The sequence below is a fragment of the Desarmillaria tabescens genome (assembly GCF_030435595.1).
Source record: "Desarmillaria tabescens strain CCBAS 213 chromosome Unknown EV420scaffold_177, whole genome shotgun sequence".
Lineage (NCBI taxonomy): Eukaryota > Fungi > Basidiomycota > Agaricomycetes > Agaricales > Physalacriaceae > Desarmillaria > Desarmillaria tabescens.
The window spans coordinates 1-64313 of record NW_026848476.1 but is presented as its reverse complement, the minus strand read 5'-3'; the positions used below and the strand labels follow the sequence as shown (position 1 = coordinate 64313).

Sequence of the window (64313 nt, the reverse complement as noted above, 5' to 3'; positions counted from 1 at the left end):
TCAGTGACTTTGTTCCTATGAACAAGATGTATTTCGACTCACGATGAGGAGACCCAATGATATTTTCCAATAGCTAGGGGGTGATCTTCATGTGTCATCAAAGGCTTTACATGAAGCTACCTAATGCGAGGAAATGCGTTCAAAGTGGTGGTCCTATGTAGCCTGTGAAAGCGTGCTTGCCGTTTTCTTTGAATGCAGCGTGAGGATAAGATCCATGGACTAGATGACCGGGGTAGAACTTGGTGAGAACGTATCTCGGGATTGACGAAGCTCACCTGAGGAATGAAGATGGACTGCGCTTAAGGACCATACAAAGTGTATGGATGCTTCCTTTCATAATCATGCGCTTTGGATCCCAGACCAATCATTGACAGCGGAATTTTGGAAGATCGCAAGATATTAGACAGAAATAACAGACAGTACCGTACAAGGGCTTAGGCCTCACGCGTGCATCCTGTACTCGTCAAAATAGTACTCAATTCTGGCATTTGCAAGAAGGATATTAGAAGGGGCACACACATTTATTTTTTTCTCTTTCGACCAGATTTCTTTGATAACTGCGTCACCGCTTGGAGCTTACTTTTCATCAATTCTGGTGACCAGCGAGCGACTCTAATGAATCTGTAAATTGAGAAATATGGAGTATTAGGGGTTTGCTGCAAATCAAAACATCATATTGGTCTTCATTAGAGAGAATGCATTTTTCTGTCTTACACTGCCATGATCTCGGGTCACATTCACATGGGAAAAGAGATCATGAAGAAATGTCGCTAGTATAAGATGAAAAAGGGATGTAAGTGAGCAAGCATAAATACGAACTAGGAAGATAAGCCCAACGAGTAATAATGGCATGAACAATGTCGATGAACAAGTCTTATAACTAGGGATCTGCACCGTATCTGTATACGGTTACGACCGTCAAATTTATCGCTTGACCCATACTCACTGTATGGGCTGAAACCGTCGATGGTACGGGTCGTAACCATACCCGTCAACCATATTTCTGGTGATGCTGAGCGACTCCAAGAATTTTTGGACCAAAGTCATTCTGGATACACAAATAAGTGTAACCTTGCTCTATAGAAGAGCGAGACCACTGAGAGAATCGGACAAGACTAACGAGGAACGGCGTATATTGAAAGCAAGAGGAAGGAGAAAATGGATGTAGTCGACTATGAAGGAGGGGATGGTGGTGGTCGGAAGGTAAGTGAGGGCATCCCGAACTAGCTAAATATGTAAGTACATGCCATGAAATATAGTACGATCAAGGATCTATGACCAGAGATCTAGTGAGTAATGTCGATGTGGTAAGCAGCATGCTTACACTCTCCCCCATCCAAGAAAAATGTCCCATAATATGAAAGAGAAGAGGAGAAAGGTAAAATGGCACAACATCAACCGGCGGTGCGTCAAAAACCCCAGTGGGGAAAAGCTACCGTGAGGCATCCTGACCAAGTCCAGCCTGCCATACATCGAGGGCTTCGCAATCGTCGAGTGCACTGCCGGAAAGCCATCGATCTTCTTCGGGTCCTTGACTGAGCCATCGAACTAGGTATTGATAGCCACGTCCGCATTTCCACTGGTCGATGATTCGTTCAATGAAACATTCTTCGAAACCGTCTGCGGTGAGTATTGGTTCTGGAGAGTGGTGTTCTCGTGAGGGGAAAAGGGTAGGGTCATTCGGTATGAAGTTTGAGTTCAGAGGCGTGAAAGGTGGGGAATACATTTGGTGTGTTCGGCATTTCTATAGTATAGGACGAGAGGGCAGGATTAGCATGCAATATGATGTAAGGGCCATCATAATGGCATGAACTTAGCAACACGACTCTTGTCTCCAGCTTTATAATCTCGGTGATGGTGGAAGGTACTGAGCATCACCTTGTTGCCCACCTCGAAGACGTCTTCTTTTCCTCAATGCTTGTTCGCATGGTGGGCTTGGTTGATCTTTGCCTTGATGAGGTTGTCGTGAGCTTGAGCCGTGTCATCCAAGAGTTGGGCGATGATCTTCACAGCATCAGTATTGGATTTAGCATCGTCCACCAATTGATTCGGAACTAGAGGGGGTAGAACACGAGGTGAGCATCCCATACGTAGCTGAAAACCTGAGAAACCCATGGAGGCATTGACTGTGTTCATGATGTTAAAACGAATGACAGGTAAGGCTTGTACCCAGCCTTTCTGGTTGCATTCAACATGGTAACGGATGGCCTGGTTGATTGTCTTGTTTGAACATTCAGAAGAACTGTCTGTCTCTGGGTGGAAGGATGAGGACATCTTCAGTTGTACACCAGTTAGTTTGTGTAACACTTTCCAGAACTTTGAAATGAAAAGCTCATCATGATCGGAGACGATGTCGGCAGGGAGTCCATTTTCGCAGTACCAGTGGTCGAAGAAGAGAGATGCTAGGCCTTCCACAGTGAGGTCGGTGCGGGTGGGAATTAGACATACATCAGAACCTAGGCGATCTGTCATCGTGAGTAAACAGTTAAATCCACTGTCAGGGGGTAAAGGCCCAACAAAATCAATGGCGATGCTATCACCGCAGTTGTCAGGATGGGTAATGGGTGTAGTGGCCCTGCAGGTTTTGTCGTGCTTGATTTATTGCGTTGGCAAGGTACACAACCTGGAATATATGAGTTTTCAAGATCTCTGCGCATGTTCGGCCAGTAATATGCATCTCGTAGTACTGCATATGACTTATCTGCACCAAAATGTCCCAGAGTGTCGTGTGCCAGTTTGAAAAGGTCCTCACGGATTGAACCCATGCGAGGCACCAATAGTCGTCACCGATATACCAGAGACCATTGACTTCTTTTACATTTGGGAGAATTGTCTCACCTGACACGAACTTTGTGCAGAATTCATCTACCTGGTAACCTGCTTTGATGGCTGTCAAAATCGATACGTCTGTTGAAATCGAAAGAATCGTATTTATGATGTTCTTCGAGAGCCATTCTTTCCATGAGGAAATCTCTTCGGGATCTTCATCTGTCACCAGGGTGTCATCCACTGGAAGGCAGAAAGAGCATCTGCAACACAATTATCTTCTCCCTTGATGTAGCTGATCATCATCTCGTACTGTGACATTACTTCAAGCCAGCATGCCTGTCGACATGAAAGGTCTTTCTGTGTGTCAAAATTCTCCAAGGTATGATGGTCTGTAAACACATTGACGTGTGAGCCTAGAAGATCTGATCTCCATTTCTTCAGGGCACGGATTATTGCTAGAAGTTCTTTTTCATGCACTGGATAATTTAGCTGTGCACCGGTGAGCTGCATGGAATCATATGCAACTGGTTTGGCTGTTTCCCATGTGGGTCCCCATGAGAGGACCGCACCAGTACAGAAGTCGCTCACATCACAGGTAATAAAAATCTTGTTCTTGCCAGGATTTACATGGTCAATCACTGTCAAGCATGCACTTTTGGAGACGAGGTTCTTGATTGCATCAAAGGCTTCCTGGTGTTTGTCATTCCAGGCTGGAAAGTTCTTCTCTGCCTGGTCTGTTGTGAGCGGAGAAAGTATGCGAGTATATTCAGCAAGGTTCTGGAGGTGTGCCAGAGGTACTGAGTCAGACCTAGGAATTGACGTACATGAGAGGCCATTTTAGGTTGCGGCCACTCCTTGATATGCTGAACCTTTGATTCATCAACCTCGATACCTCGCCACGAAATACGGTGGCCCAAGAACTCCAGTTCCAGAAGAAAAAACTGAGACTTCTTAGGGTTGCAATAAAGTGCATCTGCATGTAAGGCATCAAGTACCTGGCATACATGGAGCATGTGTTCTTCAATGGAATTAGACCAGATTATGATGTTGTCAAGGTAGATATGGCAGATCTTCCCGAGTAGATGGCGAAGCGCATGGTTAACCCTGCACTGATGTATTGCCGGCGCATTCTTTATGCCTTGAGGCATCACCAGCCATTCATATAATCCGAAAGGTGTCTGCACTGCAGTGTACGGGATGCTATCAGGGTGCATACGAGTGTGGAAAAAACTGTCTGTCATGTCTAATTTGCTCCAGATTTTACCGTGGCCAGCATCAGCAAGAATGTCATCAATCCGAGGCAAGGGGTATTTATCAGACACCATGTTTGCATTTAACTGGCGGAAATCATTAACCCATCGAGGGAGCACAGTCTTGTCAGATTTCGGGATCAAAAAGGCCGGAGAGGAATATTGCGAGGAAGATGGGCGAATACGACCTGCATTGATGTTCTTCTGGATAAGTGTCTGCCATGCTTCACGGAACTTACGTGGGCAGGAGTATGAACGTGACATGATTACTTTCTCTGCATTCTTCAATTTAATTTTGCATGTCATCTCTGTAGGTAATGTATCCGCATGGGGGATAGGCGCAAAAACATCTGCATAAGTTTCTTTTATTTCATCATTGAGCTTCTTCAGGTGGTCAAGGAAGGCAAGGCGTTCAATATTGGTATGTAGTGCAGCTACTACATCAGAGTTACAAAGATTATTATAAGCATGATCGGTTTGTACAGCGAAGGCAGTTTCATCAGAGGGCAAGGAAAAGAAAGGAAGTTCATGGGAATCTACATGATTATGAAGCATATTTTGTTTGCATAATGCTGCCAAGGGCACAGGTTTGGTAGCTGATACTGGGGCTGAAGGATTCAGAAGGTCAAAGCCTGAAGGAAGGGAAGTGCAAGTGTGATTACGATGATCCACAACCACATGATTGGCAGAGAGAAAAGGTAGGCCGAGAATGATGTCCATGCAAAGGCCAGGTGCAATAATGGCACGAACAGTATGGGAGGACCAAAAATTCGATTTATCATGGGGTTTTAGTTTGACCCATTCAGTGAGGCGGCAGGCAGGCAAGGATGAATCAGATATTGCAACACCAATGTCTATGGGTTCAGGTAGTGGGTGACGTTTCAAATGCAGGCGGTCGACAATCTCCGGGTGAATAAGCACTAAATGTGCCCCATCATCTACTAAGGCAGTCACATCAGAACGGGGTTCAATATCAGCCGGATTGTGGGAATCAACAGCACAATGCTACAAAAGATGTGGAACAGCAAATGGAACAGGCAGGAAGATTTACTCACAGCTTCAGAGTCTACAGAAAGGTTGGCATCAGCTGTGGTGCCATCAGCATTGTTGGCTTTGAGAACAGACAAGCTGTTGACAGGGACTGCAGCAGCAATGGGCCATGCGGTCGTCCCCAAGATCTGGACTGATGCGACAGGTGCCTGCGAAGGTGCAGCAGGAGCTTGTGCTGGGGCAGGAGCGGTAGCAGTAGGTGCAGTGGAGGTTGAGGCAGAAGCTTGAGTGTTGACTACAGCGATAGTGAATAAAGGTAGTCCTTTGGCCTTGTCCACACATCGACAAATAACCCACTCCACCATGTGGCGTTCATATCCAGCAGCAGGTGGAGCGTGTCCCTTGCATTTGCCAAAACCTTGTTCTTCTCTGGGAATGTCGATATTGTGGCATGCAAAACATCCATCATTGGCAGCAAGAACAGCGCGTTCATCGTCACCAAGTTTACCCTGGTACTTATAGGTGAAGGTGTTGCCATGGAAGAGATGAGTTCGATGAGCTTGTGATGTCCGAAGAAGCAGGTGCAGAGTTGGTACGACGGGGAGGGTGGTTGCTATGGAAACCAGAGGATGTAGATGTGGTCGTCGTCCTTGTGGTGGCCGGCTGCGCTGCTGCTGCTGCTTCAAGATGTTGGCATTGGCAGACTCCAGCATCTCTACTACATCTGCGATTTCTTTGTGCTTCCGGTGTAGTTCATCGTCCTGTACCATAACGAGTTTCATCCATGTATCCAGACTGGTGCATTTGCAGATCTCCTTGATGTTCTGAATGGCATCCTGTAGCGGCTTGGAAGATTTGGCCACGTAAGTTCACAAGGAGTGTGGCGTCATCAATGAATTCCGGATATTCCACCAGGAGGCTGTTTCATCCTCGAAGGTGTTCAATCCAGTCGATAAAGTTGCTACCTTCCGGCATGGACTCCTGCCAGATCTCGTTAGCAAGGTCCTTCGTCCAGGTCGCCGGAAGGAAGTGTCATGAATTCAGCCATGAACTGCTTGAAGGTCAGCTTCACCAGGCGAGCTTTGTGTTGCTTAAACCAAGTGACAGCCGGCAGGTTATCTGCGAGTCCTTCCTACCAGGTTCGCTAGGATGTCTGGTAGGTCATGTCCTTTCTGGAGTTGGCGTCGAATATAATTTTGGCCTACATTGGCATACTGGCTCAGTGTCTCCAGATATGCGCAAGTGACCCCATGTTAGCGTGGGAGGTGCTCATCCACCGCCATAGGTTATTACGTGTGCTGCTTGATCTATAGTGGACATCTTTGAACTGGGGACAGGTGTGGGGTGTTCGGGGCTCGAAGAGTAGTAATCAGAGGAGGAGTCCGATACAATGATGCGTTTGGGTGGGGGTGCAGCTGGTGATCGTTCAGGTATATCTGGAGTGTTTGGGTTTCTGCATAGCTGGAGACTGGGGTGCTGGAGGCATCTTCAGATGGTCTAGCGAGACTGATGAAGGAAGACTGGTCAAGGTGGAGGAGGACGGAAAGGTGGATATTGGCAGGAGAGGAGGATTGACAATGCTGGCAATGGGGCTGGCATGTGGAGTTGTGAAGAGTTCTTCAGCAATACTGTCTTGTATGTCAACAGAAGACTGGCGGGGAGATTGAGGTCTATGAGAACGCGATCTGGGGTTGGGTACGACATGACCTATACTGCAAGATATAGATACGTCAGCAAAAAACAGACTGTTGAGCGAATTTCACTCGACCTGGCAACAGCATGGGTGCAGGCGTCATCTGGTGTTTTTGGGGATGCGTGCTGGCAAAGGCGGGCAAGATGTTTGGTCTAAAGACCTTCGTCCCAGATACAGGCCGGCGAGATTTGACATTCATCATTCATTAAAAAAAAAGTGTAACCTTGCTCTATAGAAGAGCAAGACCACTGAGAGAATCGGACAAGACTAATGAGGAATGGCATATATTGAAAGCAAGAGGAAGGAGAAAACGGGATGTAGTTGACTACGAAGGAGGGGATGGTGGTGGTCAGAAGGTAAGTGAGGGCATATCCCGAACTAGTGCTAAATATGTAAGTACATGACATGAAATATAGTACGATCGAAGGATCTATGACCACAGATCTAGTGAGTAATGTCAACGTGGTAAGCAGCATGCTTACAATAAGGTCAGTATCTGCTAGATCACAGCAAATTTAGGCAGAAATACCTATATTGAGCGAACCCGTATGAGACCCATATTTTTTCTGGATTCCAAATCTCTATATGGTACAGTTACGGTACCCATATGAACTGTCCCGTAATTCCATAAATACAGGTACAGTGCAGATCCCTACAGTTATAACCCCTCCAGGTATAAAAAAACTCAGATCGGAAGAATGCAAGGATCCTGCACTTATTGTGAGAGTCAGGGGGTGCTGAGTAGATCAAGTGATGCATTGAAGACTTTTGCAGGAGCAATTCCTCGAGATGAGAAGATGGAAGAATTGGAAATTTGCCACGTGGTGAATTTGATTGGTTTTATTTGGTAACTCCGGTCTTGCTTCCTTCCCTCACTCAGTGGAGACGTGTGATTCCCTTCTTCCTCAGACTCACGGTAGCTTCAAGTCAGCGAGAAGGAGACCCGACTGAGATGAAAACAACCAGTTATATGCATTACATTGCTATGCATCTGGGGACTTGATAACTGAATTTATTTTTAGATAACCATGCCCAGTGCTTCAAGGCCAGCCAGAACATGAGAAATCCTTCATCAAGGCGATCAACATCAACCATATCTCGTCTCCAAGCTACATATCGACATTCCCTTTTGTGTTCCTTGGCATACCTCACAGGTGCATATTTTCGTGATGAAGATTCGTCTCCTTTGTAGGTGGTATAGGAAGGGACGAAAGGATAGGGCCAATAGTGATGAGGTTGATGCTGCAGTTTAATTGGGTGGGCTTTATGGGTGGCAGTGTGGGAAATGACTACACCAGGTAAGACGCCCCTCCCCCCCCCTGTCCCAGCACACGTCACTGACAGTGAGAACCTAGATGCGCAAATGATTCCACATACTCACAGGACTCCACAACGATTTCAAATTCGACATCTCTCCAACGACTAACCTAATTCCTGTGATGAAGCCGATCTCGAGTACCACATGTGCCACGCCTACCAATCCACCTCCCACTGGCTCTCCTCCTCCTGAGACCACCTTCTCCAGATCCTCCATATCCGCAACTCTCCAAGGCTCCCAGCTCCCACCTATATCTAAGGGAATTCTGGTCAGTCCTCACGGTCTGGGTTATTGGATGCAGGTACCAGTCCGCAGAGTGGTCCCCAAGAAGCGCGTTGTTCACCGGGTTGAAACTCAATGCAGAACGTAAATCTGAAGCGAGCATCTTGGATGGGTATGCATTCATCCATCTAGTGAACGACGGCTAATATTCATGTAGGCTGCAGAGGATTGTGCTCCTGGCTCTGGATGACTTAGGGAACCCTGCATGAAGCCCCTACCTTGACTCCGACCATCCGCCCAGTTACCCTCACAGCCGACGACCTAGCTCTGAGTGACGACCCCTCCAAAATGCTGTCACCAACTGGAAGGCCATTGAACACACCTACCTCAATAGCATAGGCGACATGCAGGTACGGTTCCTGCAACTATTCTAAACCCGCTTATTCATCTGTACTCACAGTACGACCATTGCATGCAGGTCATCCTCACACCATCCACCATCCTCATCGTCCGTATGCACTCCACCCACTCTCGCTATTACACGGGCACACCCGAAGACAGCACCCACGCGATACTGTCTCCGTTCTCATCTGCTTCACAAACAACAACCCTGGGAATCCGAACTCAGCTCCCTCTCCCTCCATTCCTCATCTCCTGACATGGAGCCCTCCGATGCCTGGACCCCCACCATGGTCGAACACGCCGCTATCTTCGCCGGCACACCACCCAAGTCCTCGTTCTCGTCGAACAATTGGGTGGTATTAGATTATAATGAAGATTAGGGTTTGGGAAGGTTGTCTGTTTGAAGATTGGTCAGCTGCTGCACCCTCCGAATAGGGCCATACCTCACCGGCACTGTTCACAATGACTGGTTGTTACTCTGGGATCAAGGATGCCTTGGGGAACGTCCGTTGCCTTCCTGTGCATGCACATATGCTTCTATATAGGCATGCCCGTTCTTCCTGGTCTGAGTTGGCAGAAAGATGCAAGGTGCAAATTGGAGCTTGGGCCATCATTCTACTTGTGCATGGACCTTTGACATGTTATGTGATCAACCAGACTTTCCTTCTGTGCGATGTCGACTATTACTCGCCTCTCCTCAGCCTCTGTCCAATGGATGAAGAAAGGACGAATCATGCACACTGATCCCAATGCACAATGCACCAGCATGTAATCATGCTGGGCCTGTCTACGATCGCATGTCTCTCCCTGTCTTCTCCGTCAGGTGAGTATTTCATTTGAATATGCTCATGGTTACTGAATGCAAACACTCACAGGGATGCACGAACCCGTTCGAGTTTCTGGTCTCTCTGATGACTACCCAGTACACGGTCTATCTGAGATACAAGACTGTATTCACCAACTTGCATGTTTCCGGGAACTGGGACCGCATTCACAAGTGTGTGCTAGACGTACGAGATCGGTCTGGATAGTCTGGGGTATTGCACACATAGATGGGTGCTCGGGGTGGTCCTAATGTGGTGGCATGGTCAGATCGGTTAGCACCCGTCGCTCTGATGGGGACGACTGACCACGCGGGCAATGTAGAGAATGTGGAGGCCCTCATTGTTATCGACATCAACATCAGCGAGACCTTGGAAGACCGGCACATGCGCCTATAGGCCACATACAGGTAAGCGTGCTCTATCTTTTCTAAGCACACTTATTCATCTCCTCCACTCACAGCATGACCACTGCACCCAAGTCACCTTCACTGCAATTGTTGTGTGCGCTATTCGCTCTACCCCAATTACTGCACTACATCGTCCTTGCCCCAACCTCTGCCTCCATGACACTTGGATCCATGGGTCAGTCAGTCCACCTTCCTCCACATACAACAACCCTCTCTCCATCCTCACCTGCTCTGAGAACGGCAGCACTCGAGAACCCCTCATCATTGAACGTGGCCTTCCACCCAGCTCTCATCAGTGAGATGCTATCCTGCCATACTGTCAGACACTTGTAGAACCGCGGCATGAATTGGCCCAAACGATCCTTGTCATGGAGGAATGTAATAGTGACGAAGCACTGGTCGCTAATTGCAGTTGTATTTCCTGCCTGCTCAATTCCGATGCCGCTATCCAAGTCCACGCTAGCTATGAGTGAACAGCATCATGAAGAGCTTGGAAAGTTGGAAGGGTCTGGGTTTTATATACCCTTCGTGGTGTATTGGCTACATTCAGTCCACCTCCAGGGTTCGAATCCCTTCCCGAAGGAGGCATTTCTCGTATTACTGTGTTTTTTTCTTCTTGCACGGAAATATGTGTTGAGTATTACCATGTCGAGTTGATCTCGCTTCTGTTGTACCCTTCCAGTTTCTGGCCTTTGGCTTCTTTCTTTCTTTAGTGAGTCCCTACGTTATTCAAGGTCTCATTCACTCTTTTATCCCAGGTCCATGTAGCTCAATATGTACTCCAGCTTTCTGTGGTTCGACTCCGTGGAGGGGCTATATCCTGAAAAATCACGACTTTTTTTAGGAGGGTGAACAATCTGATTTCGAGGTAGTGAAAGACGAGCAAACGTTTCGGCTCGATTCTGGTGTGTAGGTGAGGTTTGGGAATGGTATCCATGTCAGGACCAATAGTAGATCATTGCCAGAATTAGAGCCATGGGACTAAATACTGCACTCAAGCTTCCAACATGGTCGTTTGTATGACCATTGGTTATCTGTAATGGAAAAGTTTGATTGGGATGTCATGTCGACAAAAAGTTTCATTCAGGGGTGCCGGTCCCTTGGCATCCTACAAAACATACTTGAGACGAAGAGTGATATGTAAACTTGATCGTGATGCAAGTGATAAAAGAGAAGTCAATGATACTCCATTTTTCTGTCGGGATTCGAACCCAAAGCATACTCCGAGTCGTATCCACTGTGCCACGGAGGTGTCCTACAGCTGAATCTTAACAGGCTCCAACTTCAAGGACAACTGGGACAAGCCTACCAAAATTTGGCAGGTATTGATTTGAGTATACCACCAAGCTAGACATGGTGCTTGCCGATGACTTCGAACTCGTGTGGATAGCAGGGAAGAAAAAACAGTGCATAACATCAAAATCCTTATCCTTCGAAAGGGATTCGAACCCCATATGTTAAATGTCATGTACCGAGTGTGTCATGAAGGGCATATGCTCAGCTTTAATCAAATGATTAAGGTGTGATTTGAGCATACCTCGTGATGTCCCAAAGGCTCTTTCCTGGGTGGTTGGTGGTTCTGTCCAAATGAAGCGAGTATGATCTGTGTATTCCCGGTTCCGATTACAGTGCAACAACGTTACCTCCAGATTCGAGTATGATCTTTCCCATTTCCTCGTCAGAATCAAACGTGGGCTTGGTTTGTCGGAGTGAGAATTTGGTGCTTTCGACTTAGGGTTTATGCACTTCCCCATACATTCCACGATGAAGGTGGTGAAGAATGTTCCAAGGCGTCATGAAAACACCACTCACACTGTCGCTTTTGGTCCAGTCAGCACATTACAAAATGCATGGATGGCTTGTTGGCACTAGCTTCAACATGAGATGGACCAGGTAATTTATTGAGTCACAGTCGAAGGAACTAAATTTATTGTGAAATCAATGTTCAAGGGTTGGTGCCGATGCATATAAGGATGCTTGTGAAAAGAATACATGTATCAGATGGCGTAGACATACCCACCATCGGGATCTACAAGCTCAGATACTCGTGGGAGGGTCTAATGTCAAAACATCAAAGCTTAATGCTTGATAACACAGTGGCTCTTCAAACGAAGTAACCGACGTCAGAATCAAGTAGTTGTTGAAATTTGAGCATGGGAGGGAACGAAAATGAGCAACTCGTTTATACCTAGTATGTCGACATGGTGGTAAACGGTAAAGAAAAGAAAACTGCGGGTACGGTACGTAACAGGTTCGGAGCCGGTTGATTCCAATAGCTCGTATAGCCACAGTAATTCCAACAGTAGTCCCCAGCTCTTTCAACTCCACAGTGCAATTCTGTTCATGAGGTATTCTCGATCATGCTCAATGACTGGACAGTGTTAGGTTACTTATGACAAGAAGGTTGGAAGCGTTGCCCATGGATCTGGGTTTGATTGTTCGTGTGGAATCTAAAAAGAATCCTTCGTGATGTAATGGGCCAATGGCAGTGTTATGCCTGCTGTCAGGGTTCGAATTCCTTCCAAAGGACTGAGTTGTCGAAGGCAAACATTTTTGTAGTGCAGCTAACTAATGCACATTGAAGAAATAGAGATTGAGCTTTTGCTTCCGCATCCCCATGCACTGTAGAGGTTATCAGGCTTTTATTATAACCTACATCCTTTCCAGGCAGTATCTTTCTACTGCATCTTCTCCGTGATATGGAAATAAACATAAAATAAACTACCAGCAAAGGCCACAGAAATCCTTCATGGTGTTGAAATTTGTGTCTCAAGTTCTCGTTCCTTCTTTTTATCCCATACTCGAGCAGCTATGATTAAGGAGCTCAACGTGCATCAGAACAGGATGTACAGACCATACTCGTTTCTGTCATACACGCTGTTTCCAGTGAAGATAGGGACATAAGAAAAAGCCTCTGTGATGCACTGTGTGGAAGGTCTGCTGAGGGTTCAAATCCCATTCGAAGGATGTGCGATCACGACCGCAATAACTTTTTATTGCTTATATCACCTGTATCCAAAGTACATCTGTGTCATTTCAGTATCATCATAAATCTACCTATATGAATTTGAGTTCTTTTGATGATACTACTCCGAACTATGAAACTGTAGCTCCAACTTCGATTGATCATGAGCTGATTCATCCAACATCTGCATACCCAGGCCAATATTAGAAAGCGGTATTGTGTTGATAATCTGCATAGTCATTCATACTCAGTTTTTTGATAGGACACAGTCACGCACATACCCTTTCTTCATCGTGAACTTTGAATATTCCATGAGGCAGTGAGCCCGAGCTTGAACCTCCTTGTTTCTCTTTTACATCCCGTGCATTGAACCTAAGTAGTAATCAATTAAATCTACACCACAATATAGTCTACTCACATCACCAGTAAGGAATTAATATACACTGTCAATGATAGTTCAATGTCAGGTAGGTTGAAGGATGATAAGAAAGGACAGAGATGAACATTTTGGTATTATTAATACAAACCCTGCAAAGATCAAGGTATTCAGTGAGGCAAGAAACTGTTACATATGCATCTTCAGATGTGTTGTCCTGAACCTATGCAGATGCTCCACGTACTGTTATGAGAATTATCAACGAACATGCACTATATTTGTCTTAGTAAATGATCATCAAAAGAGAAATCAGAGCTCACGTATGTTGTTGCGAGTCCAGAAATGAGGATAAACCGAATGATAACAACGAGTTTCGCCGTGGTGCTAAATTTAAATGCTCTCATAAGAAATTGACCCCAGAGGGAATATTAGGACATGCCTGGAAAACGTCATAGTTGCCCTGCTTTTCAGCAGGTAATAGCACATAGCAAGGGTAATGATTATGTCGAGTGTGGCAGCAGTAGCTAGAGCGCCGTCAATTGTTCGCTATGTGAATCTCTTAATATAAGCTACACAGAAACATTCATGAGACATACTTACTTAGATATCATGGAGTTGGGAAAAATCCAAGATCATATAACTATAACCATGCCAGGGAACTGAGCTGATGAGAATGTCTGGATCAAGGATACTCCTTACACGTCATGGCTTAACACTGTGCTGGTCATGTCAGAGACTGTAGGAAGTAAATGGTTCTAATACATATGGGTTGCGGCAGCTGAAAGATCATATGAACTCCAGAGAAGCACAGTTATCAGCTTTGAAGAACATACCACAGCTCCCCAAAATGACGAGTATCTGAAATAACCTTCATATGAGCGGTGAGTCCTTAAGATGAAATAAATAGACATACAATAAACCATGGAACTATACGATGAAAGTGACGTCCAACTACAGTTCACATTAGCAGTGAGACAGTGAGGAAGCTACCAGAGGAAGCAAACCCACGCATCCATAAATGTACAGAATAGATGCTGCAGGGAATCAGCTTCAGTTCTGAGATTCCAGATGGTGCTTGACATACATATGGACGCATACGATAACCAGGTTCTGTGGATAGTCAGCTAGATCCTGTGAAGTAACATCATGACGGACATTGAACAAGATGACCAGCTAATCAAGGAAGGCAGTCAGTCGGTCATCAGAGACATTTCTTTCCATCACACCTTAAGGCTCCTATATTCCCACCATTAGTCAAAGTGATTGTAAGGATGGAATAGAACAATGAGCGCACCAGACTATTTTTAGAAGTCCCAAATAGTTACCGAATGATTCAATTAAGTAGAAGTATAGGGCATGGGTGCCGAGAGCAACATGCAGCATATCAAAGACCCTGGGAAATATATAAACCCCGGAGCTTTCCAAGCGACCTTCGACAGGCATACCAGAGAACTGCAACCTATGATGATTCATTGTGATGTTAGAAATCTTGGTGAGAGGAAATTATGATAAGGGATCCGCACTGAGTAGCGATAAAACCACCAGTCGTCTGAATACCACTTGTAATAGAGAAACATTTGGAGGATCGTTATCCCATATAGACTATGGGTGGTGTCATTAATGGTGAGTCGTCAGTTAAGGTAACAATAGCGTACACCAATGCAACGGTTGATCCCAAATAAACAGCTCCTAACATTGAAGCTAGGGATGGTATTATGACAGAGAAGTTCGAGGTGGACATCACCATGAAGGAAGAACAAGGCCTACATCAGCAGGACAACATCTTTTAAGTACTTCTGGGCAACATCAGGAATCAGAGCAGATGCACAGATGGCCTGGGTGGTTGAATCAATTGTAGGACACAGAGCGGTACCAAATGTGATCTCGGTTCGATGATCAGGTGTGAGAGAGAACTCACATGGGAACAATGGAATCTCTCACAAGCTTCCTTACCGGACCGTAAGCATGAATAACTTTCTTCCATAGGAAGAGAGAATATAACCCTGCTTTAGTCATATCGCAGAGACCATACCTTGTATGAAACAGCACTATCCATCATCAAGACCAGGACACATGATGGAAAAAAACGAGGTTATTTCCAATTCAATTAAATCAATCAATCAATCAAGATTCACACTATTCTGAATTCCGAATTGTCTTTTTCTCATCCTTTAAGGCCTTGGCTTAGATTACAACGCTCTGGTGGATGGCATGCTACACCCATCAGCACCCTTTCTTAGGGTGTAGAACAACAACCACAAGCTATGTACTTGCACTTTGAGCCGACTGGTCATGGCAACCACAGTTTGAAACAGGCGAGGCTGGTGTAGTTCTGTTTCAACTGGGGTCCATCCAGCCCAGATCTATCCCCGTATAATCCCCCTGTTACATCTCATATCTGTCCTCCGCACTGGATGTCGCTGATTCATTCCGTGATCATGCATATAAGAAGCTATGATCCATTGTACAATCCGTGTCCTATTATAATGTGAGTTTCTTCTCACAGCTCCTTGATTCCAAATCGATACCAACTCAGCCTTGTTTAAAGGTACTGTCCACCAACAAGGAGAAGGCAAGGAAATATTACCGCCTGCTGCGCCAAGGTGAAGATACAAAAACAAGAGTAGTCATAAGTGACGGAGGGAAGAAATGAAATGCATGTGCCTTGTAGATTGGATTTATGATTCAACTCGTTACTTCGCTCGAAACACAAGTGTATTATGTGCTATGGTGTATTTTCCGTTGAACGAGGCTGGTTGGAAATCTCGAGGCAGAAGCACGTGCCCTACCTGAAAACGCATAGATTCCTCCTGATTCTATGTACAACTTCTCCCTTGTGGTCGGATGCCGATTCTGTCGCTTATGTTCTTGTATAGAACCTGACTCTTAACTCCTGCAGGTATCCGTGATCTGGTCTCAGTGAGGAAAGATAGCCCAAACATGACAAGGCCTACGCTCCATGATGAATACACCTATTCGGCTACGACAAACAATTCTTACCCCATGCTGTTTCGTTACAGAGATATAGATGTCTGAAAGATATATTCAGTCGATGCACATCCAGTGAGCCTCCTAGATTTAGGTTCCCTCTCTTCATGCCTCATGCACCTTTTAGAGGATATGATGTTCTGACGTTTAATGAGACCAGCATTTTTCTATCTTACTGTCCGAGATGAACCGCAGCCCCATCATTTTTTGAGTAGATGATATCTACTAAGTTGACTTCACAGAGAGTTCCGAGTCCTATGAATATAGGATACTCGGTTATTATCCAGGTGCTAAACCCCATGTGAAAATTCTATTCATGGAATCAATCCATCACAGTGTTTGCCAACTTGCCTCGTTTCCGTGCCCTCTAGACTTTCATGGGAAACTATCTATTCATGGTCGGCATTCTCCATCCTGGCATCTTCCCTCTCGCCACGTCGCTTTGTCGTTCATCTTGTGTTCCTCTTCTACTTCTCTTTTTCTTCTCTACTCCTCTTGATGTGTTTGTTGTGTTATTTTCTTTTCTTTTATACAAAAAAAAATTGTTCGTGATCATTGTTCCAGGTTATCTCGGTCATTGTTGTATTCAGTGTAAGTGTCTAGTATTGGTTTCTCTTATCTTTCTTTGATCTATCAAACAGTTCTCTCTGCGCTACTTTACAGTTCCATCATCATCCTCTTCTCTCTCTCATAATCATCCGATCCGTTTGTCTTTTTGGCCCTCACACCAACATCTTCCTCCTCTTTGAATCCAATCTTCTGCTTCATCCTTTCGTGTGTTCCTTCCTTTCTTCTTGATGTTTAGTTATTGATAGTCGATGCAGTGACACTAGGTGTGTCTTGTCCTTCGACTAGTGCGCTCCTAGACATGACCCATCTCTGATTGCGTGTTCATCGCGTTTCTGTGTTCTGTGGTTGCTTTCTGTACCTTTTTTATTATCCCATGTTGTCCTTATATATTCTGTTACTCACTGTCAAGTTGTCGCAATTGACAAGGGCCAATGGCCCTCAGTATCATCTTCATCCTTGCTGTACCCTTGTTTGTCCTCAAGAACACCATCGAGCATTGCGCTTCCACTATGTCTCCTACTCAGAATATCTGCAACTTCGTCGACACGTATCTGCTTTGTGAGCCATCATCAGTCGCATATCTGGTCCGCACAGGACAAGATAAAAATACAAAGACGACACGAATTCAAAGAATGCTGGCCTCTTTTTCCCTCTTTCATCCATCACTCCTCTGTAGTATTGTACCTCATTGTCTTCGGTGTGAATCCATTTTTGCTGCGCTATCTTGGCAAGTATACCTGCAAGATCAACGTCGTTTGAAAAAGGTATGCCTTCCTCATCGTTTGTGGAGTTGTGCAGTCTAAAGTATCGGTTAGACAACTCTATAACGTCCAATCCTTTCATCGACATTGGCTTCCAGTGTTTGAGCTCTCCGTCTCTGAACTCTCATTCGCCCATGACTTGCATACTTCTGATTGCGTCCATTGCGTCGTCAAAGCCTTTGCTGCTCAGTCCTACCAACTGCACTGACTGACTCAAGAACCCGACCTTCTCCTTCTGTGCCCTAATCCGGCATGCCATCAGCATTATTTGACCTTACATGTCATGGCTCAATCTCACCTCGTCTCCTTTGCCACCAGCAGCAGGTCCATCGCATATATGGCCCCTGTGATAGTGAATACCATTTCTTCCATCGTTCCTTCATCTTCGGACTGCTTGATGATCCTCCATACCCCTGCCTCGTTGTCTCTCTTGATGGATGCTGGCTTAATGAATTCATTGTCCTAGCATACCTGGTTAGTACAGCTCTCATAGCAGTTGATGATGCTTACCTTCAGTACTCTCGATAGGTGCATCCTGTCTTTTTCGACTCTCTCTTGTGTCAGCAATTCTACTATGTTTTCTGGCATGATATATGGTGAGTGACGTCGATTTGTTGACTAATAATCGCTCACTTGTGTCGTCTTTGTTGTAGAATCTGTCCATTTTGTACTATATGCTGCAGAGGAATCGAGAGTTATTCAGAATGTGTTCAGAGTTGGTGGGGTTTGGCATAAGGAGGATGAGGGTATGATGGACGGGTATGTAGCGTTCCTGTTTCCATTTCATCTCTGTATGACTGATATTATTGTCCCATAAGCATTGGAATTCTCTCCCCTCTCTCTATCCCCCTGGCTGCTACCCTCCCTATCGTTGGTGCCTTCCATCGTGGTCCTGCTGGATGTTTCCTTTGCAGTTATGATCTTGCCTCATGCTCTCATGCTTGGTTGGATCTTCAGATGCGGTCATCTTCTCTCTCGCCCTATCCATTGCAACTTGCTGAAAATGAAACACCCTGTCACTGTCTGACTGCCTCGTTCATGACCGTATGACATCCATGGTGTACTTCATGAACAATCCCATTCGTGAATGCTACTGTATTTGCCCCATATACTTATTTTTTTTTTTCATTTTTTTAACATCCTGTGTCTGTATGCGTTGATCATTTTCGTTTCGGGTACATGATATTTATGTGTGACGCATCTTCCTCTTCAAATCTGGACCCGACGCGTCCTCTTTAGCAAAAAAAAAACCCTCTTCTTGCTTCTTTTTCTCCGTTGCTGGTTATCCTCTTCCTCTTTTCTTCATCGCTTGACCTTGTGGGCGTCAATCATTGCTTATCTGACCATGTGCATGTTCCTTCTATGCCTCTGTATCGTGCAGGCATTCAGCTGTTCTAATTGATGTGCATTGTGTTGATTTTCCTCTTCCGCCTTGTGCAATGTCTGCCTTTCTACCGCAGGCTTCTTCTTGGCTCTTATCAGCATCGAGCTCCATACTAATGAGGGTCCCACCCTGTATCAGCTTGTAGGCATAGTATACTTTGGCAATAGTCATTTTACAGCCAGATCTGTTGACGCCAATAACATAGTATGGTTCAACGACGGTATGATACAGGGAAGACACACATCGAGGGAAGGTCCTCTTGAGGGTATTAATATGCAATGAGATCCGAACAGCAAGGTACCAGATACTTTCATGTACAGATGTTGCAACTAATAGGTATACTGAAGGGCTGACAAAAATAGGACTCGGAATTGCCACTCAGATGAGATGGCCCTCACCCACTAGTTGACTCCTCTCTTCAACTATGCGAACGACGATAGAAATAGAACAGCAGAGCTGGATTATATTTCACATCAGTTTCCAAAGTGCAGTAAGGCGATTCATGGTTACAGGGAAGCATTATCACCATCACGTGCTTTCAAACATGAATGCGCATGAATGCGAAAGATACTGACAACCGGGAGGGATGTACAGTTCGTCAGTTTTTCAGTTCCTTCATATTGCTAACCTTCGCCATAGGGACCCGCTGTGTATTCTGTGTCCGCTGAACTGGACAAAACATACAGATATTTGTACGTATCCATGAGTTCTTAGCTATTTGGTGTTCACAATTTTGCAGACATTCAGGTATGGTCACTGTCCAGATGATTCTCTACCCCCCAGATTTCTTCAGGGTCAAGTTCCTCCTCAGTCGCTTTGTTTATTACCTATGTCGGGTTTGCTAACACTTACGTTCCCTGCAGGTTTTCACCATATGATGATGTATTCCATCATCCACACTTTTTCCAGCTTATGGTTGCAGGATCCTCAATATATATCACCCCACATTCTGCTTCATTGACATTGAAATGACTGATGGTGAGGCTGGAATATCCCCACAAAATCACAGTAAGGCATACCCTGAAAATCGAGTTTATTCCAAAAATGTAGAAACCCTGTAGTTCATCTGATACATATATTCAGCTTCCATACTTATGATGTTTACAGGCTCTCTTAATGTTCCCTGTCCTCCCATCTCACAATATACTCCCATTGTATTGAACATGTGCTTTGCTGATATGATATTTATGCGGACACCTGGTTCCATAGCTTTATCACAGGAAGCTTCAGTTAGCAGACGAAATCTTAACTCTTGGAGTCAGACCTGCTTTTTCATGAGTTACGAATCGATATCCCTCACATGGCACAATGGTAAAGGGTTCGATTCCCCCCTGGTGCAGTTTATGCCATTTCCTTGGTTTTTGGCTTTGAATGGCGCTGCACAGCAACGGTGAGCCAATATGATAAAGTCTCAGCAGAGGAGGCATGTTAGAAGCACTTAGGATATTACCCTTGTACATAGGATAAATTCAGGGACACAAAGTTGATAGTAAAAGGGCCATTTTTACGAGATTGCTCTGGGATGCGAAGTGTGAAAGCAGGGAGCACATATGTTTATTTAAAATTGTCATACCAGCTCATATGAGGGTCAATTATTGAGGTAGTGGTACTTGTCTTAGATTCGGTCGCTGCAGTTTAAATTCGCATAAGAGGCAGCTTGTCAATGGTTATGTTGCGACCCAAGGCCTTACTTGGGCCTTATTGTTTATTCTCATATAAATTAAAGAGGAATATCTTGTCTGCATGCAGGGTGAAGCTTCAAGCCTGAATTTGTTGTTTGGAAAGCTGTGAGAAAGCGAGGATTGGCAAGGAGCACCAACTTTTTGTTCTTTCCTCGGCAGGAAGAATCGAAGTCTCTGGAAATGCCGTAGGCAAGCAGTGGGAATGGCTTAGTCACTGGTTTATTCAGCTCATAACCACAGTTACCTTGGACTACAACATCCATGAACAATGCACTCTACAACTTACCTGATGATGTACTGATCTACATCATTGCATTTCTTTCTGTTCCTGACATTCTTCTCCTCTGACGAGTGAATATTTCCTAGCTCAATGATCCTAGATCCTAATAAAGACAGACATGTACCCGGTTCAACACACTCACAAGACTAGAGATTGTTATGGATATTAGGTATCTGTCATTAGTCAACACTCACCGACTGCTTACTGTACAAAACATCACATAGGCTATAGAGATTTCTTCCATTTTCTTTTGCTTTCCTTCGATACTCTTCTTGTATATTCTTTAGCTATTCACCTTCCAGAACATTCATCTAGTAGAATATTTATACTGAGTATTGTAGTACACCTGAGGGGCATCTAATTTTACTTCTTAAATTCCTCAACCCAGTGTGAACTTAAATACAGATGTTGGTTACACCAAGTGCTTGCTGAATGTCTTGCTTACCGACTATGCCAAGCACTTTTCGGATCTCTTTAGTGATGCATAGCACTTGCTAACTCTTGGTTGGAGACTTCTTGGTAAAGTTGAACTCATTATATTCTTCATTCTCTTTGGCATGGATTTTTATTAAGTACTACTGCTTTGTACTTAGTTGGAATTAGCCATAATCATAACAGAGATCATATGGATCAATGCATTCAAATTCAACATTCTCTCCAATGACTACCCCGCTCCCATTGATGACACAGATCTTGAACAATGCATGCTTCACATGTACTGACTCACATCTCAATGGCTTGCAGACTCTCCTCTCATGCCAGAGTGAGACGAGTTTCATTGGGTCACCCGTATGGGAAATCAAATTCATACCAGGCTGACAGCACAAGTGGTTGCTGACCATATAGAAAAGGATCTGGTTGGTGCTTACAATCTGGGATATCTCGCATGGGTTCAAGTGTTCAGAGTGGTCACCAAGAGGCATGCTGTTTACTGGATGAAGCTGAACATGGATACAGAGTCTAAGGTGAGTATGGCTGTGGTGTTGGATGGGTGAGTGTTTGTTATTCTGATGACACATTGCTAACTGGTGTGGATCAGAGAGGATTGTGCTCCTGCATCTGGATGATGATGGAAGGATGGATGAAATTCACTCATTCAACATTGACCTCTGCCCTGTTACCTTCACTGGTGATATCATAGCTCTCAGCGATGACTTGTCCAAGGCATTGATCTATAATTGGAGGACAGATGAGCAGGCCTACCTCAATGAAGGAAGTGACATGCAGGTAACCATTTGCTAACTGATCTGTTTATCACTTATTTATCTTGAATCATAGTACAACTACTGCATCCAAGTCATCTTCACTGTGCTAACCATTCTCATCATCTGCACACACTCCATCAACCCTGTACACTACCCTGCCCTTCCTCCATGGACAAACACACTCTCCCATTACCTCCTACTCCTTCAGCTGGATCAACAGTGCCAGTGCAACACCCACCTCAATCCTCATCCGCTCTGAGAGTGATAACCCCTGGGCACCAGAACTCAACTCATTCAAACACTATTCTCTCTCTTCCTTCCCACCAACCCTCACCAGCCAAATACTCTCCCAGCATGGTGCACCTTGTTGCACTGACATCATCCTCAGGAAACATGGGACTGCTGTATGGATATGGCCCCATGACCATGTGATAGCCTCCCACTGGGAGAAACATGATGGTGTGGGACACTCATGGCTGCCCTATTCCCTGGTCCACTCAACCCCACTGCTGAACCCTGTGTTTGCAAGGTATGCTTGAACCTGTTGACTAACTGGACCACATTGGATTATGATGAAGAGCTCAGGAGAATCGCCCTCAGGTTGGGGTTTGGGAAGATTACTGTTGTCCAGTTGTAGTCCAAATACATGTCCTCCTGACATACAAGGTGTGATGTCAAAAACCAGGGTTTGAATCTCTTTGGAAGGGTTAAGGTACAAAATAAACTTTTTCTTCCTTGCACATGAGCCCAAGCTTGATTCTGCACATCCAACCTTCATGGAAGTAATTGTATTTTCACTACTAAGCTATCTGCCTTTCTACTGTCTGACTATTTGTGTGATTCTTATGGGTGGCTAGTTTCTGCAATGAGTATCACTATAAGGGAAACTGTAAATGGCAGTTCAAGTAATCCTTGGTGATGCTGTGGTCTTGGCATGTCAATTGTCTGAGTTTGAGTCCTGGTTAGAGGATTATGTGCATATTCTGCAATGTCTTTGTATCATCTTGTTAGAGTTCTTATGCAATAGTGAGCTCTGGAAATATCACAGACAAAGTCAAATTAGTCATGTTTGGGTCACATCCTCTTGCTCGGCATACCCATCATATTTTGCTTTCAGTTTTAGTTGTATTTTCCTTACAAGACCCATGTGTCTCCCTTTCTATTTATGTATCACTATAGAAGACGACCAAAATAATCCTTCATGATGCTGTGGGTCTCATCCTGTACTGCTTACTGCCTGGGTTTGAGTCCTGGTTGAAGGGTTGGCTGTCCTACATGTGCTTCTTTTTTGTACCTTCTTGTTCTTCTTATCTGTATCTGGAAGTTTATGGTACCTCAGACAAAGTTGTGGCTTTACCAATTGTTCACCCATCCATGATATTCGTTATGATCTCTGGAGTCAGCATTCTTATGTATCCACTTGGACCCTTATGATGGCTCCTCCCTCAGCCTGTCTCATGATTGGGGCATCATGTTATTGCTACTTTGTTTTGTTAGACTCCCCCTGTATACCTTACTTCTCAAATTCAGTTTTACCTCCAGTCCTGACTTTATGGAGCATGCTGACCAATGGTAATAGAACTTAGAAAGAGTCTCCTCCATCGTTCCTTGATTCTATGTGTGCTGTGTAATATGGCACCACAATTCAAATGCTGAAGATGCCATTCAAAGTGGATCATTTTGCACCCTTGTTCTGCGGCTGTAGTCATGAGCCTTCTCTGTATTTTTTTCTCCCTGCACAAGGTTGTAGAGTTCAAAGCCAAGCTTAATGGGTGGGGAACTATCCAGGGGGTGCGATGGTTCAGGCTTGTTGCAATCAGGAACTCCTCTTAGTTTTTTGTAGCACATAGGTAAAGCTGCTTTGTCCAAGTGAATATATCCTCACTGTGATGAGGATACAACCCTCAGATCTACCAGCTGATTTAGATCAATGGACCATAAATCAAGCAAGCTGCCCATGGTTTGATTCTGCAGGTCAGCTCATCACTATTCTGTCATGAAATGTTGATTTTGTTCTCTGTTTTGATTTCAATCCAGGGTTTTTGTGAAGAAGGTGGGACAGTATGCCATATGTACAAGCTTCTGCTGATTCATCTTTCTATGGACCCTGGTGTAGCTCAGGAAAGGACTTCAGTATTGAATTGGGCACATCCATGTTATCACTTTTGTTAATGAGAAAGATATACTATACTATTGGTCATCATAGATCAGAGGAGTGGATGATCAGAACCTGGAGTAAAATGTAGACTGTCCTATTTGTTAAGAAACAACACTGGGGGACATTTATGTTATGATATTGCCAAGGTATTTGGCTGTATTCTGAAGGAATAAGGCAATCAGGGCTTCAGCTTGCAATAGTCTGGCAAATGAAGAAAAAATGCCAGTTGATTGTGCAGAGATATACTTTGCTGGACCATTAAGAATCCTATACTATGGCTACTATGAGAGCTCAGGAAACATCTGGTATGGATGCACCATAGGTAAGATTTGTAGCACTGTCATCTTACATTCCTTTCCATTTAAACTAAAAAGTTCAGTGGAAAGTGGCATATTGCTCAGTGGTCCATATAGTAGGATATCAGAGAAAGAACACTGCCATTATTCCCTGCCCACCCAATGGAAACTTTGGTATCTGTTCTTCAAACTCAAACTGGAGAGATCATCCAAGGCTGTCACGGTAGAGATCACAGAGTATTTAGAAGGGAAGCATTTCAATAATAATTACTGCTCTAATAGCTATATGGTTTCCACAGCAGATCAATAGTAGATGGTATAGCTTGTGCAGAAATAAGGCCAGTTATCAGGGTGAAAAAATGGGTCATATCTCAGAGCCTCAATCCTTGGCTGTTGCTGTGATTTAACAACCCTGGCATTTTTGGATGCTTGATGTGAGGGCACCAGTGTTTTATATCAAGAAGAATTGGATATATTAGTCATGGGAAATTGAAAGCCTCTCAGCCCATAACCTTCTTGTTCAATGACCATCACTCTCAACAACCTGCCTGATGACCTGTTGATCTATGCCATCACATTTCTCTCTATCCCCGATATTCTGCTTCTCCATCAGGTGGGTATAGTTACTTCTCTCCAAGATCAGTGCTCTTACCTGCTCCTTGTGAAAAGACTTGTACTCGGTTTAATGCACTCACAAGGCTAGAGATTGTATGGATCAATGCATTCAAACTCAACATTCTCTCCAATGATTACCCCTGTCCCATTGATGACACCAATCTTGAACAGCACACATGTCATTCCTACCAACTTGTGTCTCAATGGCTCACAGACTCTCCTCTGACCCCCATGAGTGAGATAAAATTCACTGGCTTGCCTATAAATGATATCAAATTCATACCAGGACAGCAACACAAGTGGATTCTAATAGTATCATGTAGGACCAAGAAGGTGCTGATGGTCTGGGATATCACATGCATGCACAAGTGCTCAGAGTGGTCACCCAAAGATGAGAAGCCATTCACTGAGATAATTCTTAATAAAGACCCTGAGTCTGAAGTGAGCATTGTGGTCACATTGGATGGGTAAGTTCTTGTTTCTCTGATTACTGGGACCCATCGCTGACTTGTGTAGATCTGAACAAATTTTGTTCCTCCATCTCAACAACAATGGAACCTTGCATGAAATCCATGACATCAATGTCAGTTTCCACCCAGTCAGCCTGAATGGTGATATTGTAGCTTTCAGTGATGACATTTCCAAAACATTGCTCTACAACTGGAAGGCAGAGGAGTGGGACTACCTCAATGACAGAGGCGATATGCAGGTAACCATTCTGTAGCTGTTCAAATCATGCGTATTCATTTCTTACACTCACAGGACAACAATTGCAAATATATCATCTTTTCCCCAACCTCCATTGTCATCATCCATGCCAACACTCTTAGTGTCTATGTCTTGCCACCCCTCTTTGGCCAAACTAACACCCCCATTATGACAAACCTTTTTGACTGGCACATTAGCACCAGCACAACACCTACATCCCTCCCCACACTTTCTGAAAGCTACAGACCATAGATGTTACAGCCCCATTTGTTCCAACTGTACTCCCTGGCCTCTGTTCCCCCAACCCTCCTCTCAGAAGGATTATCCTGCCATCATGTAATTGTTGGCAGATCAAGCCAACAACTGTTGGTGCATCAACCTTTGTCCAGTCACCAGACCTTACCCACACCACCACGAATTATCATGTATATACTCAAAGTTTCTATCTTACTAACTAAGCTACAATTTTAGAACACTCTTAGAACATACTAGAATAATCGTAGAGGTATAAAAGCCTTGCATTCATACTGCGATAGACTTAGATTATCCAATTACTCTCCCACTCATTACTACTGCTGCTCACAGGTTATGGGCCCTGGCCATAACTAATTCTCAATACCAGTACACTCACCTCAGATAGATTTACCTCCACAATCGATTCATCCTCACCATGTCCACCAACAACTTCTCATCCACCACAAAACTTGGAGAGTACTTTGCCAAACTCTCTGCACGCAAGGCTGATGGCATGAACTGGATATTCTTTCATGATTGCTTCCTTTTTGCTGTTGATGCTGTAGGTCTGAGTGACCATTTTGAGGATGTTGGAACTGCAACAGAACCAACTGCACTAACTGCAGTAGATCCCAAGAACCTCACAGCAGATGAAGCAAAGGCAACCAGCAAGTACCTGAAAACGTGCAAGATATGGAGGTCCGAGCAAGCCATAATCAAGCAGAGAATTGCCTCAGTTATTTTGGATTTGTTATTCTTGAAGGTGAAGGGCAAGGCAATGGCAATGGCAATGTGGGAGAAGGTAAAGTCAGAGTATGAGAAGAAATTGAAGATGGTCACAGTTGACCTGCACCAGAAGCTCCAGGATGAGTGATGTGCAGAAGGAGGTGATGTGAAGGCTCACCTCATGAAGCTACAGTCCATACACAAGGACCTCATCATGATGGGAGCAGACCCAGGTGATGATAACTTTGTTGCAATAGTCCTAGGATCACTCCCTGCCTCATTTGAGACATATCTCTCTGCAGTTACAGGCACATTGACACTCCTTGGCAAGGCTCTCAACCCCGATATGGTGCTACAGGGCATCAATGATGAAGCAGACCGACAGAAGGTCAGGTCAGGAGGGAAGGGTGAGAAGGAGGCCAACATTCTATAGTGGGAATAGTGGAAAGAAGTCCAGGAAGTTGGTGGAGTGCTATAACTGCCACTGGAAGGGACACATGGCAAGGGATTGTTGGGCAAAGGGAGGAGGAAAAGAAGGCCTGAAGAAGGGTCATGGGCAAGTGAACTCAGCAAAGGTAGAAGAGGAGTTTGATGCCACATGGTTCACAGAAGAAGAGGTGGAGTTTGATTTGGCTGAAGAAGATGATGAGAAAGACTTCTTGGATCTGCCACTCCTCCAGGATGTCAGTAACAGTGAGGATGAAGCTGATGAACCAGACATCAGTACACCAGAACTCATAGGAGAAATTACCTCGCTTACCTCTGGGAACCTTGCAGCAGCTGCTGTCAATACAGAGCATGAGTATGAAGTTGATATCTTCGACTCTGGTGCTACACAGCATATGACACCATCATGCCATCGGTTAATGAACTATAGGACTATCAAGCCTTGAGGGATCATGGCAGCGGATAAGAAGAAGTTCAAAGCTTTAGGGAAGGGTGACATGCATATCACAATTCCTAATAGGAAGAATCAGACAACAAAAGTTGTTGTCAAGGATGTACTCCATGCACCCAATCTTGGAGTTACACTCCTCTCTGTTGGTTGTATCACCCAGGCAGGTTATTCCCTTGATTTCAAGGATGAGGAGTGCCACATCTTCGACAAGAAGCATCACCAGATTGGATCAATTCCCCACATCAATGGGCTATACAGACTTCATGTACCTGTTTCTCATCCAGAAGCTTATCATGTTGATGATAGACCACATATTGTGACACCAGATGAATTACATTGTCTGATGGGTCATCTTCCAGTCGACATGGCGAAGAAGCTTGTCAAAAATCAATTAGTTGATGGTCTGGAACTTGATGAAGAAAGCCCCACCTCAAAGGATCAATGCCCATCATGTCTGCATGGCAGAATGACAAGGAAAGCAGTCTCCAAGCTTAGGGAGAACGATGCATCAGGGGGAGTGGGTGATCAAGTTCACAGTGATGTGTGGGGACCAGCAACTATTGAGACACCCCAGCACAAGAAATACTACATCACATTTACAGATGATGCATCGTGCTACTCTGTAGCTATGCTACTCCACTCAAAAGACAAGACATTGCAGTCATTCAAAGATCTTGAGGTGAGATGGGACAAGGTGCATGGTATCAAGATAAAGATATTACATTTGGACAGAGGAGGAGAATACAAAAGTCATGAATTTGATGACTATCTAGCAGAAAAGGGCATCCAGCATCGCTTCACAGTCCATGATACACCCAAACATAATGGAGTCGCTGAGAGACTCAATCGCACACTCCTTGAAAAGATCTGAGCCATGCTTCATGCTGCAGAACTGCTGAAGAACTTGTAGGGCGAGGCACTGAAGCATGCCATATGGTTGAAGAACTGGATGTCATTGAAGGCCATTGTATGGAATACAAGACTGGTATGCTCCGGTTATAAGCAATAGCCGGTATTTGCATATACTGACACCTGCCATGTATAGCAATATGACCCCAGAAACTTATCTGTAGCCAAGTATAGCATAACATTGAATATCATCTACATAATATTTATTTTTCCTTTCTGCTGGGTAATCAAAATTCCCAGTTTTGTGCTTATGGCAAACTCGGCATTCCATGATTTGAAATGAGCCTGTGTGTTGTACATAGATACATTGTTATGCTTTTCGTGGTTCTGAAATGTGCAACTGTACAGGTCATAGATTATGGATAGTAAGTAACCTATGTTAATCTTGCATCCATAACCTTAAACAAAGACTCATACGCTTCCGAAAATGAAATGTTTCAATCAAGTTTCCACCATATGTCTTTATCGTTGGCGAGTCATTTCTTTATAAAGGACATCATTCAGTGCAATTCAGCTTGAGCCTTGGGTTTATGGGACTAAAGTGCAGCTGATCGATGGTTTTGAGGGGATCAGTATTCGGACAATTTTTTCTTTGATCTCTTTGCCCAGAAACTGATAGCGGCATGATCAAGTACCTGAAGCTATGGTTGAAAAGTCCTTAGAGCTTTTCAGGCGAGCTGCAATTATGGATGATGCCATGTTGATGACATCACATGAGACAATATGTCAACCAGTAGAGTGCAATGTCTTTGACTTCAATAGATTGTGCAATATGTGCATCAAAATCCATGGTCATTATGTATCCTAGGTCCAAAACAAAATTCCCCTTGTTCACTGCTAACTGGCATGAATGGGTCAAAACAGGTGACTTGCTGATTTATTTGAAGACACTCCACATTTAGATAAGAGATTCTCCATACCACATGGTCCTTTGTAGAGTAGCTGTGCTCATACATGTTCAATTACTATAGTTTTAGAAATTAGATTCAATCGGGACTAAGAGAATATAATTCTTTACAGATAAATCTCTAGCCATAGTAAAGAACAGGATGGCAGCCAGAGCAAGTACTACCAATTGGAAGATCAACAGCATCGCACCTCAAAATGTGTTGACTTTAGGCAAATTGTTTTCACATGGGAAATTCAGACTCAGTTCAGACTCCAATGATGAGCCTCAAGGCTCTGTACGCTCAGAATTCACGGATTTTAGCATTATAATAAATGCCTTGTCCACTTAGCAGACTTTCACTAAGTCAACGATTGCAATCATGGCAATACCCACTCTTACCACCAACTATCCTTCCCAGCTTGTATTCCATATCAATATGTGCCACTTCATTAATGCTGCCAGGCACCTGATTGCAGATCTCACGGATTTAGGACCATCATTGATCGCCCAGCACAGCCATCGACGACATCAGCATCAAGCATCATTTAGAAGAATGCCACAGTCAAAGTACCAACTCCACGGCAAAAGACCTAATACCATGACCTTTCCACTCACTTTACTAAGGCTGTTACAATGCCAAGAAAATGCTGCACACATCTACTTCAGTGTACTACCTTCAGTGTACTTTGCCACAGCAACACAGCAGCCCAAGAGTCCGTATGTCAGGGGAATTCTTTCTGATCACTAAGTCTATATGTGGTAAAACCATGTGGGTGCTGTTACTTTAGAACTCTGGGAGCACGTGTTTTGTATCATTTCTTACCAATTGATGTACTAAGGACTTACTAAGGACTCATTTCAAGTATTCTAATTTTATTCCGGACTTGTAGTATAAAAGCTAGTATACACCATGGAAAATAGGTAGTTGCTAGACAGAAGTTACTGGACACTAGCGATCATCCACGTTATCGACCACCATTATCGCTTGTACTCGCTAGGAGATAGACAATAACAACATAGTCACTCCAAGTTATACTCTCTGTCACGGCTTTTCTTCTAACGGTATTGGTGTATGCTCATATTGCACCAATACACGGAATTCGGTGTCCACAACTCGCTTTTATCTTTTAATCCACCAGCATTGTTTCACTTTCACCAGCCAGGATTGTTTTCATCAGTTTTCACCTTCTACGTCACCACCGTTTTACCCAGCTCAGTTCAGTACAGTTACGTCCCCGTGTGGACACAGATTAGGATCGTTATTGCTGCCAGCAGTGTCTGTCACGGAATTTTGGTCAACAGCTTCAGTATAGGATCATCAGTCACAGTATTTGGTATCTTGCTGTCAGTTTCAGTATAGGATAGTCTCCGTGTAGACTCAGGATTAGTATCAGTTTCGTTTTGCCATCGTTAACCTCAGTATAGTTTCAGTTTCAGTCCAGCCCAGTCCCAGCCATTGTTTTGCCATCACTAGTTCCCCCTCATATCATCACCAGTTTGTCTTATCTTCATTTTACCACCAGTTTCACGTTTCTCGGCTACAGTCTTCGTCTCTTGCTGTCACAGTATTTGTTATCTTGCCAACAGTATTTCTCTTTGACGGCATTCTCTCTAATTCCGTCAACATCGCCCATGGCTTTTACTAGTTAAATTGCTGTCACTTCGTTCACGGTTTGCTGGTATTCCCAGTTATACCAGATTCCATTCCTTCTCGTCTATCGAGACTCTTCCCAGCTTACAGCCAATGTTTTCTAGTACTCGATCGTTAAGGGTACTACCTCGCTGACTGAAAAGTCGCAGAGTATACTTGCATTCTTGAGGAATTCATCGCACAGAGGTGCACTGAAACACTCGCACAACAACAAAGCCTTTATTGCCGCTATGCGCCATTTGCTGTGAACTCCTCTAGAGTTTTGGTTTTTGCCGTTGCCACGGAAGTTTAGGCTCATCACCGATGAAGTGACTGCTCACATCAAAGATCGTTATCATTCATCAATCATTTTTGACTCCTATTGGCTATGTGTACCCAAAGATATAAGCCTTTGAGTAAATTGGCACATTCTGCAATTTGTTTCATTCTCACAGGGTTTCTCCCGGCCAAAAACTGTCCCTTTATTCCGATTCTCTCCAGAAGATGAGGAGGATCAAGATAACATAGCTGAAGACTGTTCACAAGATTCAAGCCCAGATGAACCAGATTTCCCTATTCCACAGAAGCCATCTGCCATTTTGAGACCATTCCATACTGGAATCAAAAGAAGGGACAAGCACAAAACCCAGGCAGGTTCAATTTTGATTGTCTTCGGTCATCTATTTTACCAGTTGCAGGATGAATCGAGTTCATCAAAAGAAATCATGTATTCGTTACCGAACTTTCAGTCTTTGCAATCACCTAAAAACTTGCTTGCCTCAGCAAATCCAGAAACAGCATCTGATGGTGAGCTGCAAGCAAAGGATCCTGATGAGTTGTTTGTCCTTCTCCAATGTTACAAATCTTTGCCCATGCCTTGCAGAATACTAGTGTACCTGTGGACTATGACAGGTGGTGTGAATATTAGCAACAGTGATCTGAGTCAGTTATCACCTGGAGAATTTTTGAATGACAATCTCATAGAGCTCGGATTATGGTGTGTGACTTGTAAACCACCTGTTTCAATTTTTACAAATATCTTTAGGCTGACATATGAACTTCTGCAAACTGGCAAGCCCTCTGCTGCAAAAGAAATTACTATTTTTAGTCCTTTTTGGTTCCCAAAGTTCCAGAAGTGAGCTCTTATCAACGTCACTGGGAGCCGTGCTTATATATTCTCATAGGAATTACCAAGATGTCCACCATTGGACTGCAAAGTTTGACATATTCAAGAAGAAATACTTGATTATACCAATGCATGAAGAGTAATTTTCCTCCCTAGCTGCTTCAACTGTGACTTGACAACATATATAGTCTTCATTGGTACCTCGCCATTATTTGCCATCCCTGAATATTGCCTGCTAACGAATCAAGAACACCTTGGAAATGGTGAAAATCAAAACTTGTCCGAAAGCAATGACTACAGGTAAGTCAGACTAGAACTGTGTGGTTCATTGTAATCACATCGATCCAGAACAATTATTTTTACCCTCGATTCCCTTGGTTATTCGCACTGGAGCGAAGCCAGCCAATTAGGGAAATTCCTCGCCCTTGAAGCCCTCGACAAGAAGGGGTTGCAAAATATAACATGGAGGCGATTGGTCAAACTGTCACTGTAGGTTCCAGAACACATGCCAATCACTGGCTTAATGCACAAAGCAGGTACCCAAACAACCAAACTTTTCTGACTGTGCAGATTCATACATGATGCACTTTGCCTGCAAAATTCATGTCAGATCCTGACAAATTTTACTAAAGTCATGGTAATCATTCTCACCTGTCGTCCTCAACTCATTCACATAAGACATTATCAGTCAACTTCAACCCTTCCGACTGGCATTGATCTGAAGACTTTTTGGGACTGATGAAGAGGTTCCTGGCTTGCGAGCATCTTTTCGGAATGAGATCATTGATCTCTCCAACTGAATGGTTCATTATGATGGCAACGCAACCTCCAGTAGCAGCAGATTCATGTGAAAGTGACGTCGAGATAGTGGAGCAGACTGGATTAGCTGTTGGTCTTAAAAGGAAGCCTAATGAAGTGGACTGACCCTGGAGGAATCACACCATGAGCAGAAGAGAAAATGTATGTAGACAAAGGTGTCTATCAGATGGATATCAGGTACCTATCTCCCATTGTCTCCAGTACCTAAGAAAGAGCATAGAATTTTCTTCGGTTTTCTACAATATTTTGTCACATCTGTTTGCCTATAAGAAAGGACAGAATGTTATAAAGGATACTACAATCTATGAAATGGTATCATAGAATCAATTTAATGTAAATCTGGTAACACAAGCTAGCTGTGTTTACCACCTACTCCATCAGTCATTTCCTACGCTCCGACTGGCATTCTTCGACTTCCTTTCTCGACTCTCCTCAACTCGATTTTTTTGTGAATGCTTAGCTACATACATGTTGACGATGTCTTATAAGGTTCTTTATTTTTCTTTCTTCCCTTACAATACACCTACGGTAGAGAACAACATACCACATGTGATTGCGTATAGCAACCAACACAGCAGATGTTTGACTGAGCCCCAGATAATCATCCCTTGCCACAGGCAACTATCATTGATTAACGGTATCTTTGAGAGAAAATTGTGCGACCATCACTAACCACAACACTGTATTCTACACATGTTATGACACCTACTCCTAGGAACAAATGACGCAAGACCATGGCAAGATGCTCCTCCCCTGTGGAATGTAGCTCGAGCCAACATCATGAGGTGCCTCGGGCATACGAGGGGGAGGATTCATGTTTCGCAGACAGTCTCCTCCCACCTCCACACTAGAGGACAGTCCTCACACACTTTCATCCATAAGCCTGTACTAACATACAACCTCCGCAAGTGCTACATAGATGCCACACATGGCTATGCGATCCCTGATCTACAACACCCTGCGAAAACCCCCCTCACACAACTCGACCACTATCCAAGGCGACTACCTTCGGGCCTCCCAAGGCCACAAACCCATCTCTCCCAAGTACAGCCTGCCTAGATATCACTCTCTCCTGCCCCCCCTCTCTTTTCACGACGCGCTAGTAGAAATTAGTTAGTAAAGCGTACCACCCTCAGTAGATACCACTCGAGACAGACCACAACATAGGGTATAGAAACCAGATGTATACATATGCCCTAAAAGGTGTGAATACTATAAATGGGATTTCATGAGAAAATAGAGCACAAGATCGCATCCACCCATTCAGAGGTATGCCCAGACACATTTCAAAGTGACTCCGAATGTTATATCTCACACCGTTTTATATCTGTCTTCAAAGACTGGAAGGCTGGATTGTGGGTCTTAGTCAGCAATGTCATCGAGCTGGATGATGATCTTAGTCAGCAATGCCATCAAGCCATCATATGACCATGCGAGTTGAGTGCCATCCTGTGACATCCCAGAATAGAATTCCAAAGATGAACTAGCTCGTAGCCTTTGTCCCCTTCTACAACCACCTATAATGTAGTCTCATATGCCTGAGCAAAACAAAATATAACATCATTCACTACATATGCTGTAAGAATTCTCAGATGGACATCTCTATAATGGGTGCCTCGCCCGAAATTTCAGCATCTTCTTCATCAGCTTCGACATCTTCTGCATCGGCATCACCAAGTTCGTCATCACTGTTCAAGTCTGGAATATCAGGTATTGTAGCTTGGTCTGATTGAAGTTTATCAGATTGCTTAGTGTCCGAGTTGAAAGATTCTGACCTTGCCCAACCACCTCTTTTGGACCTCCTTGATTCTTGTTGGTTTCTTCTGCTTCGTATGCTCTCATAGAAACGACGTGCCATTCATCAAGAACAACAATATGGCGTTCATGAAATTTATCCAGCAACGCAAGGTATACATTCCAGATGCACTCTCGGGTTACTTCTGGATGGCCGAGTTCCTCCATAAATACTTCAGCCTACTGCCTAAACGAGTTAGGGACAAGCTGCAGCACAGGGTGATCAGGTGGGGCATAAATTTGCCTCGCAGCTTGTATAGATTCTGGGATGAAAGCAATCTATGAAGAAACGTTGAATTTGGAAAAATAATAGGTGCTTGTACGTACCTTGAAATCCTGGGCCCCAAATCGCTCAGGAGCTTGTTCAATGAGTAAAGGGACTCTGTTTGGTCTTGCCACCTTGCGATTTCATCTTTTCTTTGTCGTGTTTTTTTGATCACATACAAATCGAGTTCTCGTTGGAACCAAGGGATAAAAAGGAAACGGAATATCAATCTATGAAATCAGCTGAGTCCAGTTTGATTTGAAGCTGTTAAAGAGAAGAGACGTACGCTTCCAGAGGCACCTTCAGATCATACCAGCCTTGCTCAATGCCAAACTGAAAGATTTCTTCATAGCCAAAGCTAAAGTGAGCGTGGAACACACTCCATACGATTTCTGAAGGAATGTTTTTCTTCTCTGCCATCCATCGGTGCTGCAAGGTATTGTCCAAGTCCCTGTCAGCCCATTGGCGCAAGAAGCTATGCGCCCTAGCCAGGTTACCGTTCTCGTTGCCCATATCACTTTGTGTAAGAACAGGACCGTCTGGACAAGAGTAAGATAGTGACCCCTTGCAGAAAGGTTTAAAGACCTACACCCGGTGTGTTCCACTACATCCAGGTAGTATGAACAGATTAAGATGGGATTTGAATTGTTCCACCAGACTCGCATCCATTTCAGGACACCGGTGAAAGGGTCTGTGCCACTGTGAAGGCAGAGGCCAAAGTGATATTTCCACTTGTCATGTTGATCGACGCACCAGAGGTCATTGACACCAGTGCAATAAAAAACTTTTCTGATGATTCCCTTTCGAATTCTTCAGGACACATGTGAGGGTTCCTTCAAATACACCCATTCCTTGATTACGTCTCTGTCCCTTTCATTAAGAATTGTACCATTCGAAGAATTTAAAGACTCACCTTGAAACTCGCACATTGTGGTCGATTCTTAGATGCTTCTTCATTTCGAAATAACCCGCCTTAGGGAATTACTCCCGCATTTCGTCCAAATGTTCCAAGACAGTCTCAACAGTATGCTTTTGCTGCCATGTACTGAGGAATCCTAGCCTTTTTCTCATTCTTTTGAAGCTGGAAAGGCTGGAAAGAAACCATTAACGGATCCTCCGGGCGAGAACTGCAACATACCCCAAGGTATACTTCGATGTATCGAAAACTTTCTGCAGTTCTTCACACAGAACAGTATTGTTTACATTGCCCTCCATCAGCCAAAGCTCTTTCAGTCTCAGCAAAATTATTTCATCTGGTACTTCACCACAGTCAATGGAATGAAAAGATAATTTACAATGACTCACCAAGTGGAAGGTGTTGATTGGGCATTTTGACGAGAAACAGGTATAAATGTGGATACCCAAAAATCGCTTGTTGTCCTGGCCTAGATTGGACATAAATCTGGAAAAATCATGGAATATCTCTTATTCGTGTTGGTCTCCGTGACGTGAAATGGAAACATGCATAGACACTGACAGTTGTCTCATTGTTAGGGTCCTGTTATTCCGACACAATGAATGGCCCTGCATCATTGGACAAGATTTTCTGGGATATCTGGTGACACTCGTTACAATTTCGGATGGAAAATATCGGCGTCTTTTTATATGAAGTGGAAATGTTCGCCGGGCCAAGAATATCTTTCCCTAAAAGATGAAATTTTTTCATTCTGGCTGAAAAACTGGTTGAATTTGGGCCCAGCAATGTAGTCTTTACCATAATTAAGTAACCATTTTAAGACGGTATGACAATGTGCAAAAACCGGTATATAAAGCATGCTTTCATTGCAGAGACCGCCAAACTTTCATGAGTGAAAACACTTCCAGTTCTCAAGCAGAGACTTGCATCCTCTTGTCTTGCTGTGTTGGCGTGCTTCTGCTCTTCACAGGTAAAGCCTCTTTTAAGTATTTTCACGACGTTCAGTTGATGAAATTCAAGGCTTTTATCACTCTCACAGACTGCTCACAGCCATCACCTCGAAGTCTCTTTGTGCGTGCTTAGCAAACCCAGCCTTGCAATTCAGTAACGTCTTTCTTCCACATAGGTGTTCGACCCACAAAGAGACTGATTATGGAACCGAGCAAAATGTCGCTCCACAGTCCACCTGCCTTTACCATCTTTATAAAGTGTCCATCTGGGAACTTTGCGCTCGGTAAGTTTTACAAAGTCATTGATCGTGTCTTTGGTGAACTGTTTTTCCAGTCATCAATGGAAGTTCATCCATCCAGAATATCTTAGAAATTCTAAGACAGAAAGTCTCCGGCAGACAGGATGCTTGCGGTATCTTTTCAAGTCCATTCCATTTGTACATGCCTGGCAGATGGCTTCCTTTATCCGCCATGGAGATGCTGGATGCTCTGAACGTGAGCGACCTTTCAACTTTACATTTCCAATCACTGCTTCTAGGGGGTGCCAGTAAGTATTCGACAATATAATGCGCTGGCAGGTACTGACACGTTCCAGGCCCAGTTGATCCGGTCGATCTTACCTTCGCACTAGATGATAGTTCCGATCATTGCGAATACCAACGTTGCAAAAATCACAAAGCGAACGGTGATCCATACAAGTTTCAGCCAGGGGAGGAAAAGTTTCAAATGAAGGCATGTTTGCGCAAGGATGGGCCTGCTACGTTGAGGAACCTGGGGACTGAGACCCTGACCTTGACGACTTGTAAATCCTGTGCTGCGCTTGCATCAAAGAAAAGTATGCCCTTTTGCGCTTTCACCTCTTCCAAGCCAATATTCTTTTATAGAAGCTGCATCACAGCGCACAAGACATCTATCGAAGAAAGATGGAGTGGTGTCATCCTGTAAGTCTTATCCACGTGCACAACACGATAAATCTCATTGGTTTTGTTAGCCCGTCAGATGGCACCACCACCCATTCCAACGATTCCAGGAATTCACCTGCTCGAAGTAGCCGATGCTATTCTGAAAGTCATTGTGTCCATCCCAAACACCCTTTCAATTGATGAAAGTGTCAAGAAGGCCAAAGCAAAAGGTAGGAATGTTTACTGACCTTTTCTTGTTCAGTGAATGTACTCTCTGACAGGAGCTGCGCCGGAATCGAGGTTGCCAGTCGTGATATCATCGTTGCTGAACAAAAATGCCCTTAAAACCGGTTATTCACCTGCTCATTATCTCTACAATTCCGAGAAGGACAAGTTTCGCAAGATCGCAGTAGAAGGTCAAGGCATACTTGCAAAGGTCTTTGTTCAGGTCAAAAGGGAAAACGGGACAAAGAAAGGCATCTCCTTCCACGTAAGCTGTAACTTTGTCATGGTTACACCATTTGACTTTTGGCAGAACGTACAACGTGGTGTCTCCTTTCCTCCTCCGACTCCCCATGCTGAAGTCGTGCAATGCGTGCTCGAAAGCCTGCTTGTTTTAGTACAAGCCCATCACAAAGTGAAGGGCTTCAAGTTCACTACTGACGATTTCTTCGTTGTCGACTCTGGGTGGATACCCGTTCTGGAAGGAGATTTAACGCAACCAACAGAGTTGTTTTATAAAGGTATAACCAAAGGGCTCTCAAAGAAGGGCACACCAGTCGGAGGCTTGAAATATTCTCAGGGAGCCCCTGAGAACTGGTATATGGTACTCAACCCTGCAGCGGCTGAAAGATATGATGAATGGGAGGCTGGTGATACTCCAAAGGTACGATTATCATCATTATGTGTCAATTTACATTGATTTCTTTCAAGTCATCCCCTGTCAAGAATGGAAAAGGGAAGAAGCGCGAAGAACCAGAACTTGATTCAGATGTACGTTAACTAGGATGCCTCTGTTCGGATATTCATTGATTTTAAACAGATAGATGACCTTTCGGATATCAATTATGTTTCAATTTTTTCCGGACCACCTCAGTCGACCATCTCAGTGAGAGGAGGACATTCTCTTTGTCGCACAACCTAACATCATTCTTTAGGCAAATAGTGAACAGTCATGTTCCTCAAAACAGGCGGTGGGTGACTTCCCAGTTAAGTCTTACCAGGCTAACTGAGTTCTGTAGCTTTCTCCAGCACCTCCTACGGACGTTCCCAGCAGCAAGTGACTTTGTACTGACATTGACGTATCAGACTGCACCAAATGGTTTGACATGATTCCGGACATTATTGACACCGGTGGAACTTACCTTGAGAGCAGCTTCGATCCTGGTGAGTTCTACACCCAAAACAATCCACGTTAATCACCTACACATATTTTAGGTTTACCAGAACGGGCGGTTGAGATTTGTTTGATCCCTCAACTCATTTCTGGACTTCTCAGCAGCCCTCAATTCACCTTCACTTCGCAGTTACAGGGACACATTTATGTCGACTGGGTGGAGAGCAAAGAACAACGACTCGGATCCAGCTCTTTCAAAACGGCTCACTTTGGGCTGCTAAAGGTTGGAATGAACCTAGAGGGTGTTGATGTTCCGGCAGCGCTGCAGGGAAAAGTCTGTATCAAGCAGACGTATTTCAGCCTCATGACTAGGCAAGGGGTGCAGCAGATGACTGATGATGTTGAACGTATGGCTGTCTTACAGGAAGCGAATACTTTGGTCTGGGCGAATGCCATTCATGACATGAGCATTGCATTGGTCCATGCCAAAGTGTCATCCTACGGGCCACTGCCTGGACTGATCCCGGACCTTCGCTTTGTTGAGGCAGCAGTCATGCTGACTTCCCGTCCAGAATCGGTCAAGCTAAAGGATTGGTGGGGTTTTTGTGTCCTGGTGGAACGACTCCTAGATTCTGACGACTTCGTCAAGTATGTATCGAATGGTGCCCCCGAACTGGTCGAAGATGTTTCCAAAGATCATCTTGCCATCGCCACATTTTTATGCTTCCTGCAGCACCTCCAATACTCTCAGACATTGGGAAAGTGTTTTATCTCGGATTATCAAGGTACTTCCAACATCTCCTTCTCAGTAATGGGTTATTGAATGTCATCTTCAGGCACTGGAAAATGGTTGACAGACCCCCAAGTCATGGCGAAATCTGTGTACGTATTGCAAAAATGATAAAACTCAAGCTAACCATTTTACAGTGTTCTGGGATGGCAACTCTTTGGTGAAGGAAACGTGGATGGTTCCCTCGAGCAATTCCCGCAAAGGCACCATTGTAATGAGTGGTGCACTTGGTTCTGCTTACAAGAGTTTTGAACATACGTAGTACTATTCTTGATAGAAGTTTGTTCATAACTACGTTTATGAACCCCCGTTTCTGTCTGACTTGAAAGGTGGCTGAAGTCAGTAACTTTGGGTGGGCCTTTGATCCTCATTTACTTATGTACTTGGATATTTGCATTCTGAAACCTAAATAGTTTTTTTTTTTTGGCTAAATGTTCTCACAGGCCATCCAGCTCGATGGCCAATGGCCAGAAAAGGAAACAGAACCTAGCAAAGTCCGATTGTCTTGAAGACCGATTGTTCTGTTTTGAAATTGTCATTAGTTACCATGTTTGCTTTGAAATATCGCCTTTTCCATCGGGCATGGTTTTATTGTGTTTTTGACGCAATGTTTATGTAAATACAAGAATGAACTGTGTCGCTGGTTCTTAAACAACTCATAAAATCCATCCTGTGGCGCAGTGGCTCTCCTCTGAAGACATTTTTGGTATGAAGGGCCTAGTACCTTTGGGTGGGCCTTTGATCCCCGTTTACTTATTACATGTATATTTGCATTCTCAAATCTAAATAGTTTTTTTTGGTTAAATGTTCTCATGGGCCATCCAGCTCGATTGTCTTAGAGACCAATTGTTCTGTTTCGAAATCATCATTAGTTAACATGTTCACTTGAAAAATCATTTCAAGCTGGCATGGTTTTACAGCTGTTCCAGAAAATAATGAGAATCATGTGAGAACAATGTGCGCCCAAATTTGACATATTTACTACATTTGGTAAATAAATATTGGCCCTTCTCCACAATGTACACCTGTATAACTCGCTCATGTTAGGCCTCTGAGGTCCTTTCTTGAAATTTTACAACAAATACTATAATGATATAACATCTAATCATTGTCTCTGTTCAGATGGGAAGGGATATACCCGTAGCTTCTGGCAACATAGCGGAGCCACCTTGGCATCTGTCATACTTCCTGTTTACTGATGAGAGGTCCCAGAGTTTGACAGCATGTATTCAGGCAATGGCAAGGTCTACAAGAGTGTCTATATGTTCTGATAATTGCTGAAGCAAGCGCGTACCTAAGGGTTATCAGAGTTATCCTGAGACTCAGTCACTCATCCATTGACTAAAACAGGCCAAATTCATTATTGACCACTTTGAAATGGTTGCTGACTTCTGAAAAACAACTTGACAGAGGATGCGAACATCAAGCCAAGGTGTACGTTGAGGAGAAGGGCCAATATTTATTTACCAAATGTAGTAAATATGTCAAATTTGGGCGCACATTGTTCTCACATGATTCTCATTATTTTCTGGAACAGCTGTAAAACCATGCCAGCTTGAAATGATTTTTCAAGCGAACATGTTAACTAATGATGATTTCGAAACAGAACAATTGGTCTCTAAGACAATCGAGCTGGATGGCCCATGAGAACATTTAACCAAAAAAAACTATTTAGATTTGAGAATGCAAATATACATGTAATAAGTAAACGGGGATCAAAGGCCCACCCAAAGGTACTAGGCCCTTCATACCAAAAATGTCTTCAGAGGAGAGCCACTGCGCCACAGGATGGATTTTATGAGTTGTTTAAGAACCAGCGACGCGGTTCATTCTTGTATTTACATAAACATTGCGTCAAAAACACAATAAAACCATGCCCGATGGAAAAGGCGATATTTCAAAGCAAACATGGTAACTAATGACAATTTCAAAACAGAACAATCGGTCTTCAAGACAATCGGACTTTGCTAGGTTCTGTTTCCTTTTCTGGCCATTGGCCATCGAGCTGGATGGCCTGTGAGAACATTTAGCCAAAAAAAAAAAACTATTTAGGTTTCAGAATGCAAATATCCAAGTACATAAGTAAATGAGGATCAAAGGCCCGCCCAAAGTTACTAAGATGCTTCGGCATTATAGGTTTCCATCTTGGAAGCCTCTTCTTCGAGATGAGCGTGCTGCGAGTAGAACGTGACATGAGAACCCAGGTGGTACTTATGAAACAGAAGAATTCAAAGAACATACGCATGACTTCATGGTAGCGATGCCAACAGAAGAATACAGACTTCAGGATTTTCTTCCCTTATTTCGGGCAGAATTCTGGCCATATTTCGTTTTCCAAGAATCACCCCATCTTAAAAAAACATAGTCCGATGCATTGTCAATCCCTTCCACTTGTGATGGTCCACACAATACCGTGGTGCACTGTTCTTTCTCCCCCTAATGTATCCAGTGTCAGTCCAGGAGTCTATGAGAACCAACTGTAAGTCATTCACTTTCTTAAGTGGAACCATATTAAATGATCTGGAAGGGTGTGGATTCCAAATGGTACTACCAGTGCTAAGTGGCCAGTTGTGGTTTACTGCAAAAGAAAGGATCAGGCATTGGCGTTGAACACACATTTGAATCCATTCCTGGTGTATCATGGCCAAGAGGACGATGTAACTTTCAGAGCGTCTTTGCATGAGTGGCAAAAATGGCCCAGGATCACTGCAATGTTCGACAACGATGGGGCCACCTTCTGGGCCATCATATATGGCGCAAGGGCAGGCATCTTCTATCACCGGTGTGTCTTTTGATCTTTTTCAGAATCAAACTCACCATACTTTTGACAGAGAACATGCTGTGGACCAAGTCGATCAGTCAAACCCAACATATCGCAGGGCCCACGGCTTCGATAAAATTGAAAATGTGCTAATCTGTCAGATGAGTCGCAGTGCAACTGTGTATGGATGCATAGATCAATACCCGGCCAACACAACGACTTCGCCATTTCATGCCGGCAGTCGAGTTCCCCGCCCTACACCCACCATAGCTTCACCCACAGCATCTCCAGTGGGGACCCCTTCGAAGCAGAAAGGGAAGGCACACATTCCCAACTCGTCACCAAGGAAAACTCGTAAGTAATTTATCAAGGATTTCCCTTCAACTTTACTTATTCAAATGAGATCATGGCAACTACCTCACTTCCAATGTGACCGTTAATAGCATTGGCAATGGGGACATATTTTCATTTCCCAGTGAGTGTTGTTCTAAAAGTAACTCACCCTCCCTGAATTCCGTAGCATCACACAGCTCACCAAGGACTCCAGTAAGCCTCGGCCAAGCGGGGCCCTCCAGGCCAAGATCCGTGTCACCACTACGTCTTCCCAAGTTACTTGCAAGATATCTGGAGGTATACCAGTACCCGAAGCGATACGTATCAAGACATCTTGAAGAGGCTGATACAAGGGATGACTTTATTGAAGCCGTGGAGGAGAGTATTCCGGAAGAGGCAGCTGGATTCATTTGGGACCTGTACTTTGGGTTGATGGACATAGCCTTTTGAGTCCTCATAGTTAGCCTTTACAAATATGTTTTTCCGAATTTATACATGTTCTTGTGTTCGCAAACAGGGGTGGTACATATTTCAGCTCAAGTTTCCTAATTGAAGTGAGACGTAGCTAAGAAATGCACAGTTTTTTTATGGAGGGAAGGGGGGACTTTGGTGATGATGCAGAATTGAGAATATCCATCACGGATTTTAGCCTGGTGTTAGCATCTTTTGACATGAAAGACTGGAGAAAGAGATATATTTATTTCACTACTACGATTATCGCTAGGGGATATTGGCAGAAGAAATGTACTATGAGGCAGCAGAAGCACTGGTATGCAGAGGTCAAAGTTGCCGGTCACGCAGATACAGTAGCCTGGGACTAATTTGTCTGGTTTGTCAGCATGACCAGCATAGGCACCATGGCCTCAGCATTCTGGTCTCTGGGGCGAAAGTCAAAGCCATCCAATGACCCTGACTGTGATGACTTTGGTGACGGTCATGCAACCTGCACAACACTGGTTCAGAAGTCAAACAAGCACAGTCTTGTCGAAAGCAAAGTGTCGAGACCGCAGAAACTAGGGCCAGTTGAGGTGCCGATGTAAGATCGTGCAATGTGTCGAGAAAGCATCAGCCAAGTCAATGTAACTTAGGCAGAGCACGAAAAACCCAAAAATGACATGGTAGTAGAAATCCTAGCTGTCCAAAAGGATAGGTAAACAAAGCTCAAATGAATGATGCCATTCACATCCATTACAATCAGTGCACCAGGAAGATCAAAATTCTTTGGCGAACCTGAATTTTGAGCATGAATGTAACATTTTACGAATTCGTTCGGGGTTCAGCTAACTTCCCATTTTGGAGGATGATGACCAGTGAACCTAACAAGTATGGACATGGTCAGTCTACATAGTAGTCTGAAAGTGTACGTTTGTAGGTAGTGAAATAAAAAAGGCGTACTTCCTCAGCGTCAAGGGAACGTAAAAGATAACTAAGGAAGGAGAAAGGTACGCAGCGTATAAGTGGATATAACAGAGCCGCAGTCAAACACCGAGTTGATAAACAAGAGGTATAGGTGTACCGGTCAACAGAGGATCTAAATCCATGCCGCTTGCCAGAGATAAAGTCGGGAATACCCAAATTTTGTGTAAATTTTCTGGCAAGATCTTAGTCCAACATCCCAAAATGTAACCCTATTGTGGGCATTCAGATATCCCTCAAATTCTCATCTGTCCTGTGTACTTTTGCCATCAATGAATCAAGCTTCAAGCTTCATAGGTCAAGCTGAACAACAATTGATCTCAAAGCCACACAGGGGGTGTCCCAGTCAACCATCGTCACGTTAATACGAAAAACCACTACTATGGACCGTGGGAGTACCTACCTTTTGCGAGCGCAGCAAAATCATTCACATTCTAGGTCTTAAATCTCAAGGACGCGTCTGGCAAATGTGACAAGAATGTGCCAAAGACATAGTACTTAGAACAGGAAGCATGATGCTCAGAAAACAACAGGATACCGACTGTGGAACCGTGGAAGAGATGACCAGTAAGGCGCAAGGCACCTCAGTGGGTAAACAGAAATATGACGACATACTCATTTTCACCCATTGAAAAGCAGCAAAGTCATTCTTTATATGTGTAAAAGCAATAATCTCGCGTTACAGACGGGCAGGATAAGAAATGAAAGAGATGGGACTAGAGGAAAGAATGGAAAGGATGCCATAAAAAGCTATTGATGCTGGACGTGTTCCTCACATGCCAGCCAATTCTACTCGCTGTGCTCGCAATTACCTACCACGAAAAATCCAGGACTTGGTAAAATGAAAATATAGGATATAAAGGGGCGGTATACAAATTCTGAAGAGGAATGGCTGAAGAGTGACAAAAGCACAACAGGTTGACATTTTTAGTCGCACTTTCAATCCCTCCAGCAGTTGATCAGCAATACCTGTGCTCACTAGAAAAGGTAATGATCCTTGCTGGCTCAAGTGGCTTTAAGCTGAGATGTGGCAGTGTTAGTTCCACCTTAGGTGAAGTGTGGATGCTAATTATAGCAATTTTGAAAAATGATGAGATTCCTGAAAAGAATCAAAAAGTTTTGGCCACACTAAAAGACCTCCGAACCTGCACCCAGAGGCTTATGACGATCAACGTCATAGGTTGTCTCAGATAGTGCACGCTGAGATCGGGCTGGTATTTGATAGTTTTGGTCGTGCCAAAACTTTTTTATTTTATTTTGAGAATCTCATCATTTTTTGAAATAGCAATAATTAACACACCAAATTTTAATTCCTTCAATAGCCACGCCATTATCACATCAGTGCCCTCGCTTCAACTTCTTCCCAACAGGAGCATCCAAATCAGCCTCTGTAAGTTGCCGCCACCATGATGTACTTGCAAGTGTCTTGGAATCCTCTGCTTGGGGATCCCCGGTGGTACCATTTTATTTGATAAGATCCATGTCACCTTTGAACAATCCTGTGACTTCTTTGCACTTCAACAAGTTTTCCCACAGTTTTTTCGCAGGGATCGTCAGAGCAGGAGCCTCAAAGTCTGTCGAAACACGCTTAAAATACCCTTCCTTTATGATAATATCTTGCTCATGGTCATGCACATCCCGTGTAATCTAGGAGAACTCAGTAATGAACTCATGCAGGCAAATATATGGAACTTACTTCCCAGCTATCGTCTTGCAGACAATAGTAAGCTGGTTTGCCCCATTTCCCATCTTCTTCAATTGTCTTTGCCCCGATGGCCAGGAAATTATTGTAGCGCCTGTGGTCCTGATAAATAGCAGGGACCCAATGCCCCTCGTGTCGGCCATACACTCGACCGGGTTTGAGCCTTGCCTCCGCAACCTTGTCTTCTGACATCAAGCCTGGCGCAAACACAAAGATGGTGACAGTGAGGACAGGGTTTTGGCCTTTGCTAATTTTTAATGCAATGCCAAGCCACAGCTTCCCCTCCATCAAGCACAAAGCTTGCACAATATCGAAATCTACATCTGCAGCAGATTCAGAGAACCCTACTTCCACAACTACAGTAGGGTACGAGTAAGCCTTTTGGAGGGCCGGGCTGGTGCCTTCAGCCAGAGGCCCTAAGTCGGTGATTTGGATGTCGCACTGCTTCCAATGCTTGTCGAGAAGAGGGACATCAGCAGTTTCCATAATTGTGATGGAGTGGGTGCCAGATTTATATTTGTCCATCACCTCCTTGATGACCCGACCAGCAAACTGATGGATTTGAGAAGGGATTTGTAGAATTATATTGTTTTCCCACAATTCGAGCCTAAGACGCCATAGTCAATACTCAAAATAAAGCTGATCCTCATAACAGCGCACTGAACAGGCATGGCCTTGACGACTTCTTCGTAATGCTCTTCAACCCACAATTTGTCCTCCTCGTTAACCACTGTCATATAAATTTTATCATGTTCCTGGCTACTCAAGTCCATGAGCCAACTGCGAAGGTGGCTGGGAGCATCGCGAAGTATAGCGGGTATATGATTGTCCTCAGAGGACAAATCTTTATCGGGAGGGGACCTGGCAAGGGGTTGCAGAGTGAGCATGAGTGTCTGAAGATCCTCTCGGATGCTTTTCATCCCAGTAATGGTGGGACTCTTAGCTGCGTTGGTTTCAGCAGGGTCCTCAGCTCGAGAATGGGCAGCGGGAGCAGAATATGCGATGGTTGGGCGATAAGCATAACGGTCGCTTCCAATGACAGAGGTCATCTTGTGGTGGAGATGAGAGGAAGATAAGAGACACTGATATCACGCTGTGGTTGACTAAGTACTACAGCCACATGACCAGGCACCACCTTTCGGTGCTGAGCGGGACTCGAGGTGATTTTCTACCATCCTTTTTGTGTCCATTAGTAAGATGATGGACAAGCAATATATGCATTCTGATCTACAGATCCACAGAAAGCTGGGGTGCAAGTTTTTCAACAGAATTCACTACCATCTGGAAAACCATGCTTCGATCACTCTCATGGTGTGATCAATCAATTCTTGGGCCATTCGCGATTGATTTATCAGGCTTCAAATATTTCGTGAACGGACGTCTGCTAACTTTGATGCACCTAGTGGAATGCAGAGCACATGTGGTGGTTACCAAGAGTACGACATGATTTAGAGACCTTGAAGCATATTGACTGACTAGGGGTAGCAGAGCACCACTGGTAGATCATTACCTTTTCTGGTGAGCACCATGCCTTCCAGCCGTTTGAGCCGGCCGATTCGAATAGGGAATAATGACATCATTGATCTTGCTGAGCCCATGGCAAGATAGCCTCGGCATCGCTCTGACACTTTTTCTTCATGATTTGGCATAAATTTAACACACCGCAAATCATAAATGAGATGTTTATAACAGTATAAAGATGTAACTGAAGGTAAGAGTACTAGATTTAAATAGAAGATCCTAAAAACTGAGGTTTTCTGCTGCCACTGCCATGATCTGCCACCCCCGAATTGTAGGTCTGCATGTTCGGCAAGGTCACTGCAGCACTTGACTGGGCATGGGAACCCACCTTATTGGGAACAAGTGTGCACAGCTGCTACAAGCTTCAGTTCTCAATGTTTAGTCTCACTATTATGTACAGAGTAGCTCGTAAATATTAGTAATATACTAAATTTTTTTGAGTTACGTCCACACTCCTCACTGAGTTGTTAGCGAAGTTCAATGCCCTGGTCCGACAGTTAACTGCCCTTTTGCATTGTCATTCACTGCATGCCCTATCTTGCTCCAGTGTTCTAATCCCACTGATACCACAGTCGTGTATGCTCAATGATGAGTCCCTGTTAGGACTGACTGTTAAGTTCTTTTGAGTCAATGTTGAGCCTCCATGGAATCAATATCTCACCTCTTTGCTGGCTCGTCGTTTTCCCTTGACCACAGATACTGCTTTTCCTTTTTTTTTGGTGGTGTTACAGTGATAAACTGTTCACAAAATTACTCTATCATTGGGAAATTACAAAAAAGAGCCGGGATTTTCACCCCAGATACTGCTTCATCTGAAATCACCCAATTGACACTAGATATTCGAAAGATAATGAATTGTATATAAACGGTTAAGTGCTATCAAGATTCATAAAGTAATTTGGAAAAAAAGGCACTGAGACATCACCAAATATACTCATTCATAATTACAAATGAAGAAAGAATCTATCCCATGGCCCTTTTTCTTGGGGATTCTTATAAAGTTCTTTGCCATCAGATGCAGGGCTATTCTCACCCAGAGCAGCAGCAACTGTTCGGACAAGAGACTTCATCGGAAAGACTTCCACTGGTCGGTTCTTCACCTTTTCATGGCAGTTGGGACAGGTAAAGACTGGCCTGTTAGATTTGAGTGTTATCTGTTTGATCAACTGCAGGAGTTCGTGGGGTTTGATCTGGGGATAGGACATTGCTTCCTGGAGAAAAGGGGGGAGCGGGATAGGTTGATCACGATGGTAATGGGGGTGCTGCTGCCGATAATGTTTGTCAATGGTATTGAACCATGTTAGTAGGCAACTTTTGCAGAAAATATGCCCGCATTCAGGCAACCTGGTAACCTGGTTTGGATGGACATATTTTTCAGCATAACTAGGTGGTGCTTACAGGTAAGGCAACCACATCGGTGAGGCACACGTGCCACATGTAATATCGGGTTCCAGTTTTAAGGGATTCTATCTATGGGTCAGTCAAGGTGTCATTGCAGTCCAGAAAAGAACCTCACAATCATTTCACTAGATTGAAATTGCCCAGTGATGCTCGCCTGAGAAATCTTCAGTGCTTCTTCAGCATGTTCAGCTCATTTCTCAGCTTCTGTCTGTGAACATTTCACTTTTGTCGTCTCCTAGAGAATAAATTAAACAGAGGAGTTCAACACACGTCACCAATTTTACCTTTTTAAGCTTCTTGACAAAGGCCTGCAATTCCAAAATTTTCATATGCAAAGCTTTAGAACTTGTGTCCTCTTCGTCTGATGAAATTTCAATGATGTCTCTGAGTGGTGTACATCGTTTACCCTTCCCACGATTTACTGAAGAAGGTGCAGGATAGTCGTCTTCAATGACAAACAGCTCCGATCCTTCCAGATCACGAGGCAATGGTGGTTTTCGGTGGTGTTTCGTTCCTCTAGCAGGCGGTATGGTGGTTTAGAGCTAAGAAGTTCTCAGTACGCATGATGCGTAGGTGCAGATTTGAAACCCTGACAGTTGCCGACCACGTGGAAACACTTAACACGTGTTGATTGACTTCGTTTATCCTCCCTGTTGCATGCCCATTGCCCAATGTAGCCCTGACAGGCCTGTCTAGCCCAGAGGGTCGAAAACTCATCTGACAGTGTTCTGCCTTGTTTCCTTCATGACTTATGTTCTGGAGCGTGTTTGCATAGCCCTAGATGACATTCATATTATCTCCAGCTATTTCTATGGGTACATGACAGCACTTTGGGGATTGGTGGTCCGCAGCCATTCTTGCCTCTTTGGAATGAGCTTATATCAGCCAGCAAGTCAAAGGCACACGAGCAGTTCGAACTTCAAATTTTACCAAAAGCTCTAGTCTAGGATTTGATCGAGGGGCAGAGTGGGGGGATGCGCAGAACTTAAAAATAGTCATGGCCGGAATCCGGCACTGTGGGCATGTGTGTCTGAACTTGGAATTCACTCTCACCACGATGTCACGTCGTCCCTCCATTGCTCTACACGCTCGGGCTGCTCCCCAGGACACACTTTTATGACTTAGGTTGATATCATAGACTTTCAAACCGTAGATGACGTGTTCATACATAGATTATCGCCCGTAGTCGACCATGTTGAATGTGAGGAGCATCAAGACCTCCTTCGCAACACTGAAAGTCATCCAGATGTATCTCATGACGCTATTCCGGTCACGCACGATTGAGATCGCTATACCAGTCTCTGCTCGGGCCTGTGATGCAACCACTGGGGAATACATCACGAGTGTTTTCCCTTGCCCAGTGGCTACAACAAGAAACAGGTCCATGCCATCATTGAGTTGGATTGCATGCTTGAGCTGGAATTCTCAAAGTGAAGGAACATGACACATCTCCTTAAGAATTTGTTCGAGCCTCAGGGGAATTGACAGAAGGGTTAGGGAGGGTATTAGGGAATGTGGTAGATGTAGAATGAGCCTCGGAGGGCATATATGATAAATTATTGTGAAACGAGGGATAGTTAGGTGCTTTAAGGCATTCAAGAGATAAAGAGAGGAGCCAGTTGCCGTCTATTTTGGGATGCGGTCATGGCGAGCGCCTGCCATGCCGGTTCGGCCATCACATTTTTCAAGTAGCACTCACCCCCCCTTCCACCCCCCGATCTAATTCCAGACTCTACATCCATTGAACGACTTTTCTTCATACGGATCATTGAGTCTGGTTTATGAGACTACAAAAGCTCTTAATATTTCTGCTGCATTGCATGCCATTCACAACACTTGAGTTTTATCATGCACTGCAGCATAAAGTATGAAAATATCAACGAGTGTTTCGATACCAAAATGTGGAGTTCGGTAATTTCTTTTTGATGTATGCTGCAAGTATGTTGATTTTCAGGTGTGCGGGATCAGGTTCCATACAATCCACTAATTCATTAGAATTTCAAGTCGTGTTTGCCATTCAGATCAAATACAGATAAGTATTTTCCCTCATGGCAAACTTGTATTTATTTTTATTTGTTTTATGAACAAAACGTATTGATATATCTATGGAGGGTGCTTACACTCCAGAATATCCCCTCTCCAATGTGATGCCTGATAAATGGTGGAAACACCCAGGAGATATTGAGAATCTGAAGAAATATCTCGAACTCATCATGTGCCTTTGACCGCATCTTGCCAGCTGATATAAGCCCATCCCAGGAATGGTTGCGGGCCACCAATCCCACTTCAGGAACTTCAAAAACTCCCCCATCCCATCTTGTGAAGGCAGAATTGATCTGTGAATATCCACAGACCCCACTAATGGTTATGACCTATCATACGAAGGGTCTCGAGTGTAAGATGGTGGGCTTTTCTCTTGTCTTATTGTCAATGACAGGAGCGAAATTTTGTATGTGGGAATATCATCTCTTGCCATCAAGGTGGATGCATTGTCAGCTGGAAGATGCAGCAGTCAAGATATCCAGAGAACCGTGCAATCGCCGACCTTTCCTTCATACTCATATCCCCTGAAAAACTTGTATCCTTATGTTTCCACACCCTCCTTCACAACACACTGTTCTGGGACAGCCCTGTTGCAATGTGTGTTGATGAACTTCATCTTGCTGGGGTTCTTTGTGGTGGAAAGGTGCACTTCTCCCAGATGGACATTTAGAAGAGTTTCATGAAGACTGTTTTTCCCATTCGAGACTGATCTAGTCTTTCTCAATGAGAGGCAGATGATGCAAATTTCACCTATAAATTCGAAGACACCGACACTATATCACAAGAGCTTCACATCATGTTGAAGCACATTCCATTCTCGCCGTCATTCTCGTTCACAGGTATCCTCTGGAATCTGGACACCCGGGCCATCTCTCTACCATCTGAGAAGCAGGAGAAAAATGTGTCTGTGATCCATAATTGGTTGTCAACAGACGTTCATGTCCTCTCCGATCACCCGTGTTGTTCCCATGGGTCTTGCAGTTGCCAGTGACCATCCTTTCCTGCCATGATGTGCATGAAAATGCACCATCCCTCCTCTCAACTGGTGTTTGTCCCAATTACTTTCCAACCCCTCTCCTACCATACTGGGGCCACGTTCAGTCATCGATATCTCTGCATTCTCATATGCAAGTTCTGGTATCAGAATCATAATTGTTATCGGAAACAGGTGGTCAGCCTCGTGACTTCTACCAGGATGGAATTCCGGAAAATGAGATATGCAATGGGCCGAGGGACTTGGTTTCGAATTTCTTGTACGAACGCTCCCAAAGCAATTTAAGTCCGATGATTTTATCTCTCTACTAGATCCAGTTTTCCCTTGTTGCCCAGAACTCTCAAATTCCCGTGTTAAGCTCCATGAAGACCACAAATCCATTGTCGAAGGCTGGTGGAATGGCCACCACTGCAATACAGACGTTAACAACATTTTCCGATGAATGCGCAGTTCCCCTACCTCCAACGACCTCCATGTCAACACAAGATATATCACCAGCGCTGTCAATCCTGCCGATGGACCCTCAAGAGGCACTTATCCGTCCCCCTCACTGGTCCTACCCCCCATCTCAATACCAGATGTTTTGCTTCCTCTCCTCGTCGGCTTCGACAATATGACTTCGTTCTTCTCTCCTACTTTGTGGGGATCATGTACCCTGGATGCGTCTTTCAGACTCCTACAACATTGTGGATCCATCGCATGCAATTCCCTCTTGAAAGTCTATGTGTTCTTCAGGAAAACCACAGTTTTCGCCCAAAAATCTAGTCAATTCCTTACCTTGTGAAATAGCGGGATTGTTCTTATCTGTAACCCAGTCACTCGATGAGATTTATGACTAAGCAGGCCATCCAGCTTGATGACCCAATTTCAAATTCTATCATCGAGATCAAAACAGGCAATTGGGTCTAGACTTCAGAGTTGCACCTTGGCTTCAGAACTGCCAGAAGCGTGTTTGCTGCTGCATATCTGGTGTGCAATGCATAGAGTCAAGGTGTGTAAGTGCTTGCACCATTTCCTAGGAAATTTCACTACTGTCCCCAAAGGTATATAGTCACATAGTGTTTCTATGATGCACCCCTCTTTATATTCTTCATAATACGCCCTGCATTATGTAGCAATATGTACGAGTATCTCTTCTATATGAATATGACCATGGCTCTATAAGTGCTATGAGTAGGCTTTTGAAAATTTCTTTATGGTAAAAATAACTTAATTATGTAGCAAAGAAACAATCTGTTACATACCTTGTGCAGTGATTTCCTTTCATAGTTTTTTTTTTGTCTTTATGTGATGTTTTGCATCTCCTTGGGTCTTCACTGAAGCATACATCGCCCGAGGCCAAATTGCTCAATTTGGACATGATCTCCTGGAAAAACGTAGTCATGGCGATTGCCAAACGGCTTTAATTGGACCTGATTTCCCACACTATCACTTTTCTCTTCCGCACCAACATGTCGATTGACCATTCTTCTCCAGTTGAAAGCCCTGCAGGTATACACTAACTGTTCTTAACATCGAAGGATTGGCCTGTGCTTAATTTCTTATCTATGAAGCAACAGGATACACTGCTGCGAAATGGTCCTTATTGGTCTGGTCTGTTCTGATCATTTGCCGAGCATTCCTTGAGACACCTTTGGATCCTGAACAATGGTTTTGTCTGTGATCGATGGAAAGTGATATAGAGTTAAAGTTCTTGCAGTTTGGGATGGCCATGGCCCGGTCCCTAAAGTCAATTGCAGATGAAGGCTGGGAGAAGGTCAAAGGGGGTAAACCAAAAAATCACATTGACAATATCGGCAGTGGTCGCAACGCTTCCAAGTTTGTGGGCCACCTTGAGACCCTTATACTTGTGAGAGCAGTAGATATCGCAGCTGGTTTTCTTCGCCTGCCTACAAGGTCTTACTATCCAAGCTTCCAGAAGTCAATAAGTCTTGACGAGCATCAAATAGGGGTATATTATATCTAACAATGCCCTATAATGCTTTCTGACTGACCCTCATCATCAGTTTTTATGGTGACTAGAATCATGGCCTCAGAAACTAGCTGAAATTCAGACTTCCCTTCGCATGTATAAGGAACGCACATCGATGCCACTTCCTCCCTTGGCCCCGGGGGCCTCCTTTATGCAGGAGATCTTGCATGGCAATGTTTGTCTTCTTGTGCATCATTGGAAGCACGAGTCAGCCAAAAATTGGCTGAAGGTACTGTCTGTGTTGGACGGAGTGGCTTTTCACATCTGGTTACTTTGTTATGTGGGTTCTGTTCTTTACATAACAATTTGATTGTATTCTGACAAAATTTTTCTTCAGCACAGTGGAGTTGAGCAAACGACATGTTGGCAAAGGTAGGAAGCTTTCGATAGTCAAGAAAATATCCTGACCAATTTCAAGGTTTATCAATGAGAATTTTAATCACCCTGACATCCAAACGATTATGGGCAATGAAGAGACATTGAAGAAATTTAAGCAGAGCCTTCCTCATTGGAAGCAAAGCTTTGCAAACACTGTGGCAATCTCTCCTCTTCTGCTTATTATGGGACAAGGCATGGGTCAGACGTTAAATACGTCCCTTGCTTTGCAAGTGAGAAATCATTTATTACTTTCAGATATTCATCGCTTATGTTTTCTTAGGTCGGTGGAAGGCTGTCTTCGATTGGAAAACCAGACCTCATTGTACGAGTTGAGGAACTCCTTTGGCATTGCATTATTGGTATCGCTTGGGGTTCTTGGATGAGTGAGGTTGGATTAATGGACTTCCTCGAAGCAATCAGTCCACTAATCAACAATATGAAACCTTTGAGGGAGAAGCAATCAGGTGCCACGCCTTGGGATGAATTTGATGGGGAGGATACATGGTTCGAGCATGCTATTCACTTTATCTGGCAGAATGATGTTGCAGGTTTGGGAGCGAGGGTGGGTGCTGAGATGATCGAATGGCTCAGGAAAAGCAGGAAGGGCTGGATTAAGCGAGGGGGTCGCAAGACAGATCGAATACGAGAAGAGAGAGCAAGATCCTGCTCTCCCCGTAGAGTCGCACGGTTACAGTTAGAGACTCGAGGAAGGGCATCAAGCCTCCCTCGGTTCCCTCCATCTAAGGCTGCACCCTTCATGCCTGAATCAATACCCAGAATTCATCGAATCTTAACCTATCGAGTACACAAATGGGGGCATGAAAACTATCCGAACTTCAGAGAATGACCTGAGTTGTCACCCCCATGGTGCGATGCACCAATAATGCCCCTTCCGACAGTTCAAGATATTGATCCGATATCCGTGCAGGACATCATCATAGGAGAGCTTCCTCCCGTTCGGAAGGAAAGCTCTCAAAGCTTCTTTCCATTATCTCGACAACAAAAAATCCTACATGAACAAAGACTAATGCAAGACATCTACTCAAACTGGCGGAAGTTAATGTTGATGGTGCCATCCATAGGAATGACTACGGTTATTCCATCAGTCGCAGGGCGGAAAAGGGGCACAATCTGAAGCTTTTGGCAATACTGGGGACACTCTTTTGTTGAAAAAAACCAAGCTCAATCGAGGTCTCTCTCGTTCTGGGGCAAATATTGTTTCTCCGATCCTTTGGGATCCGAAGAGAAAGGAGTACACTTCTTGCGATTTTTTTCCCTTGTTGTCCAATGTTAGTACTCTCTCTCTCTCTCGGAAATCTTAGATATTCACTTTTTATTAGGAGCTTGACGATCGAATCACCATTCACGGTTGGAATGATTGCATTGTTAATGACAAGACAGGTAGTCCCTGGTACAAGCCTGACACAGGAAAGGGCTTGGAAGAATCAATGATCGTGACTCTGAGCTTTTCCAATGCAATGAAGAATCCTATGGCGACCCTGGAGACCTTCCATAACTACTACATATTCCTTTATGGCACAAAGACTTCACCTCTCACCTGGTCATTGAACGACCTATCTAAGGTTGGCAATGTCGATATTGTCTGAGAGGTCCAAGGTTATGCTCACTCCTTCTGTGAAATATTGATCCTTATGCTCCACTAGATCATCAAAGGTGAAGCTCCGACCAGACAAAGAACTATCTTCACATCAATCTTTCCTTACGCGAAATATGTGAGGAAGGCCTGGAAGATGAAGGATGTGTTTTAAACGCACTCTCTCTGCCCTGCAGCACTTCTGAAACTGGACACCCTCTACAATCGTATGTTGAAAACCTTAGCTCATTTCATTTTGGAGGCTCATGAATGTTAGGATTGTATCAAGCCACATCAGAGCCTTTGAGCAGACATCTGACCTTCCAGAAGATATCTTTGATGCCAGTTATCCAATCTCAGCAACAAATTTCTGGTTAGTTGCGACGAAAGGAGTGATCAGTTATATTCATTCTGATTGTCATGGTGTTGGTACCTTCGTGGAAGTTCTTTGTAGGCGGAAGTTGTGGTACATGTTTCAGCATCATGGGAGTCGAAGACAAGACAGTCATATAGACGAGTATATGGGTGATTGGGCACCTGGATTTATTCCGGATCCTAGGGAATGGGAGGCTGAAGTTGTTTTGCTGGAACCCGGCTCTGCCTTGTAAGTTCATGCTGCAATATGTTGAAACATTCTAACACGAAGAAAGTTATATGCATCCGGATACTCATCATGCTGTTCTGACGCTCGAGAACTGCATTGTGAGGGGTGGTCATTTCTATTCCACTGTTACCCTTTCGAAAACCGTCTCGAGCTGGGTTCATACATGTATGCTTGGGTACAGGATCATCAATGTTGTACACCCAGAGCTTCATCAGCTCCTCCTTCGTATGATGTATTACTTTCACACCGTTATTGGTGAGAAAGGTCCTGAAAGTGAGCGGTTCTAACTAGTGGCATTCTTTGCTTTTACCAATACTACTAGCTCAAGACACAGATATTCCCAGTATAACAAGAGACAGACTGCTCAAACTCATTGCGTTGGGAAATCTGTGTATATTCGGATCAGCCTTACTTCCTTGCATCCTGCCAGACTCCGCCGACGCCACGAGGCCCACAATCACCATGGCCTGTAGGTGCCTACATATCCATAATCCGGCATCTGTGGGTGGATTTTGGTTTAGTTTTCCTTGCAGAAAATAATGCCATTGAGCCCTCCATCGATTCCACCATCCTCGTTGATGACAAATTATTATGGTTTTACCCCTATTTCCCTTATCTTATCTTATCCTCATCCCTCAGAACCCTGGACCTACCTATCTTATCTCTCGGACCCACAATATCCCGTCGGCATATTCCTTACCCGTTTACCTGGTTGCCGTCACCTCCAGTTCACAGCTGCCATACCCCAGATGACCAACGACCTGCATGCGCCATCATGCTTCTCTTGATGGCATCATGCTTCTTAGTAGTTGGACAAGAGTCGACCGCCAGTCGAGGGCGGTCTATGGGATGCAGCCTATTCAGACAGAGTCCTGCACAGATGCAGGTGATATGCACTCTTTACTCTCATTCGTCGGGAGTACACTTCTTTTAGTGTCCTCCCTCCTCATTTGTTGAAAGACACACTTCTCATTGCATGCGCCCTTGTAGATACTATTCTTAGTGCGAGTCTAACATGTATTTAAGCTAGCCTACGCTGTGGCCTTAGACCTCAGCTTCAGGCTAAGGTTATATACTCCTAACTCTTACAAGCTCCTTGCTTTCGCTATAAAGTGACGCCTAACTTCTCACAATCTACCAACGCCTCTCTAACACTGAATCACCAAACGCGAGTGACAGGATAGAGATCAGCCTTGGCGAAGGTTCGAGTTAGTGCTTAACAATTAGCCAAAGCTTGCCCTTACTACCCTTACTGTTGTCAATGGTAACTGTACCGCTTCAAGGCAGTCACTGTTATACTTCCAAAGAAAAGAGACCTTCAGCCCTGTTATTTCAAACGGCACCCATCATACCCCTGAGATCATAAACATTCGTTGTGGTACAACGAACTTTATGCTGCTCACCCCCTCAGACTGCACCGCCATTATCTTCGGAAGTACCTTCAGTATCTTGACACTATTAACTGCAGTTGCAGTTATCCACATCACCCGACCAACCCAACACCAAAGAGCACTGACCCCCGAAGAGGGAGAGTACATGGACTCAATGGCTCATCAACAGGAACCTCATGAACAACAAGCACCGTCTGGCTCAGATCCCTCACACCACGGCCAAGGGAGGAGCAAGACACATTTCGACACCCCTTACCTGACAGAGAAGACTGAGCCCCACTGCTCGAGCTTCAGGGCGAGGATCACTGAGATGGTGAAGGTGAAGAATCCCTTTGGGAAGAAGAGCTTGGATGACTCGGCATCCCTCCAGACAATGGAGACGACCAAGTCGACCCCAGATTTACCCTCAAGTATTGGACCAGTGCAGATGGATCCTGGGATGACACGACTTGGGGCGATGACAATGACTCCAAGGAGCCATCCATCACCTCCACAGAGTTATCTGCAGCCATCCCAGGGTTCGATGACGATGGAGAGCGCCTCTATTGGAGAGGAACGAGTGGGTTCTACATCGACGTATTCAATCGAATCATCCATGGATGAACCAGGCGAAGAACCACCTTCAAAGAAGGTGAAAACCCATTCCTCCCTGCCTGGGGACGAGGGGAGATATGGGGAGTACCCAATGCAGGGGGACATCAAAGAGATGAATCTTCCGAGCCAGAGTGGTATGATGCTCCAACCTCTCTCGGGTCATACACCCCCGACGGAACCTACAGGGTTGAAGGACCCCCTTCCTGGTGGGACGACGAGTCCATCCACGAGTCAGACTTTGTTTGGCCTTCCCCCCGACCCGAATCTGAAGTTATCCCCCCGACTCTCTTCACCATCGCCGACCTTAGAGAGTTCGCAGAGCCTTGCTTTGCCCACATCTCAGAGACTTCCACCAACGACGCCGTCAAGACGGACCTGACAGTGTCGTATTCACCGAGTACTCTGACAGTAATAATGAGGAGCTCCCAGAGTACTACACCCACCATGGATCCCTGATTAGCGGGGGCCAGTGGGTTATCTCCCCAGGAGACACTCCTGAAGGAGACAGGCTCCTCGATTGGTTTGCCGGAGACCAACCCTTTCCGGATCCTATTGTCCTCCCGAACCGAGTCCTGAGAGAGCTTGACCAGACCTCTCCCCATCCATACCCCTATTGTAACTGCTCCATCTGTCGTCGCCTCAGAGCCCTGGCCACAGTCAAGCACGAGGGAGCAAAACCCCCTGACGAGCTTGAACCCTTCCTTGTACCAGAAGGAGGGTTCCTACCCTGACAGGATACGATGGAGGTTTCCTCCCTCCCTGAGGGCTATGGCCCTGGATCTGGAGATGTGAAGATGCCCTGGAAATCTGGGATGAGTACTGCCGATACTTCTGGGGCATATGGCAGTGGAACAATGACTGGGATGCAGGATATACGATATTCTCCAGGTACCAGGTCATCGGCTTCCTGCCTGATCACGACAACAGGTCAGATCCCTGGACCAGAGCAGGGATGGTCATCGAACAATGGCTCCAGGAGGATGAGCTCCCTCCCAGTAGAAGCCCCTCCGGTGACCCACCCGAGTTTGTCCAGGGCTCGAGCACAGGAACTTACGGCCCAACAAATATATGATCTAACATGGCAGCAAATGTTAGAATGGACAAGCAGACGACTACGATACAATGTAAATTGGACCACATCCGACCAAGGACAAGCGTATCGTGCTGCAGAACTAGGTTCCATGCTGGAAGACAGGATACTCCATACCGAAACATGATATCATGCCGCCATCGACTGGAACAAAATACACCCTGACCAGCCCGTAGCGCCAGGGAGACGCTACAGTGAAGAGTCATTCCTGGAACTGGGAATAGTGGGCCCAGAAAACCCAATCCCTGACACGGCCTGGGCGCCATCCGATGTGTTGGGGATAACCGCTGCAGGAGCAGGAGGAAAATTCCATGCCCGAAGCATGGGCGGAGACCCCTCCCAATCAATGCCAATGGGAGAAACGGGTGAACCAACACCTGCCGCTCCCGGAGGAGGTGGCGGTGGTCCAGGAGGACCAGGAGGAGGTGGAGGAGGACCTCCACCCATACCACCTCGACCTCCAGCACAACCACTGTCACCCCGTAGTGATCAGAACCTTCGATCACTACCATGACCTGCCCATCCTCCCCTACCACCCGATCCGCCAGACGGATGGGTTATCCCTGATGGACAAGCTAACCCCTGGGGAAACGTGAAACCAACGCTGATAGAGACCCCAGACAAATTCCATGGAAAGGCCAGCGACCTCGATCGCTTCTTCAGTCACTGTGAATACTACTTCGAAGTCTTTGCCCAATACTTTGCACTTAACGAAGCATATGGGTATGGCCCGAGTCAAGTAGTCTTCATGGCCCACCGACTTGGTGGAGAAGCAATGACCTGGTGGGTCCATCAGCAACGACACTACAAGGACCCACACAGTGGAAGACATCGCCTTCCCTCTTGGGAGACCTTCCAAGAAAATGTCCGAACATGTTTCTGAGAGGTAGCAGAGGTCCAAATCAAGCGGATGCAATGGAAAAAGCTGCAACAAGCGCAGTTTAAAATGGCCATCAAATTCTTTGAGAGATTCGAACAGTTGGCCGTGGAAGTGGAACACTTTGACAATGACATGGAAATGGAGGAAGTCGTCGCCCTCGCAATCCGACCCAGGGTCAAGGAGATCATTATGGGCGGAGATAATATGCGGCCTACCACCTACTGGGAGTGGAGGTGCAGGGTCCTACAAATGGATGAGAACTATTGAGTTCATCTCGCCCAAGGCGGGAAGTATCCCAGCGGGACCGCTAGTTCCAAGCCTGGAACAGCGGGGGGCTCTTCGAGTGGCTCGAAGGGCAGAAGGGATGCCACTGGATTCACCTACGGCAGTGAAGGCGAACCTATGGACATTGATCGTCTCAAAAGAAAAAAGCGATGTTTCCGGTGTGGACACACCGGACACCAGGGGTGGGACAATAAATGCCCGCCCGACAAGTCGAAGTGGCTAAAATTCCCAAAGAAGAAGCCATCGACTTTCGCAACCCGTCTCTGAGCTGTCCTAGCACAAATAGAGGAGGAAGACCTCACTAGCTCGACAGAGATCGAGGAGATAAAAGAGATGCCGGCATAGGACTCTGTGATTCTACTTCGTCGGCTGGGGTTTATCATGGTGTGCCTTATGACACGAATATTCACGCTTATGTTGTATCTGTAGATACTTGTAACAATATATCGCATTCATCTCGCATTATGAAGGAATCGCAAACCAAGAACGGTGTATCAGGGGATTGCCACCGCCCGTTGGGCAATGAACCCTGAGGGTCGGGCACGAAAGAGTCGGACCCAACTAGCAGCTCGAGGCCGTACCAGTGCGGGACAGATCTCGATCAGACGATCGAGGATCCAGAAGCAACTCTCGATTGTTCGATCAAGAACCCGGAACGAGTTCTCGATCAACGGATCAAGAGTCCAGGCATGACCAGGAACGAAGCCCAGGATCAACGGGGCTCCTCGCGCCTGTCCCCTCCGCCCAACGCTTGCATAAAAGCAGGAGGGAGACTCTCGAATTTGCCCGTTAACAGCATACATGGGATTTCTGCTGCTTTAACTAGCAATGAACCCCACCAGCCAAGTCCTAGTGCTGGCGGTACCTGCTGTGTCCAAGCCACTGCAAATACCCCTTTGGGGCGCATGTACAATGCAGAGAAGCTTACCGGTTTGACAGGCAACCAAGGGTGGAACCTTGGGGGTGCGACATCATTGTTCCCTGCGGGTGATGTCTGCCATACGGGAGGTCAAAACGAGGACTACATAGTCCAACTCCTGGGAAAGCCACACATAGCAGCAATGGATCCAGACGATGGTGAACTGGCATCCCCTCCGTGCATCAAGGTTCCCCAACGAACAGACCACTTCAGTGATGGTGAGGTCGGGGAATCCAGGCGAGCCTAGAGGATGAAGCCGAGGGCCGGTGGAGCCCAGCAGACCCGATGACGACTGTTGTAAAACCTCTGGAGATAACCCAGCACCACATGTGGAACCAAGTAGAAAGGATACCCGAGGAACGGCCACCTCTACCCTAGAGGACACCGGCCGAAAAAGCTCAATCACCCACAAGGATCAAGCAGGGCCGCACAGGGGAGAGAGACTCCCCCTTTCAGAGTTTATGGAACTCTCCAAAACCCAATGAAGTCCCAACTAACTTGAGTGGGTGTCCTGCACTGAGGTGAAAAGGAACTGACCTGGTCGCACGGTCATAGGAGCAGGGCCTTTGTGGCCTATGGACTGCGACAACGAGAGGAAGGCCCCGATACAGTCAGCATCGGTGGAGTACTCTCAGGGCTCTCAATGGCTGAAGCCCTTGGGAGCCACCTGGACTTCGGCGAGCTATGCGACTCGCCAAGACCCCAGGAGAGAAGATATCACTTCTCAAACAGTGGGTCCACCCCCAACGACAAATGGAGGTGGATGAGCTGCTGGTGACCGACTTGGAACACCAAGTCAGGGAGTCCTACCAGGACGAATATCGAAAGCTGGAACATATGGACCAGCTTACCAAACCACCCCAATACGTCCGAGGAGCGAAGGGGCAAAATATCACTGATCACCCTACAACTGGAGACTTTCGAATACTATGGCCCATCACTCCGCGAAGGCCCTGATCGACAGTGGCTGTACCGGAAGTGCTATTGACAGGCAGTGGACCCAGTGATCATGGTATTACCATGCATAAAGCGGCTCACCCCACTCCAGGTCTATAATGCGGAATGGTACTCGCAACAAAGGCAGCAATATCACCTGAATTCGCTGAGGTCCGACTCAAGATCGGAGACCACAGCGAACATATCGAATTAGCAGTCGTCGACCTAGGAATGACACCCATCTTCCTAGGACATGACTGGCTACAAAGGCACAACCCACTTATCGACTGGAATACGGGTTCGGTAACCTTAGCGCGCTGTGACTGCTGCAAGATACCATTCCACCTTCCCGATGAAGATCCAGAGCAGCAGTGGGGAACTGAAGTCGAGGATGGAGACACCATCCTCATTATAGACTTCAAAGAAGCCTTTCACATGCGAGTGGTGGGGCATAAAGCCAATGATCTGGCCGCCAAGGCCAACAAGGGAAAGAAAATAAAGTCGTTCAAGGAGATCATCCCCGAACATTATTGGGACTTCATTGATGTTTTTGCCAAAGAAAACTTTGATGAACTTCCCCCTCGCAAGCCTTGGGACCATGCCATTGAGCTTATTCCCAATGCCAACGCCAGTTTGGATTGCAAGATATATCTCCTGAACCCAAAGGAGCAGGAGGAATTGGACAAATTCCTTGACAAAAACCTGGCTACTGGCCGAATTCGACCCTCTAAATCCCCGATGGCGTCTCCCTTTTTCTTTGTCAAGAAGAAGGATGGGAAACTGCGGCCAGTACAAGACTACCGCAAGCTTAATGAAATAACCATCAAAAACTGTTATCCTTTACCGCTTATCTCTGACCTTATGGATAAGCTGAAGGATGTGAGGTATTTCACTAAACTAGACGTCCGTTGGGGATACAATAACATTCGAATCAAGAAAGGGGACAAATTCAAAGCCGTGTTCCACACTAACCGGGGGCTCTATGAGCCCATGGTTATGTTCTTTGGATTAACCAATTCACCGGCCACGTTCCAGTGGATGATGAATGATATCTTTAAAGATCTCATTGCTCAAGGAAAGGTCACCATTTATTTGGATGACATCCTCATCTTCACAAAGGACAAGGCGGAACACCAAAGAATTGTACGGGAAGTCCTAAAGATTCTGCACAAGAACAAGTTGTTCTTGAAAGTGGAAAAGTGCGAGTTTGAGGTACTCGAAACAGAGTACCTCGGGGTCATTATCAGCGAAGGATCCATTAAAATGGATCCAGTAAAAATTGCTGGTATCATGGACTGGCCAGCACCTCCAAGAAACAGGAGCTACAGTCGTTCCTGGGATTCACCAATTTCTACCGACGATTTATCTGGCACTATAGTGCAATCGTCAAACCCATGACAAAACTCACGGGAAAAAAACCCCCTGGGCATGGGGAAAGGAGCAACAAGAGGC

At 44.9% G+C, this 64313-nt stretch overlaps 12 protein-coding genes across 12 annotated transcripts; 7 read left to right on the top strand and 5 right to left on the bottom strand.

Annotated features, from left to right (window-relative positions):
• Window positions 1–7720: 7720 nt before the first annotated feature.
• On the bottom strand, window positions 7721–10219 carry EV420DRAFT_1488499 (uncharacterized protein; the record flags this gene model as incomplete). The annotated part of the gene is made up of 12 exons (XM_060470620.1): window positions 7721–7769; window positions 7850–8053; window positions 8130–8274; window positions 8301–8430; window positions 8521–8593; window positions 8701–8776; window positions 8846–8981; window positions 9122–9161; window positions 9518–9623; window positions 9659–9858; window positions 9927–9951; window positions 10102–10219. 12 exons carry the CDS (start codon window positions 10217–10219, stop codon window positions 7721–7723), a joined length of 1302 nt encoding a protein of 433 aa, XP_060321810.1.
• Window positions 10220–12961: 2742 nt separating this feature from the next.
• On the bottom strand, window positions 12962–13827 carry EV420DRAFT_1488498 (uncharacterized protein; the record flags this gene model as incomplete). Its single annotated transcript, XM_060470619.1, has 6 exons — window positions 12962–13069; window positions 13122–13212; window positions 13259–13283; window positions 13461–13488; window positions 13537–13600; window positions 13817–13827. The coding sequence occupies 6 exons, from the start codon at window positions 13825–13827 to the stop codon at window positions 12962–12964; spliced, it is 327 nt and encodes a 108-aa protein (XP_060321809.1).
• A 3351-nt stretch (window positions 13828–17178) lies between these two features.
• EV420DRAFT_1488497 (uncharacterized protein) lies at window positions 17179–18199 on the bottom strand (the record flags this gene model as incomplete). Its single annotated transcript, XM_060470618.1, has 6 exons — window positions 17179–17325; window positions 17459–17573; window positions 17745–17777; window positions 17834–17997; window positions 18046–18116; window positions 18169–18199. The coding sequence occupies 6 exons, from the start codon at window positions 18197–18199 to the stop codon at window positions 17179–17181; spliced, it is 561 nt and encodes a 186-aa protein (XP_060321808.1).
• A 3342-nt stretch (window positions 18200–21541) lies between these two features.
• EV420DRAFT_1653805 (uncharacterized protein) lies at window positions 21542–22345 on the top strand (the record flags this gene model as incomplete). Its single annotated transcript, XM_060478766.1, has 4 exons — window positions 21542–21670; window positions 21733–21850; window positions 21921–22108; window positions 22160–22345. 4 exons carry the CDS (start codon window positions 21542–21544, stop codon window positions 22343–22345), a joined length of 621 nt encoding a protein of 206 aa, XP_060321807.1.
• A 2718-nt stretch (window positions 22346–25063) lies between these two features.
• EV420DRAFT_1653804 (uncharacterized protein) lies at window positions 25064–26115 on the top strand (the record flags this gene model as incomplete). The annotated part of the gene is made up of 4 exons (XM_060478765.1): window positions 25064–25153; window positions 25210–25622; window positions 25672–25864; window positions 25918–26115. The coding sequence occupies 4 exons, from the start codon at window positions 25064–25066 to the stop codon at window positions 26113–26115; spliced, it is 894 nt and encodes a 297-aa protein (XP_060321806.1).
• A 418-nt stretch (window positions 26116–26533) lies between these two features.
• EV420DRAFT_1282403 (uncharacterized protein) lies at window positions 26534–26971 on the top strand (the record flags this gene model as incomplete). The annotated part of the gene is made up of 1 exon (XM_060468294.1): window positions 26534–26971. The coding sequence occupies one exon, from the start codon at window positions 26534–26536 to the stop codon at window positions 26969–26971; it is 438 nt and encodes a 145-aa protein (XP_060321805.1).
• Window positions 26972–27854: 883 nt separating this feature from the next.
• Window positions 27855–28328, top strand: EV420DRAFT_1226908 (uncharacterized protein; the record flags this gene model as incomplete). The annotated part of the gene is made up of 1 exon (XM_060466511.1): window positions 27855–28328. A coding segment is annotated over one exon (474 nt), but the record flags the coding sequence as incomplete, so codon positions are not given.
• Window positions 28329–34682: 6354 nt separating this feature from the next.
• On the bottom strand, window positions 34683–35976 carry EV420DRAFT_1653801 (uncharacterized protein; the record flags this gene model as incomplete). Its single annotated transcript, XM_060478764.1, has 8 exons — window positions 34683–34819; window positions 34870–35068; window positions 35105–35167; window positions 35216–35279; window positions 35333–35383; window positions 35440–35692; window positions 35743–35844; window positions 35907–35976. The coding sequence occupies 8 exons, from the start codon at window positions 35974–35976 to the stop codon at window positions 34683–34685; spliced, it is 939 nt and encodes a 312-aa protein (XP_060321803.1).
• Window positions 35977–37236: 1260 nt separating this feature from the next.
• On the top strand, window positions 37237–40299 carry EV420DRAFT_1653800 (uncharacterized protein; the record flags this gene model as incomplete). Its single annotated transcript, XM_060478763.1, has 15 exons — window positions 37237–37303; window positions 37354–37566; window positions 37615–37854; window positions 37904–37960; window positions 38011–38151; window positions 38203–38411; window positions 38457–38807; window positions 38855–38914; window positions 38964–39029; window positions 39079–39114; window positions 39173–39200; window positions 39230–39307; window positions 39359–40042; window positions 40094–40139; window positions 40185–40299. 15 exons carry the CDS (start codon window positions 37237–37239, stop codon window positions 40297–40299), a joined length of 2391 nt encoding a protein of 796 aa, XP_060321802.1.
• A 2144-nt stretch (window positions 40300–42443) lies between these two features.
• On the top strand, window positions 42444–44181 carry EV420DRAFT_1488491 (uncharacterized protein; the record flags this gene model as incomplete). The annotated part of the gene is made up of 7 exons (XM_060470617.1): window positions 42444–42526; window positions 42575–42829; window positions 42879–43162; window positions 43212–43283; window positions 43329–43560; window positions 43722–43910; window positions 43980–44181. The coding sequence occupies 7 exons, from the start codon at window positions 42444–42446 to the stop codon at window positions 44179–44181; spliced, it is 1317 nt and encodes a 438-aa protein (XP_060321801.1).
• Window positions 44182–46021: 1840 nt separating this feature from the next.
• On the bottom strand, window positions 46022–47308 carry EV420DRAFT_1653798 (uncharacterized protein; the record flags this gene model as incomplete). Its single annotated transcript, XM_060478762.1, has 3 exons — window positions 46022–46204; window positions 46254–46866; window positions 46920–47308. The coding sequence occupies 3 exons, from the start codon at window positions 47306–47308 to the stop codon at window positions 46022–46024; spliced, it is 1185 nt and encodes a 394-aa protein (XP_060321800.1).
• Window positions 47309–54651: 7343 nt separating this feature from the next.
• On the top strand, window positions 54652–59482 carry EV420DRAFT_1653797 (uncharacterized protein; the record flags this gene model as incomplete). Its single annotated transcript, XM_060478761.1, has 11 exons — window positions 54652–54798; window positions 54849–55130; window positions 55675–55857; window positions 55909–56169; window positions 56243–56301; window positions 56360–56389; window positions 56440–56766; window positions 56813–57039; window positions 57089–57235; window positions 58235–59062; window positions 59121–59482. The coding sequence occupies 11 exons, from the start codon at window positions 54652–54654 to the stop codon at window positions 59480–59482; spliced, it is 2853 nt and encodes a 950-aa protein (XP_060321799.1).
• Window positions 59483–64313: the final 4831 nt, after the last annotated feature.